We start from the raw sequence: 72,089 nt of genomic DNA, 5'->3' as shown, positions 1-72,089 counted from the left end.
ACTGAGCCTGTGGTGGGTACGGACAGTCAGCTTTGGAAAGTCCCCTTCAGGATCAAAGGGTCTCCCAAATTCTGGGCTCCAGAGAAACTTCACCAAACCTAAGTGTCCTCCCATGACATCCAGTGTCAGCTCACATGGTCAATTCCAAGTTGGCAAAGATTCTGCAAAACAAACCCGGAGAAGGTAAAAAGTCCCACTTATATCTCCCTATACTCTTATCCCAAAAGGAGGCCAGAGAAGCTGCAAGATCTCCCCCAGCAGGCAAGACCACTGAGATGTGCAAGATATTGGAGAAGGAAGAACTGGCGAAAGGGGAACAAGCCAAACAGGTGAGGCAGGTGTGAGGCAGGTAGAGCTCACCTTGATTCCAATAGTGCGCTCTTCCCTTGAAAGTGGGACGTTTAGAAGGTAATTCTGAGCAGAGTTGTCAGCCGGGATGGATACACAACAAATCCTCTGTACTGAGCCCTCGCTATTCGCCAGACACAAGGTGCCCATCCTTTCATCTGTGATACCACATTTAATGCCCACTTGTCCCTATTCCACAGGTGGGGCAGGTGAAGTTCAGAGACTGTCACGTGCCTGAGTTCACACCGTGACAGAACCAGACCCCTGATCAGTTCACCCCCAAGCCCATTTTATTTTCACCGAAGCCTGCTGAGGGGCTTTGGGTGTCTCCTGCAGTATTTTGTGTTGTTTTATAAAAGCTAGAGAATGGCAAAGCACAAGTGGCCCGGTTGCCCAATATTTTTTAAAAAGCAATTACATCTCTCAGACTGTTAGTTGCTATGGCAGACTGTGGCCTTTTGGTATTTGGGAAATGTAAGAACCAGCAAGAATGCAAGGCCACTGTGGCATTTCATGTGATGCTGAAAACCCAGACACTTCTGATGAGGGGCTCACAGCCTCAAGTGGGATCAGGGGTCCCAGATGCCCCAGAGTCATCATCTCTGAAAGGACAGGGCTGTAGAGGCAAGGCGTTGGAAGGGAAGGTCGCTGGGATGGGAGTAATATACCCTGGCCCGAGATCCCCCTTTGCCATTAACTCACCTTGGGCCTTGAGGACAAAGTTACATTTGTCCACACTTGTCCTTCAGAAAAATGAGGTGACTTGTGCCTACTAATTGTGAGGACATCATCATAATTAGTGATCAAAAATGATGACTGTAAACAGCCCCCAAGTAGGAATTGCTCCACAAACGTGGAAGAGCAGCAGGGTGAAATGGATCTGGAGTGAGTCACAGGGAAAAGGGGAAAAATGCACATAACTTAAAGGCAAAGTAGGAGCAAGAATGCAACTCACATATAAAGAGAGGGACCAGGGGCTTCCCTGGTGGCTCAGTGGTTGAGAATCTGCCTGCCAATGCAGGGGACATGGGTTCGGGCCCTGGTCTGGGACGATCCCACATGCCGCGGAGCAACTAAGCCCGTGAGCCACAACTACTGAGCCTGCGCGTCTGGAGCCTGTGCTCCGCAACGGGAGAGGCCGCGACAGTGAGAGGCTCGCGCACCACGATGAAGAGTGGCCCCCACTTGCCGCAACTAGAGAAAGCCCTCGCACAGAAACGAAGACCCAACACAGCCATAAATAAATAAATAAATTTATAAAAAAAAAAAAGAACCACTGTATTGGTCATGGTGAAATTTTCTTAAAAAAAAAAGAGAGGGACCAGATTTCATAGATGTGTACATACATACATATATGCATATATTACATACATACACATATGTATAATATATAATAGTTATATAATATACATATGTATATAATACTGACATATTAATGATAAAATATACTTTTTCCAATTTATTTATTTAAATATTTCTGAGTATTTATGATGTGCCAATACAGTTAAAATAGCAATAAACAAGAGAAGCAAAGTTTGTTGTCTCATTGAGGTTATATCCCAGTGGGGAGATGACAGACAACAAAGGAATTAATATAGATCATCAGCTCCTTCCCATGGCACTCCACATCCTTCCTCAGAAAAAGTTTTAATGGCTGCATAACATTTCATTGTTTGGAAAACCATACTTTAGCTAACCAGTCCCCTATTCCTATTGTTTGGCATTTAGGTTTTTCCAAATTTGGAGGATTGCACAAATGTACGTGTGCATTCATGAATATTTCCTTAGGATACAAGCAAACAAGTGGAACTATTGGATCCATGTATACGAAAATTTCTAAGGCTTTTGCTACAATTATCAAGATACCCTCCCAAAGTATCCCCAATTTCTACCTCCAGCTGTAGGGCATGAGACTCAAATCCTAAACATCTTGGAATTAAACTAGAAATCAATAAGAAAGATATCTGGAAAAAGTCCTCAAATACTTGGAAATTAAACAACACACTTCTAAATAATTTGTGGGTCAAAAGGAAATCTCAAGGGAAATTAGAAAAGGGTTTGAACAAATAACTGAACAAAAATAAAATGCAGTATATCAAATTTATGGGATGCAGATAAAGCAGTGCTTAGAAATTATAGCATTAAGTGCTTTTATTTTTAAAAAGAAAGATTTCATATGAATAACCTAGTTTTTACCCTAGGAAAAGAGAAAGATAAACCCAAAGCCAGTAGAAGGAAAGGGAAAATAATGGTAAGGGTGGAAAGCGATGAAACTAAAAACAGAAAAATAGAGAAATCAATGAAAACAGAAGTTGGTTTTTTTTTTTTGCAAGTATCAGTAAAATTGACCAACGGACAGCCAGACTCTCAAAGACATAGAAGAGACACAAATACCATTATTAGAAATGAAAGAAAGGCTATCAGTATAGACTATACAAACATTAAGAGTTTAATGAGAGAATACGATGAACAGCTCTATACACATAAATTTGATTGCTTAGATGAAATTGCTTAATTCCTAGAAAGACACAAATTACTAAACTTGCCCAGGAAAAAGTAGGTAACCTCAACTGTCCTACCTATAAGAAACTGAAATTATAGTTTAAAACCTTCTGGAAAAGAACATTCTAGGCCCAGATAGTTTCTCTGTGAATTCTACCAAACATTTAAAAAAGATTCTACACAAATTCCTCCAGAGAATAGGAGGGAACATTTTCCAACTTATCCAAATTATTTTATGAGGCCAACATTACCTTGATGCCAGAACGTAAGAAAAGATAATACAAGAAAACTACAGACCAATATCCCTCATGAATATAGACACAAAATCCTCATCAAAATATTAGCAAATTGAATTCAGCAATATACAAAAAAGTATTAATATTGATACATCACAACTAAATGCAGTTTATCCCAGGAATGCAAAGCTGGTTGAACATTTGAAAATCAGTCATTGCAATCTTCATGTTACCACATTAAAGAAGAAGAATCACATAGTTATATCAATTGACACAGAAAAAGCATTTAAAAAATTCAACATCCATCCATGATGAAAACTTTCAGCAAACCAGGAATAGAAGAGAACTTCTTTAACCTGATAAAGGGCATCCACAAAAACCCTACAGGTAACATCATATTTAATGGTGAAAAAAATGCATGCTTTCATCCTAAGATTGCAAACAAGGATAGGGTGTTCACTAACATGACTCCTATTCAGTATCATACTAGATAGCCTATCCCAGGCAATAAGAACAAAAACAAAAAAGGCATAGAGATTGGAAAGGAAGAAACAAAACTGTCTCTATTTACAGATAATATGATTGTCTACTTAGAAAATCCCAAGGGAATCTATAAAAAACAAAGACTAGAACTAATAAGTGAGTTTAGCAAGGTCATGAGATAGACTCAAGGGCAACATAGAAAACATCCACTGTATTTCTATAATCCAGAAATGAGCAATAGGAAACTAAAATATTAAAAAATAGCATCTACAATTGCTCCAAAAATAGAAAGTAGCTAAGTAGATATAAATCTAACAAAGATGTGTGCAGACCATGTGTGCTGAAAACTACAAAATACTAATGAAAGAATTCAAAGAAGATCTAAATGATTGGAGAGAAATACTGTGCTTGTGGAATGCAAGACTCAACGTAGTTAAGAAACCAATAATTCTCTCCCAAACTGATCTAGATATTTGATGCAATTATAATCAAAATCCCAGTAGGACGGTAGTTATGACATATTAATTCTAAAATTTATATAGAAAAGCAAAGGAGCTAGAGTAGTCAAATCCTTTTGAAAAGAAGAGCAAATTGGAGAATTCATACTATACAATTTTAAGACATTATAAAACTACAGTAAACAGGATAGTATGGTATTTATTGACCGATAGACACAAAGATCAATGGAACAGAATGGAGAGTTAATGACAGACCCACACAGGTATAGTCCATTGATTTTTTTTTTTGATTATTTGGTTTATATTTATTATATATCCTTTAAAGAATTTATGTTGCCCCTAAATGGTGGATCCTTGTCAAAGAAGCACAGGGAGATCAGCTCAGTGCTTTGTGACCACCTAGAGGGGTGGGATAGGGAGGGTGGGAGGGAGGGAGATGCAAGAGGGAAGAGATATGGGGACATATGTATATGTATAACTGATTCACTTTGTTATAAAGCAGAAACTAACACACCATTGTAAAGCAATTATACTCTAATAAAGATGTTAAAAAAAAAAAAAGAATTCCATATTGGTTTTTTTTTCTCTTTTTAATTATGGTTGCTAAAAAATTTTAGCAAGGGGTTTACATAAGAAATCCAGTACCCAAATTTAAAATAAAACATACCCCTTGACTTTTTTTTTAACATCTTTATTGGAGTATAATTGCTTTACAATGTTGTGTTTAGTCCCTTGATTTTTGACAAAGATGCAAAGGCAATTCAACAGAAAAATGGAGAAAATTCAATGGCAAGTCAATGTTGTCTTTTCAACAAATGATATAGAACAATTGAACATCCTCATGCCAAAAGAAAGAACAAACAAATGAAAAAAAACAAAAAGAAGGAAAGAAAAAAGGAAGGAAGAGAGGGACAGATGGAAGGAGGGAGGGAAGGACATTGGTGTATACCTCATGCCTTATACAAAAATTAACTCAAAATGGACCACAGACCTAAATATAAGATAAAATACTATACAACTTTTAAAGAAATATATAGGAGAAAATTTTTGTGACCTTGGGTTATACAAAGAGATTTACACTAAACACCAAAGCACAAAAGAAAAAAAACAAACAAATTGGACCTCATTAAAATTAAAAGCTTTTGCTCTGCAAAAGACACCGCTAAGAAAATGAAAAGACAAGATACAGACTGAGAGAAAATATTTACAAATTACATAAGTGCTTGTCCCCAGAATGCATAAAGAACTCTCAGACTCAACAATAAGAAAATGAAAACTCAATTAAAAAGAGGGCAAAATGTTTGAACAGACACTTCACAGCAAAAAGATGTGGATGGCCTATAAGCACATGAAAAGATAATCAACATCATGAGTTATTGGGAAAGGCAAATTAAAACCACAGTGCAATACCACCTCACCCCTATTAGAACACCTTAAAAGAAAAACCCAAACCCTGATAATACCAGATACTGCCAAGGATGCATAGTAACTGGAACTCTTATACATTCTTATACGTTGCTGGTTAGAATGTAAAATGGTACAGCACTCTGGAAAACAGTTTGGCAGTTAAACCTACCATATGACCCAGCAATCCCACTCCTAGGTATTGACCCAGAGAAGTAAAAGCTTGTCCTCAGACAAAATCCTGTATATGAATGTTTATAGCAACTTTGTTTATAATCACTACGAAACTGGAAACAACCTAAATATTCTACAATGGATGAATGGATAAAGAAACACTGGTACATCCATACCCTGGAATACTACTCAGCAATAAAAAGGAACAAGCTATGGATGCCTGCAACAATGTTCCTCCCACAGGCGTTATCCTGAGTGAAAGGACTGCACACCATGATTCCATTTACATGACATATGAAAAAGCAAAATTACAGGGATGGAGAACAGATCAGAAGTGGCCAGGGATTAGGATAGTGTCAGGGTTTCACCACATGGGGGTAGCATGGTGGAATTTCTGCGGAGAGAGAACTGTTCCGTATCTTGATTGTAATGGCGTCCGTGTGCCCAAACTCACAGAACTGTGCACCCCAAAGGGAGGCGATGGTTTTACTCTTCATAAATTTTGTTTTTCAAGTTAAGCCTCTTGCTCAGTCTTCTTCCCACCATACTACACCATGTCTCCAAAGAGAACAGGCGTCACTCAGAGCAACTCAGAGCACAGGGTGGGTCCTTCACAACTTCCCCTTGTAGAGTATAATGCACAGCTATTCGATTTTGTCTCCTAGAAGCAATTTTCTGCCTTAATGACCAGTGTATTTCTAATGGACAAAATCTTGCTTTGCCACGTCGGTGTTCTGGGTGGAGGGGTAATTATTTCTGGCCATAAGCATGCTGTTTTTCTGTGTCCTGCACCTCGATCTGCCCAAACTTTTAGGCTCCAGCTTGTTTCTAAGCCTTGTCCCACCCCTTCTTTTCAGTTAGCTTGCTCATGGTTTCAAACAACAGCCTTCAAACAATATGGAGGTTTTATTACCTCACATGACCAGCAGTTGAAAGCTTTAGCATTTATCAAGGTGGGTTAATTTTGTGAACACACGTCCATAATCAGGGCTCTATCACCCAGGAGAAAGGTGATGGGGGAGATGATTCTGGTATTAGGCAACCAGCAGTGCCTCCCTTCTCTTCTCCCCTCCCTACTAGCCTTCCGATAAATTGCCCTTTGCTGGAGGTAAACTGCATCTGTTCCCGTGGCTTGTAAACAAGGAATCTTAACTGACGTGCAGACCTGATGGGACCCTGCGCTACCACTGGAATATTAACCCCCGGAGGGCAGGACCACCGCTGTATCCCCAGCACTGCCTGGCGTAAAGGAGCGATCAGAGGGCTTCCCTGGTGGCGCAGTGGTTGAGAATCTGCCTGCCAATGCAGGGGACACGGGTTCGAGCCCTGGTCTGGGAGGAGCCCACATGCCGCAGAGCAACTGGGCCCGTGAGCCACAACTACTGAGCCTGCGCGTCTGGAGCCTGTGCTCCGTAACAAGAGAGGCCGCGATAGTGAGAGGCCCGCGCACCGCGATGAAGAGTGGCCCCGCTTGCCGCAACTGGAGAAAGCCCTCGCACAGAAACAAAGACCCAACACAGCCATAAATAAATTAATTAAAAAAAAAAAAAAGGAGCGATCAGAAATTTGATTGTTAATGACCAGTCAGCAAAATGACTAGAATGTAGGCTGCATGAGGGCTCACATTTCTGTTTGTTTTGTTCACTGCTGTATCCCTAATACCCAGAAAAGTGCCTAGCCCCTGGGTGGCACTCAGTAAATATTTGTTGAATAAATGAACACATTTTTGGAGCATCTGCAAGTGGCCCTGGTCCTGCACTGAAGTCTGGAAATACAGCTATAAACAAGTCAAACAAATAAGCTCCAACTCCCCAGAGATATTTGGGACACAGACACAGATAATTAGCCTTAGAAGCTTACTTTTAACAACTATTCTCAAGAACAGAGGACAGGAGTCTGAGAATCCAAGGGCAAACCAGACCACTTTCCTTAGCATTGATCTGCCCTTTCTTATTGCCATCTGGTCCCCTCAGGACGTTCCTCGGGAAAAAAAGAAGAAACCAAATAAAATTAAAGATGTTGCCAGATGCTCCCTTCAGAAGTAACATCTTGGGTGAAAATTCCCTAGGCCCACTGATACATTAATTGGTGCTGGGAGGTTGGGGATATCAGGATGAGGCAGATATAAAATATGGGTTTGTCTAGAGACAGTGTCAGGGAGGAAGGATCGAGGACCCCAGTTAGAGGTCACAGCATCACGCCTCAGAATATCGGCACGGTGCATTGCCCGTCTGAGACGGCTTACAGGGCACCATCTGCCCTCCCTCACTCTACACCTTGGGTTCCTGAAGGGCAGACCAGTGGTTCTCTTTTCTACACAAGAGATTTCATTCTGTGGCTGGCGATCGCCCTGTCTCTGTCCCGTCCCATCAACAGCGTCCCTGGAACATCCCCATCAGAAAGTCCAGAAGGCTGTTCTAAGTCAACAGGTCTGAAAGGCAGCTCTTTACTTCTTCCCGTCCACCACCACCCATCACTACTGTCTGCACTACCTCAAAACTGGTGGAGCACCCAGTGTCCCCAATCCTGGTTTCTGCCATCAATAGTCACTCCACCCCCAAGCCAACAATTGCAGTCTTCCCAAACCTGTCCCTCTTCCCCATCCCCTACGTACGGTGGGTCTCCCAGGGTGGCTTCTGAATGCCTCTACAGCCTGCCCTGCCTTTTCATCCTACAGCCGCAACCCTAGCCTGGCGGTCCCCACCTCTCACCTGAACTGCCTCAATGATCCCCCATGTGATCACCACGTCCTGCAGCTCTGTGCTCCCCAGTCATTCCTCACGATTCCGCAGAATCCACCCTGATCTTGTCACTCCCCCACTCAGAACCCTCTGATGACTGCTCTGCTTTGTTTTCAGGGCATTGAGTGCCCATCCCAATCTGGGGCCACCCTCCCCTTCCAGCTCTGTTGCCCTCCCTCTCTTCCTCTGCCCCGCACACTGCAGAGCTCCTTCCACGCTGAGTCCTACTAGAGTACAGATCACATTACCTGACAATGGTTCACATGCCCATTTCCTCCCCCATCTGTGACTCTTGGTGATCCAGAACCATGACTAGTTCATGCATGTGTCTCCTTCTTCAATACCTTGCTACTCCCAGCCAAGCAAACCGCTCTCCACCAACTCAGCTGGTCTCACGGTCGCCCTCACACACGGTATGTATTCCCACCTCCATTCTAACGCTCCTACTATTGCTCTACTTCATAGTCCTCTTATCCTTTGTTCCTCATACCCAAACCTTACTCATTTTATAAGCCCCCTTCATCCACGCAGCCTGCACTTTCTGGTTTGCTCTATTTTCCTGGAATATGAGTTCTATGTGAGCACATATTTTGTCTGTCTGGTTTACTGCTCCATCCCCACTGCTTAGAACAAAGCATATTTTGTTGAAGAAAAAGAAAGGGAGGGAAGGAGGGAGGAAGGAATGAAGGAAGGAGGGAAGGGAGGAAGGGAGGGAGGGAAAAGGAAGACAGGCCTCCCAGACTGAGACCTTGCTATGTCCTACTCTTTGTTCTTCCTTACCGTTTATGCATTGATCTGGTCTACACTACATAAGAGGTCAGAGAAGGGAGAAAAATCACTATTACTCAAAGTGATCAGGGGTAGCTTTCTGGCATATGCAAGGCTTACCATGCATATACTAATTCAACTAAAATTTATGGGGCACCTACAGTGCAAGACACTATGTCCAGTGGTAACCAAGATGCACACATGGTCCCTGACGTGCATGAACCCAACAATCAAGAATATTTGGGATAAGGGGAGAAGTAGGACAGACACCCCGTCCTTGCACACTGGTGGAGCTGTATTGGGTTTTAAGACCTTAAAATAATTCCATTCTCATTTTTAAATAGCTATGACCATGCACTTCCCCACGGGCTCCTCTGCAACCCCAGCTGCCTTGGGCCATCTTCTGAGAGTCCCATGTCTCTCCACAGCCCAACAACTGAAGGGTTGACACTTGGCCAAGCAGAGCCCTGGTGCTATAACTGACTGGCATACTATCTGATTAGCTGGTGCCCCTGCCACAGAGGTTGCTAAATATTTTGAATATCATCTCTGGGTGGAAGGAAAGCTAAGACAGCAGGGCGGATTAGTTAAGTGTGGGCTTAGTGCTGTGTGCTGAATGGATGGTCTGCAAGAACCACAAACGGGGGTGATTCAGAACCTTCACCTCCCCAGGAATTGCTCTATGGAAGTGATAGCTCAGTCATTGCCAAGAAGGTGAGGAGAAAGTTTAAGAAATTCAGGGCTTCCCACCTTGAGGAAGGGGTCCAAGCCCTGGTGTTGAGGTTCACTGGAAATTCCTTAGTGTGACCTCAAATCCTTGATAAGCTGGTTGCATCTTAAACTTCCCACACCAGGATTCAGCTTGTTTAAAACCTTGGGTAGGGTCTCTCTGGAATTTGTATATGCTGGTTACCACAGGGAAGTCGCCTCACTTTCGAGTTCTTGCTCACAGGTGGAGAGGAGATTTTAAAAAAAGGCAAAACAAAACATTTGGGAAAAGCCAAACGTTGGGAGCTTTTATTTCATTTTTGTGTCAATGTCGACGACCCAGTTATGATAACATTACAAGAAGTTACCATTGGGGGAACCAGACAAAGTGTACAAGTGACCTCTGAATGATTTCTTACAACTGCATGTGAATCTACCATGATCTAAATAACAATTAATATTTTTTTAAAACTTGGACTCAGTAGCTTCCTCTCACACTGAGGACCCAGAAAGTCCCTTGTATATTGAGCTGTAGGCTGGAGAAGGTATGAGGATAGGACAGGCCAGAGGTCCTTCTGCTAAAGAGGCAAAAGGTCTTTGGCAGCTATGGGAGCAACCTCAGCATGAAGGCTCAGACCCCAGCAGTGGGGTCTCATCTACTAGGACCACTAGCTCCGTGGCACCTCCAGAGTCCATAGGGAATACCAGTTGTTTTGTCTGCCAGCAACCCTTCCATCCTGCAAAAGCCAACTGCTTCTACTGGTGAATTCCCCCTTTCCCTCTCCACGTGCTCTGGAGGGGCTGCCAATCACACTGCCCTACCCCAAGGACCAAAGAATGGGTACATGACACAAGCCTGGCTTATCAGTCTCCCTCCCCACAGACAGCAATCACTGCCTAGAGGTGGGTCAGTCAGAGGCCATCGCAGATTTCTTTTTCCTCCAATACTAGCTGGAGAAGCACTCTTTCTTTGGACTTTAACAGAAATAGATGATATTATACCTAGAGCCAGATAAGGCAGTGCCCTGCACTGCAAGGAGAGAGTCCCTCAGTGGTAGGAGAAATTGAGGCCAACACATGGAAAAAATCTAAGAAGTGAGAGAGCCAGGGAGAGAGACAAAGAGAAAGCAACATCACCCGAGCCTCTAGAGACTGCCCTGTGGCCTCCAGTTATATGAGACAGTTCATCCTTTGTGCTTGAGTCATCTTGAGTTGGGTTTCTGTCATTAAGCCACTCCTTAACCCTTCATGAACTGGCCTGTGGATTTGTGACTCTAGGCCCCAGCTTACACCTCTGGGTGGTTGGCTCCAGTGAAAGTCCACCAACTCCTTCCCCAAGACGCTGATACTGAAAGCAGAGACGTGTTTCTAACAGTGACAAACCATTAGTTCCATGGATGATGAATGACACGAGGTGCGAAAGGGCCATGCTGGGCCAAGTTGCTGGAGCCAACTCTCCTGTACAGGGAAACCCTGAGCTGAGAGCCTTGCAGTCCCTCTGCCAAGGCAGCTGTCTTTTCCAGAAGATTAATATTGTTTACATGAGCTATTAGTCTCGATGCAGGAAAAGAGGAGCCTGGGAGAGGAGAAGCTTCAATGTAAACAACTGCATTTTTATCTCAGGGTGTCGGTTACACATCCAGGCACTTAATTCAGGGATGGTTTTCTCAGTTCCAACTAAGTGCTGAACAGCATCCTGGACATTGTGGGAATGAGAAGATGAGCAAGACCTTGGTCTTTCTTCCAGGAACTTGGGCTGTTGGGGAAGACAAGCACCGTCTAGGAGGAGTGCAGTGAGGTTATAAGCAGGGCTCTGGAATCAGAATGTCCGGGTTCAATATCCCAGCTTAGCTCAACCTATGAGTGGCCAGGAGGCAGATGTAGACATCAGCTGCATTTCTTTAGCAACCTTCCTTCCTTCCTTCCTTCCTCCCTTCCTCCTTCCTTCTTTCCTTTCTCTTTCTCTCTTTCTTTCTTTCTTTCTTTCTTTCTTTCTTTCTTTCTTTCTTTCTTTCTTTCTTTCTTTCTTTCTTTCTTTCTTTCTTTCTCCCTTTCTCTCCCTCTCTCTCTCTTTCTTTCTATCTTTCTTTCAGATATTGGTTTGTTTGTTTGTTTGTTTTGGCCATGCTACTCAGCTTGCAGGATCTCAGATCCCTGACCAGATATTGAACCAGGGCCACAGCAGTGAAAGTGCCGAATCCTAACCACTGGACACCAGGGAATCCCTGGTGTTGCTGTATTCTTCTCAGCGGAATGAGGCAGCAACAGTGCCTACCTCAGAGACGTAGTGAGGACCGAATCAGATAATGCATGTAAAATCCTCGACAGGTAGTATCTGCTTGGTAAATGGTATCTGTATTATCATCATCATCCTCAATCATTATTGCTATCATTATCACCAATACTACAATGAGGACTTTGGTATAAGCCATGAAAGAGGTCAAAGTTCTGTGGGAAATAGGAGGAAAGAGCTTAATTGGGGAGCCAGAGAGGCTTTCTGGAAGAGGTGGCACTAGAGTTGGACCTTGAAGAGTAAGTGGGGGTGGTAGGTAGGATGTTCTCAGAGCTACAAGGCCACCAGGAATCGAGAACTAGAGCCAGGGTCATTCCCGCCACCCTGATCTCCCAGGCTTTAGTGCAGACCACCCCGTAGAAGCAAGGGAGATGCCCAAGTATCCACGAACCCAAGATCTGAGTCACATCATTGCACACGATCTTGTCCTTGCTGCTAGATCTACAATGCAGTCCTGGAGGCTAGGAGATTCTAACAAGCACTCATGTCTTTTCCCAGACTCCTAGGGTAAGCAGCCTGCCATCTCCTCTCTCTGGGTCAGAACTTCAAGCCCCACGGAGCTGTGCTTCCCAAGCCTGTTGTCCAGGGGTCCTCAATGCCCAGCCTGGGCAAGCTCAGCCAAGCATAGCCCTAAGTGTGGTGCCTGGCATGTAGCAGGTTCTCAGCACATAGATTATGAATAAATGAGTTGCCTGAGCATTTTCTTGTTTCATTTAACCCTGAGCTATGGCCTCCATGAGGGGATGAGATAATGAAGTCTTGGCTGACCTATAAAATGTCTGATTCAATCCTATGTGTGGGCAGCCAGGAGCCCAGAAATGGACATCAGTTCCTCCAGGAATATGCTTTCTCCTCTGGGTTGTTTCCCTTCCTTGGGCCCCAGGAGTCTTTACAAAGAGGTCTCACTTGGTCATATGGTTCTAGAAGCACCTAGAAAGTATTTCTTATCAGAGAAAGTCTTAGGTAATGGTTATCCACCATCACACATACACACACAAAATCTAAGAGCACTCAGTGACTAACTATTGTTTCTGCCTGCCCAAACTCATTCTCCCCTTGTTCTGGCAATGGTTACTTAACTGTCCTCTAGAGAAGGGTCCATTCCCCACTCGCCATCCATGTGGTTAAGGTGTGCCTAACACCCCATGCCCACTTATTCCAAATGTCAGCACTTAACCTAGACTTAGCCAACCATCACATTCTATCCTCCTGGCCACAGTGATCTGTTCAAGGGTGAGGAGATGATCTCCACTCATCCAATACGGGTAAAATTGGAAATTTTGGGACTGTTGACAATAGAAGTTCTCTTTTCATAGAGGTGGGCCAATGGCCCACTTTGGTATCACTTTGGTACCTCATGAGGAGAACCTATCTGAGGGTGAAGCCCATGCAGGAGAGCAGAGCTGGGATATGACCAAGAAGAATTTGAGCAGCTGAAGCCAGCCATGCCTGAAGCGAACCTAATCAGGTAAGCGAATCAATTCTTGTTTTTGCTTTAACCAATTTAAGTTGGGTTTTCTGTCACTTGGGACTGAGAGTCCTGATGCCATACATGGGACAGCAGGAACAAATGTCCAAGAAAACCCTGCCTTGGACCCTTGGAGATCAAAGAGTCTTTGTCCCTGGGGAACTTGTTGTCTTTTCTGTTCATTCAACAAATAATGAGCCCCTAAGAAGAGTGCTGAGAAATTTGCTCTCTAAAATCACGAGTGTGATTGATACACTGATTGTCAGGGGTAATCAGGGCTGAGTCTCTGGGGAGGTAGGTGGTAAATGAGACCTAAAGAGGTAGAGAGATGCAATGTTCAGTAGGACATGAGCATGTGGGGGGGGGGGCGGGGCTTGGGTTCTGGGTACCAGCTCTGCCATTCACCCGCTGCATGAGTTTCTTGGGCAGGCACCTTGAACTCGCTGGCCGTCAGTTCTTCTACCTTTAAAATGGGTATGTAATATCTGTCCTACTGAAGACACCTAGTTGCTGTGAAAGCAAATAAACAAAAAAGGTACTTCAAATTGTGAAAAGCAATATACATTTGGATGAGAGAAAATCATTTTATAAATAGATATGAGGTGGCACTTTAGCTTCTGGTCAAGATAAAGTAACAGAGACCAGATTTATCCTCCCACCTTCAACAGCTAAAAGTCCAGACAAAATATACGAAACAATGGTTTTTCAGACATTGTACTACAGGTGGTGCAGGATTCCTGAGAAAGGGGGAACAAACAAAGTGAGGTACTGCCTGAATTGAGTTTCCAGGGTGTAGCGCAGGGAGGGGCAGCCAAAGCAGAGCCTGGTGGTCTCTCTGAGTTGAAGAGATATAATTGGAAGTCTGGAGAAACCAAAGGAGCTAGGGTTTTCAGAGCAGAGTATTACAGAGGAGAGATCTGCACAGAGGGGAATCTGGAGATCTTCCCTCTAGTATTCAGCAGGGTACAGAATTGCACGTACATGTAGGGAGACTATCCAAGGCTGGGGAAAGAACCGCTGCAAATGAACATGAAGAATAATTTCTAGAGCCCAAACAGCACTGAGAATAGTTCACATTCCTAAAAGCCAGAATAGAGAAATCTCATAATACGCAGGGCATCAGGTGGAGTACTCAGAAGGACATTGCCTCATTAGTAAGCTTAAATTAGCTATATACTAAAGACTTGTGGAAGCCTAACAAAACTTACGGTAAGTCTTAACAGGGTCAAAATGTTTCCACATAACTTAAATAAGTCTCTGAACAAAGCTCAAAAACATTTAAGGAAATAAAAATAATTCAGCACACAACAAGGTAAAATTCACAATGTCTGACATTCAGTTAAAAATTACCAGACATGAGAAGAATCAGGAAAATACAGCAAATAACGAAAAGAAAAATCAACCAACAGAAATAGATCCCAAAATTATATAGATGATATAAATCGTAGACAAGGACACTAAAATATCTAACATAAATATATTCCATATGTTCAAGAAGGTACAAACAAGCATGAGTGTATTCAGGACATACATAGAAAATATAAAAAGACCCAAACTGAGCTTCCAGAGATGAAAAATACAGTATTTAAGATGAAAAAAAAAAAAAACACTGGCAGGAATTAAATTGACATGAAGGAAGTGAGGGGCATCCTAGTTTGGGTACTTTGCAAAGGTGGAATGAAAGCAAACTGTTTGGGTATGAAAGGTGGAATTGTAAATTCAGAGCAGCTGCCAGAACATACTGGGTTTTTGTGAAAATTATATAAAGACACCTCAGCTAGGAGGACTAATATAAAAAGAATTATTTTAAAAGGCGCTCCTTTGTTAGGGATGACACAGTTCTGAGCTAGGGCTACACAGGGTGGTGGTAAGCAGAACATCAGCTACATTTTAGTTCCATGTGCCCATCAACCAGACATTTTGTTTCAGATGATGATCTGCACACTCACCCCACACACAGGGGCTCAGTCTAAATCAAGGCAAATAAAAGAGAAAGAATATCACAGCATCATGGACCAGTTCTTTCTTAAAGACCCACGGACTGAACAACAGTTCCAGCTCTGCCTGAGAGCTCTTTAACTTGCTTTCGAAGAATCAGCAGAAAATCCACCAGCTAACTGCTCCTTCCTCCTTCTCTCCCTCTTTTCCTCTATCACAATCTCTGTTCCCCTCTGCCCCTCACTTTTTTTTTTTTTTTTTTGCTAAAGGTAATTATTTTTTAATTTTATATTGGAGTATAGTTGATTTACAATGTTGTGTTAATTTCAGGTATACCGCAAAGTGATTCAGTTATACGTATACATATATCTATTCTTTTTCAGTTTCTATTCCCATATAGGTTATTACAGAGCATTAAGTAGAGTTCCCTGTGCTATACAGGGAACTCTACTTAATACTTGTTGTCCTTGTTGATTATGTATTTTATATATAGTAGTCTGTATGTGTTAATCCCAAACTCCTAATTTATACCTTCCCCCCACCTTTCCCCTTTGGTAACCATAAGTTGGTTTTTTAAGTCTGTGAGTCTGTTTCTGTTTTGTAGATAAGTTCTTTTGTATCATTTTTTTATATTCCACATATAAGTGATATCATATGATATTTGTCTTTGACTTACTTCACTTAGTATGATAATCTCTAGGTCCATCCATGTTGCTGCAAATGGCATTATTTCATTCTTTTTTATGGCTGAGTAATACTCCATTGTTTGTATACCACATCTTTATCCATTCATCTGTCGATGGACATTTAGGTTGCTTCCATGTCTTGGCTATCGTGAATAGTGCTGCTATGAACATAAGGGTGCATTTATCTTTTTGAATTATGGTTTCCTCTGGATATATGCCCAGGAGTGGGATTGTTAGATCATATGGTAGCTCTGTTTTTAGTTTTTTAGGGAACCTCCATACTGCACCAATTTACAACACATTCCCACCAACAGTGTAGGAGGGTTCCCATTTCTCCACACCCTCTCCAGCATTTATCATTGGTAGACTTTTTGATGATGGTCATTCTGACTGGTGTGAGGTGATACCTCATTGTAGTTTTTTTTTTTTTAATTTTTTAAAGTTTTTGGCTGCGTTGGGTCTTCGTTGCTGCACGCGGGTTTCTCTAGTTGAGGTGAGCGGAGGCTACTCTTCGTTGCGGTAAGCGGGCTTCTCATTGCGGTGGCTTCTCTTGTGGAGCACGGGCTCTAGGCATGCGGGCTTCAGTAGCTGTGGCTCGTGGCTTCTAGAGCGCAGGCTCAGTAGTTTTGGTGCACGGGCTTAGTTGCTCTACGGCATGTGGGATCTTCCCGGGCCAGGGCTCGAACCTGTGTCCCCTGCATTGGCAGGCGGATTCTTAACCACTGTGCCACCAGGGAAGTCCCCTCTTTGTAGTTTTGATGCCCCTCATTCTTCCATCATCTAGGAGTTGATTTTGCACTGACCAAAGGCAGTTGCATGCACCAGCCCTCTGACACACAGAAGGGATGACTGAAGGGGCTACTCAGCACCATGGCTAGCCAGGGGACAGGACCCCGAAGAGGCCACTACCAAGATTTAAATGCTGAAGCAACATATCCAGGAAATGTCTTGATGCAAATCCCGCCCTAACAAGAGTCAATGGTTAAAAAAGATGTAAGTAGAAAAACCTTTGACCTGTCACTGGGTCCCTCAACATCAGCACCAAGGGGTTGCACAGAATCTACCCAGAGAATCTACTCACTTCACATCTGCTAAGAAGATACCCTTGTTCTGATTCTATTCAGCCTGGTAACCCCAGGGAATATTCAGAACCCCAGAGACAGAAACAATATAAAGACGGTTACTTCTCTCCGAAATAACAATTTGTATTTTCATATATTTGATACACAGTCTAATACTCAAATCAATAGGCCAATGGAGATTCACCCAGAGCAACTTTAATAAGAAAAATAGTTTTTAAAAAAAAGGTTTGGCAAGCTAGAGCTATATTACCTGCAGGTGTGTTAGATTGTGGATGTGGGGTTAAGTTGGCTCTTTCCTTTTTCCCTAGTGTAATGCAACAGAGAAGCTAAGCCTCTGAGTTGATTATAATCACACAGAAATGGGAGCTTCTATCTGTTTTCTGCTCCCCGCTTCTCTCCTACCCTTGCCCCCAATCAATACAACAAGTTTTATCTTGGCTGATGAAAACTCAACTTTCTGGCTGTTTCTGTAATTTAGGGTTCCTCATGTCTGGTCTGGGTTTGCAGGCAGGCAAATCAGCTTCCAAATTCAACACATGAATTTTGGAAACCCAAAGCAAAGACCTATTCCAGAAGGAGGGTAGGAAAATGTAGTAAAAACAAGATCCATAAAACAGAATCTTGACAGGGTTGAGAAGGCCCAGAGAGGTTGGGCAGCAGGTGGAGGCTTGCTCTTATGACCCCTTTCCTTTTCCCATGGCTGTGTCTTTTCCTTGATGGTGCTAAGATTCTCCTGATGTCAAGGTCAAGTTCAGTTCACCAAGGCAACAGCTCCTGGCTCCTTTAGGAATAAGAAGTGTGGCCACGAAGCCTCCATATCAGCGCTTTGATCAGAGAAATTACTTTCTAGGCTATATCTATTCAATAAATATTCACCTAGTACCTACTGTGTACCAAGCACTGTTCTAGGCCCTGAGGATATAGCAGTTAATGATGTAGACTAGCTCATAGAGCTTATATTCTGGTTTAAGAAACCAGAAAATAAACATATAAGCAAACAAATAAATAAGACAGTATCAGATAATGAAAGTGCTATAAAGAAAATCTTAAAAGGGTTACTATAGACTGGAATAGCATTTCTGAAAAAAACAAAGGAAGGGGAGGTGTCATTTGAGCTGATACTTTGAATGAAAAGAAGGAGCCAGCCATGCCACGTGAAGAACTGGGAGAAAGCCATTCAGGCAGAGGAAACTGCAAGTGCAAAGGCCCTGGAACAAGCTTAGTTGAAAGAATAAAGAAGAATTTCTGTATGGTCAGAGTGTAGTGAGTCAAGGGAGAGTTGGAAAATAAAAATTAGTCAAGATAAAGATCATATAAGAACTGGTGGACTTTTATAATATGAAGTTGAAGATGTAATGGGAAAAATTTCCCTGATTTATGTTTTAGGAAGATCTTTCCGGCCGCTGCATGGAATGGACTGTTGGGGGTGAGGTGGCATGGAAGAGTGGAAGCAGAGAAAACAATTAGAGGCTACTGCTGTAGTCTAGGCAGAGTATGATGGACATTTGAACAAGGATGGGAGCAGAGGGAGAATGAGAAGAGGATGGAATTGGGGTATATTTTGGAGGTATGCATTACATAACGGAGAAATAGAAAGGCAAGATTCAAAGATGACCCTTAGGTTTTGCCTTGAGCTGTCTACCCACTCCTGAGATGAGGAAGACATGAGAGAAATCAAGTCTTGTCTTAGATGTCTGATGTTTGAGATCCTTATTTGACCTCCAAATGGAGCTGTCAGAAAGACATTTGGATATAGGAGGCAAGAACTCAGTTACAGAGGTCTAAATTCTCTGGACCAGTCTTCCACCCATCTAACTCTGAATTTTGCTCTTTCGGTTGGCCCATTGTTCACTTAGCTATCATTCACTGAGTATCTCCTGTGCTTGGGGACCTGAGCTCAGTGTGACTGAGTTACAGTGGAGTGAATACGACTTGAGGCAGGACCCTGTCATCAAGGACAGGACCGTCAGCCCTGGATTCTCGGTATATCATGGGACAATCTAGAGTTTGTTTCCTGCTGAAAGGCCACCTCAGTGAACATCAATGTTCTACTTATTTATTCCAGGAATTTCCCAGTCTGGTATCCCAGAAGCTCATTTAGGAAGGAACCTTAAAGAGTTATTACTCATATTTCCTCCAAGTGTTTGCTTAGATCAGACTTGAGTACCCCCAGTGATGTAGCACTCACTATCTGGACTCTGTGAAGAGTCTCTGCTAGGTCTTTGGAATTGGGCTTCTTGAGGGCAACAGAAGGCATGGGGTCAAATTGCCAAATTTTGCAGCTAAAGGGGTAAATCTTGGGACTCTAGGCAGCCACAGGGCTGCTGTGAAGGGTCTGCAGGTGGGTTCCAGACTTCCCCCAGGGACTTAAGTGTAGTATCCCTTCTTATCTCTGGTAAGACCACACTTAGAAACTGTTGGGTTATGGCCTCAGCTGCAGTGTTTCTGGAAGAAGACAACGAGGGCAGAATGCATAATTGTGTATTGGAGATAATTTTGCTCACGTTCCCAGGTGTCTGCAGAGATGGGTCTCGGTTAAGATTTATTAGCCTCCCGAGCCTGTCAGAGCCACACACAATACCCACAAGCTTTGTTTATGGACTTTCTTCCCTGGCCAGAAAGAAAACAGTAAAACCCTCACTCCTCCCAGGTGGAGAGCAGGAACATCAGTCCTTGGGACCTCCATCTTTGGCACCTAGGAGGTCTGCCTGGGCCTTTCTCCATCTGCCCGGAGATGTTAGCTGCTCCCTCCACCCCCTCATCCTCCGCTCCCACCTGCTGTCTCGTCTCAGCTCTCCTGAGTCACCAAGACTTTAATTTGGACTAATCTCTACTCCTGACTCAGGTAGGTTTGGTGGTGATAAATCAAAACGAGGACACAGCTGTCAGTAATAAAACAGGAGAGACTTGTCAGTCTAATCAACTTTATTAGCCGCGAGTCACAGGAAAGTCTCTGGTAGCTTTTCCTCCCCTTTTCCTGATGCCTCCCTTTGGTCTCCATGAAGTTGCCAGCAAAGCAGATACAACCGAGTTGGAGCTGAATTGGTGATGAGCAGGTGGGGGTGGGAGGCTCCGTGGGGCACCCCGTGGACAGCCACAAGAACTGCTGTCATCAGGGCGGACAAGGATGGAGGCAGCAGTCCAGCTTTTATAGGTTGGATTCCGAGGGTCTTCTCCCCCTGTGGATGGTGAAACTGTAGAGTTTAGAGACCCAGTTTATGCTCTCTAGAATCCTGCAGCTGGGCAGGGTGGAAAGACCCCACCTAAGCCAACTTTTTGCTTTGGGGCAGGAAAAGATCTTAAGCTCTCCCCAGACCAGAGGGTGAGTGCATGTGAGAAAGAAAAGGGACCTTGATACCTGGTGACTTTGCAGCTCTTGTCCTAGACTTTGCTGAGGCCATGCTTCTTGCACTGGGGTCTCAGACCTGTGTCCTCAGGATGTAGCTTTTCATTTCTGCTTTAGTAGCTTGAGTAGGTTTCTGTTTCGGGCAACCACAGCAGCCTTGATTAAGAGAGTATATGAAAGCGCAGTGTTTTGCAACATGGACATACTGAACAGGTCTCCAATCTGGGTTTTCTCTGGGCCTCAGAGCTGTACATCCAGCTGCCTCGTGGGCTCAAGACATGGGGTCCTACCGGTCCATCAACTCAACAGCAATCTTATTGTAAACATTCAAGCTTTGGAGGTAGAGAGAAAGCCCCCTGAACCACATTTTCATTCCCAATCCTTTCCTTGGAGGTCAATACCATTGTCAGTTGACTTGTATGCTGCCAGACATTTTTAAATGCACTTACACATACACACAGATATATAGATACAGATATATAGATATACATGTTTTTTTTCTACAAAGACAAATATATTCTACATATCATTAGACAACTCACTTTTTTCCTGCTCAATATGTCTTGGCCATCTTTCCACATCAGAATATTTACCTTGGTCTTTTTAACTGCTGTGTAGTATTCCACAGACTGGCTACACCATGATTAATTTAGCTATTTGTTACTACAGAACATTTAGGCTGTACCTCCTTTTAATTTTTTCAATTACAGACAGTACTGCAGGGAAATTCCTTGTGAGTTCTCTTTGGGACACATGCAAGGGCTCCTCTGGGACAGGCACTGAGGGCTGGACCAGCTCCCAGGGAATGGAACCCCTTCTATCTCCCTGCTCATCACGCAGCCCAAGAAACCCATGAGTCTTCTTTTTCTCTTCCAGCCAATCACTGGCACTGGCCTGGGTCTGTGACTTGCCTTCCAAACTTGCCTCTTGCTGTCAGCCTCATGGCACCTCTCTCCTTCAGATCCACTCCCCCGCCCTGCCTAGACCACCACCAGCACCTCCTCACTGCCTGCTCTCCAAGCATGGGCTTGGCCCCTTCTGATCCACCTCCACCCTCTGCAGGAGAGACCCACAGAGAATGGAAAGGGTGGTGATGGGGTGGTCTGCTGCCTGCCCACAGGCTCCCCAGGGTCCCAAAGGAAAGTCCAAACTCCCCATAGTGGCATGCATAGCCTTCTGTGGCCCGAGCTCCCCCATCCAGGTCATTTCTCTGTCACTTCTGCCTTAACTCTCTAGAAACAGGGACTGGCTGAAGTTCTCCACCCTCTTCTACTCCGCTATTTCTTGACCCCTCACTTTTGCTCATGTTGTGCCTTCCGCTTGGAATGCCTTCTTCCTTTCACCTTCCTGACATTAACTCCTATTCGTCCTTTAAGACCCAGCTCAGGTGCCCCTCCTATGTTCTCTGGAAGCACACTCTGCACCCTCTAGCACTCCTCTGCTCACCTGTACTGTAATTATTTATGTACTTATGTATCTATTCTCCCACCAGGCTGAGCCCTGTGAGGGCAGACACTTGGTTTCAGCCACCCCGTGCGTGCCGACCACAGGGACAGCTCTCTCCCACTTTTAATCCATGTCCCTTTGAGGTATCTTGCCCCACTTTCCATCTCCAAGAGGTTGCTGTGGGACCCAGGCTTAAGTCAGTCAGTAGGAAGGGGCATCAGGCCCAGGACTTTTTGTTCAACTTACTGGGGAAGAAAGGCTCTCTTGTCAGCTGGACTTGGCATTGAAAGGATATAAAGCTGGTGAAGCTGCAGCCATCTTGCCACCTTTAGGAGTTCGCCCATGTGAGAATGGAAGCCAAGAGAAGGAAAGAATAAACATTGAGTCCTGACAGCATCACTTGAACTCCTAGATCCAGTCATCGTGAGCTGTTAAGAGAGACACCTTGGAAAGAGGTCTCCCAGCATCAGTCAAGTCTTCAGAAGATTGCAACCTCAGGAGAGACCCCAAGCCAGCACCCCCAAATAAACCCCTCCCAAATGCCAGACCCACAGAAACTTTGGGAGATCATAAATAATTATTGCTGTTGAAAGTCACTAAGTTTGCGAGTAATTTGTTTCACAGCAAAAGATAACTAATTCACCTCTCAAATCTGCTGCCCTAACATGGAACCCCAAACACTAAAAGCTCTTCAACCTTTAAACAGTACCAGCATTCATCCAGATTTTCAGGCTAAAAAAGACAATCATCCTGAATCCTCTAATTTCCTCACAACTCACATCCAAGTATTAATCCTGTTGGCTTTGCTCCAATCTATATCCTGAATCCCACCATTTCTCTCCATTTCCACCTCTATAACCCCGGACCAGTCACCATAATCTCTCAGCTTGACTGACACAATGGTCTCCTGATTAAGCCCATATAAAAGATTCTTCCTGGGCAGAAAGCCTAAACAGACATTTCTCCAAGGAAGACATACAGATGGCCAACAGACACATGAAAAGATGCTCAACTTCTCTAATTACTAATTGTAGTTTTGAATGCAAATCAAAACTACAGTGAGGTATCACCTCACACCGGTCAGAATCGCCATCATCAAAAAGTCTACAAATAAATGCTGGAAAGGATGTGGAGAAAAAGGAACACTTCTACATTGTTGGTGGGAATGTAAATCGGTACAGCCACTGAGGAGAACAGTATGGAGGTTCCTTAAAAAACTAAAAATAGAACTACCATATGATCCAGCAATTCTACTCCTGGGCATATACTCAAAGATGGAAATTTCCCATCATCCAGGCAGGGTAGCTGTGGCTTAGACAGGGCTAGTGACACAGCCCTGAATGTGACATAGCCAGTCTGTGTCAGAGTTCCACTCTGCCAGACCTGAGAAGCTGTGAGTTGGAGGAGAGGCAGGAAGAAAGGGCTGGCAGAGCCCGACTGTTAAGGGAAGTGGAATCACCATGAAGACGATGAAGCCCCTGGGTCCTCGCACACACCAGCCTCTTCCGGGGCCCTGGGAGAGGCACTACCAATGGATTCCTTGCTCAGATATTTTTGTAAGACTTGAAAAAGTAGATATTGGAACCACACTAGTTACTATTGCTGCCTCCTTCCCCCGCAACATGCTCTTATCAGGCAGGGTTGGCGAGCTGCAGGCATTTGGGGATCTGGCTAAGGAGAGTCTGGAGCTACATTTAGCATGAGTATAGTGGGTAGATGTATATTATTTCCCGTTAATTTCATATGACGTTAAGCTATGGTCAGCTGTTCTGGTGTGGGAACGGCGTCCAAGGATACCCTTCCTCTGTCTCTTACTGACTCACCTTGCATCACAACGTGAAAATATGAGGCCAGGGGTCATATCACGAGAAGAATGTGTCCAATGTGCTCAACGCCAGAAGAAAGTGAGGCAAAGGGCAGAGCTAGAAGCCAGACTATGGGACATGGTTCTAAACCTCAGACACGGAACATGGAACACAAAGGCGTTGGTCCTTACCAAACGGACCTTTCCATTCTTCTGATCCTCTCTCTAGAAAAACCATGTTACCTAATCATTGTCATATAAAGAGGCAATCAAAGTATGATGAAGCCAAAAAACGTAGAGAATAAAAAAGTATTTTAGAGCTGTGCCAGCTGTTAATTCAAGCACGGTTATTTTTGTCATTTTTCAGTTATTTGTGGAGCTTGTCTATGTTTCAAGTTTTCTTATTCACTTTAATTTATTTTTTTCACTGTAAATCAGTATTCACTTTCCTATGTAAATTTGTGTTCCTTTTTTCTTAAAGAGGATCCCGAAGTGTACCGGCTTCCCCGTGGAGTTCCTCCCCACACCTGATTATCAGCTTTGACGAGGACTTGGATGAGGAGGTGGTCGGGGGCAGCTGAAGCTTGTGAGAGATTCGGGGTGGGGTCCTGGGCCCAGAGGTCTGTTCCGGCCAAAGCCAGTCCCGGTTTGCACCGACTAGAACAGCTGCCTTCCCTCCTTCAGCACTGAAATCCTCATCCCTGCAGCCCTCATTTTGAGCTGAAGCCAACTGATTTCCTGTGTTTTCTCTGTTTATCAGCTCTCGATTATCACGATTGGCCCGAGCCACCCACTCAATAAAACAAAGCAAACAAACTCCCACAAACCCACAAACAGCTCTGAGCTTACAGGCCAGATTTTATTTCCTAATTAACAAGTCATCCTCAGCCAATCGGCTGATTTGCTTGTTTTCCCTTTTGGATTTGTGGGCAAACGAATCACCCCTGGGCCCCAGGCAGTAGCTCCTGGGTTGGGAGGAGGGAGGATTTGGGAGGAGCCTCATCCCCTGCTCTGTTCTGTGCCTTCCTCCCTCTTCCCGGTCCCTCTTCTCTCTGTCTGCAGAGTTAACAGGCTTGCGGGGCTGCCTGTTTTCGGGCTGCCAAGGCCAAGGCGACTGGACTAGGCCCCCGGGAAACCCCTCTCCCCTTCAGCTTCACAGCTCTGTCCTTTCCTCTTGCTCCACGTCTCAGTACTGAGTTTCTAAAAGGGGGCATGGCCCCACCCCAAGCTCTATTAATGCAGAGACTATGCAGGCAATCTCTTCATGATAATTAGATCACGGACAGTGGCTGCCCTTCCCGGAGCCTCCTTCATCGGGCTGGATAAGGAAGCTCCGGGACACCTGGGTGAGAAGGAGAGGCATTCCCACCTTCCCAGGGGGTGCGTGGATCCTCCCAAGTGCTTCACTTGCCTCCCTCCCCATCACAGCTCCCTGCTTGTCACCAGCTCCGTATCCTTGGGCAAGTTGCTCCCCATCCCTGGGCCTTTGTCTCCTCACCTGTGAAAGGAAGAGGTAGGGGAAGTTTGAGGTCTCATAGGGCTAGTTCTCACACCAAACCTGGCCAGCAGATGATTTTTGAGGACTCCATACAATGCTTTGTCTTCTTTTTGTATTTGGATTAGTTGCCAACACTTTAAGAATATACAGTCATCAGTTTTCTAATGTAGATTTCAGGCTGCTTTGAAAATACTCAGAATATCTGGCTTCATAGAGCCCACATTCCCTCATGGCAACAATTAAGAAGAGGAGAAGTTGCCCCTGAGAGATGAGGCATGTTCCCTCCAGTTCACCACAGTCCCCACCACTCCCTATCATCTACCCAACACACTTTACTCATGAACGTTAGTTGTGTGGCCCTGGAAGGCACGTAAGTTTGTGAATACAGTCCTTTTTTTGTCTACTATTCTGTACTTTTAATTCTGCATTCCTCTGCCCCTCTCTCATGTTCCTGGTCCTGGGCTAGGAACTGAGGAAGGCATACAGACTAAAAGGTGGCCTCCACCCTGGAGCCCCTAGAGTTTAGTGCCAGGGGCACGGGGACTGGCTAGATAAGAATCCATGCCGATGGAGGAAACCTTTCTCCCCAGTGTGGGGAAACACAAGACCAGTTTAAACTCTCTCTCTCTGCTTGTCCTTGTATAACCATATGACTAACATTTATGTGGCCCATGAGAATTTTCAGGACACTTCCCTATCTATTTGATCTTGGAGTCAGTACTACAACCTAGAGAGGTAGATGTTATTTCTAGATGCTGCTATGGTCTGAATGCTTGTGTGCCTCCCAAATTTATATGTTGAAAATTTAAGGCCTGGGGTGATGGTATTAGGAGGAGACTTTGCGAGTGATCAGGTCATGAGGGCAAGCCCTCTTGAATGGGATTAAGGCTCCTATAAAAGCGGCCCCAGATAGCTAGCTCGTCTCTTCCACCACGTGAGGATACAATAATCCAGAAGAGAGCCCTCACCAGAACTTCATCATGCCAGCACTCTGACCTCAGACTCCCAGCCTCCAGAACTGTGAGAAATAAATGTCCATTGTCGATAAGCCACCCAGTCTCTGGTATTTTGTTATAGCAAACAGACTAAGACAGAAGTCAAGTGACTTGCTGTAGTTCTCCACGGGTTGTGTGCTTAATATTCAGCACAAACACCCCAGACGTAATTTAAAAACTGGGCACCTGCCATCCTGAATGCTTGCAGTGCTGTGCCCATCACACACTTTGTCCTGGTAGCTGGTCTCTGTGCTCCAGGAGACGGCCCTGGTCCACAGCCTCAGGAGCTACTGGAGAAGTATCTCAGGCAAAGGCAGAGCAGAGAGCTAGTTCTCTGCATGGCACCTGCCTCTTAACTCCCTATTTTCTCCCAGGTCTGCTTGTATCACCGACCAGCGTTGCAAAGGGCAGCAGCCAAGTCCTGGTTTCCAACTTCCTGTGGTCCAGCAAGCATCCCACTTGGCCAGTCCTCCCTGATCACGTGTATGTGGAGGGACAGTTGCATTGCATTCCCACTATGGACTGACCAGAGAATAAGGGTCCAGGGTCACTGTGAATGACAGTCTTCCAGTTCTAGAGAAATGATCAAACTGATCCTAACAAACTATAGGAGATGTGGGGTCAGGTCTAGAAATGTCACTCTCCCTCAGAGGACAAAATTCTGAGTTCTCTTTCTAGAGGGTCTGAAGGTCATGCCAAGGGTCTGAAGCCTGCTTAACCCTCAGTGACTGCCACAAAGGGGGTGAGGGGGTGGGAGATGACCCCTTGACAGACTTCCAAGGACACTGTGTGTTGGACCACATCTTCACAGGCATGGACGACTTTCCTCTTGTTACAAGCTTCTCCCTGGTTGAAAGTCATAAATCTCCTGTGATTGAAGTGACAGTCTGCTGGGATCATTTCCTTTGGCTTTGGCATAGAGAGGAAATATGAATCCAGTGGAATCTGGAGTGGAAGGAATCCATCAAATCTGAAGCCTAGGGTTTTTCTAGCTGGGCAGGACATGGGAGATAGACCCTGTTAGGGACCCAAGGTACCTCAGCTAGTGGATGGAATGATTATGATACAGAGCCAGGCCCCGGACACCAAATCGGGTGTCATTTTTCTCCATCACTCTCTCATTCTTCACTTCTATCTGCATGTTCTCCTACCTCCACTTAGATGCCTGGGAGCCCATGAATTAGCATGTTCCCATCACCCAACTGAGCTGCCTTCGTCAGGGCCCCAGACACCAGACCTTTTCTCTCCCATCCTCTTATCCAAACTCATCGGACCCATCGAAGGGACACATGCTGACTCACTCCCTGGTGTTAATGCCTAAAGTTTACCAGGAATCGTCCACTCATACAGAGAGTCACTTTGTCCCAAATCCTTTCTCACCCTTCCCATATCATATGGGCCTAGAACTGGCCAGACTTGGACACCAGTCAAAGAGATGGACTGAGATAAGGTAAGGAAGGGAGATTTCACTGAGCCTGGGACCGGAGGGGACCACGGAGGATGCTCAAGTCAAAGGGGGCACGAAGCCCAAGCTCCTACCCAGTGCATGACGTTCTTGTTGGATGAGTGAACTAATGAATGAATGAATCGAGACCTGGGGTAAAAACTCAGGAGGATTGCTGGTAAGTGCCAAATCCAGCGAATGGAAGAGTGGAGCAGGGAGGATAGAACAAAGACAGGTATAGAACTTCAGGATCCGTGGTGCAGAGATCCTGTGGATGCCCAGTGCCCATGTCCCTTTCCTCTGGTGACCAGCCTTGATTTTCCCTCTGCCTCACTGCGTGCCGTCTGAGAGATCCTGGCAATGCCAGGCACATCACCCACACCCAGCAAATTAGTCCCTCTCCCTCTTGAGCACCTGAACATTGAGCAAGAGTGACGCAAGGACAGACAATGCTGGTTGCTGATTCATCCCACCAGAGGTGCCTTGAACAGACACCTTGTCCACCAGAACTGGCCTAGTTCTGTCTCCTCCAAGCTCTGTGGTCAAGCTTTTCCTATGAGTAACCCCATATCCTCGTAATACATTTCTTATTTTTAATTTAGATCAGCCAGAATGATTTCTGTCACTGGCAACCAGAAAATCCTAAATAATACAAGATCAAAGGTCAAGAAGTTTGGAGGTGGCAGGGTCTTGGGCAGTTTTCTAGATATCCCCTTTGAAAACTGTGGCTTGCCGTGTAGTCATTGGTGACCTAATGTGCAGGAGAATCTGCCTGGTTTTTGAGACCCAGAGAGATGACAGCAGTATGTCTTTCCCCAAGTGTTGCTCCTATATGCTGAGTCAGTAGGGTGGGGGCAGTCATTGAGAGCTCTGTCCCGGACATGTGTGTCTCCAGTCTCAAAGCATCAAGCCCACCTTGGACCCACTGGGCTTTGACTCTCTTAAAAGGGGGCCTGGGATACTCAGAGGGCAGCACTGATGGAACAAAATGCCTTCAGCACATTGAGCACAATTAGAGATTTTTCCCTCTGCTTCCACCAAAGACTGAGAGTCCAGCCAACAGGACAGAAGGTTGGTATAAAAATCTCCTTGACAGGTTTCTCCAGGAAACTCTCTCTCTGACTCTTTATCAAGTAAAATCCTCCCACACCTTTGTCAGGCAGAGTTTTTAAACAGCATTGCTGCTTCACTGTCCCACTCTGAGAAGCTCTGAAGTCTCATGTGAGAGGATGAGAAAGACCAAGACAGACAGATGGAGAAAGAGGGAGGGAGGGGGGAGGGAGAGAGAGAGAATGGGGAGGGGCAGGTGATGGGGGAGAGAGTGAGATTCTGAGAGGCACCTCAGGGCTCCTCTGATGAGGGGTTGGACAGCAAGGGCTCTGGAGAAGTGATTTAGTTGGACAGGGAAGAGTGGCCAGTTCCCTAATGAGCTGACGTTGTTAGCAGAGTCTTAGCATCACCAGCTGCATTCATTCGGTGTTTTGGCTTCTGGGGCCAGAGTCATGTTCCAGTCCCTCACAGAGGTCACATCACATTCATGTTAGGATGCAGGGCAGAGTAGGTAATGCTGGACAGCCCCACTCCAGGACCCAAGACAGACAGGGGTTGGTAGGGGGCAACTCCGGCACCTGGACCTCCTGTTCCCCCCTCACCTGACCCATCCTCTACTCCCTCGTCCCAAGTGTTTCTCTCTATTGTGGGGATTCATCCACGCTCATCTCTGCTGCCACCATTTCCACCACCACCACCTCTGTCTTCCCTTTGTCTTCTGTTCCCCCCTGATTTCCACTCCTTTCTCTCTGTGGCTCTTTCTCAGACCTCACCTCCTTCTACCAAATTCTCAGTCTCTAGAGTCAAGTTCCAAGTCCTCAAAAGGGAGGATATGACAGATCTAGTCAATTGCCATGCAGTATAGGAAGCCCTGGCAGGCAGAGCTTGCACACCAGACTTTTCTCTGGTTTCCTGGACTGTCTGGGGATTGGCTGCCTTTGCTGATCCAACCTGCTATGGCCAGAGTGGCAGGGTCATGTGGAGTCGAGCAGGTCAGCTCACTGGAGATAACCCTCAGAAGGAGGTGAGGTGGGGCTGTGTACCTGGAGGACAGTGGGTCCCGCTTGTCTGCTGTTATAGCAGAGACATCTGAATGTTTCGTGCAGTGGGCACCTCTCATTCATACCAGGGATGAGAGGACCATGGTTTCGGAGCAGCAAACAGTGACCATTTAACAAAGAAGACTGAACACAGAGCTGGTCGTCTGAGATCTCAGAAACTTTAAAGCCCAAGAGGACCTGTCAGGCAAAACCCCTCCCATTCATCAGTGGGGCGTTTGGACACTGCACGTCAGATGAGAGAGGGAGTCCAGGCTGGAGCTTCTGTCTGAGCAGGCAGACGATGAGAAGAGGCCTCGGATCTTTGGACTCTAGGTTCTTGTCTCTGTGAAGGGATAATTATAGCACTGACAACATGGGGTTGCAGGAAGAGTTGGTAAGATCACACACGGATGGTTCTGCTCAAGGGTGTGGTCCACAACAAAGGCTTCCTATGGTTAGCCATTTAAAAGTGGTTTTTACCCACAATAAAATGATTTTTATTTAAGATTTAAGATATTTAATAAGATGGTGATTGCAGCCACTGTGGAAAACAGTCTGAAGATTCCTCAAAAAATTAAGAATAAAACTACCACATGATCCGTCTATTCCACTCTGAGTATTTAGCAGAAGAACACAAAAACACTAATTCAAAAAGATATATGCACCCCTATGTTCATTGCAACATTATGTTCAGTAGCCAAGATATGCGAACAGCCTGTGGTGTCCGTTGATGGGTGAATGGATAAAGATGTGGTATATATACACAATAGAACACCATTCAGCCATAAAAATGAATGAAATCCTGCCATTGCGACAACATGGATGGACCTTGAAGGTATTTTGCTAAGTAAAATAAGTCAGACAGATAAAGACAAATACCATATGATTTCACACATATATGGAATCTAAAAAAACAAAACAAATGAACAAACAAAATAAAACAAAACAAACTCACAGAGAACAGATTACTTGATATGAAACAGGAGGGGTGTTGGAGGGTAGATGAAATGGGTGAAGGGGGTCAACTGTAAGGTGATGGATGGTAACTAGACTTGTGGTGGTGAACACTCTGTAGTGTATACAGATGTCGAATTATAATGCCATACATCTGAAATGTATATAATAAAATAATAATAATAATAAGATGGTGAGGGGCTTCCCTGGTGGCGCAGTGGTTAAGAATCCGCCTGCCAATGCAGGGGACACGGGTTCAATCCCTGGTCCGGGAAGATCCCACATGCCATGGAGCAACTAAGCCCGTGCACCACAACTACTGAGCCTGCGCTCTAGGGCCCGCGAGCCACAACTACTGAAGCCCGCATGCCCAGAGCCCGTGCTCCAAAACAAAGAGAAGCCTCCGCAATGAGAAGCCCGCACACTGCCATGACGAGTAGCCACCGCTCGCCGCAACTAGAGAAAACCCGTGCACAGCAACAAAGACTCAACACAGCCAAAAATAAAATAAAATAAAATAAAATTGAAATAAAGGTAAATAAGATGGTGATTATTACTATTAGCCAGACCCATCCCTGAAGAACAGATCTGAGCAGAGTGGGAGGAGGCTAAGGAAGTGATTCTGTGAAGAAAACAGTCTGCCGTTCCTTCCTTCCCTTTATTTGCACCCACAGATCCCCTGGTTAAGGGCACATGAAAGAGGTCATAACAAGAGTCACACGGAGAATTATTAATCCTCCAGTTTCAACTGTTGCAATGTAACGCTTTTCTCCCGAGTTGCCTGAAGCCAGGTTGGCTGACCTCTGGGGTAGGACTTTTCCGCTGCAGTGAAAACAGCATTCTCCTGGAAGAGGAGCGGCCACATGCTACGGGAAAGGCACGATGTGGGGCAGGGGTCCTTTCCACCAGGCTGAGTCGTGTTCTCTGCTGGCTTGTGCCCTGACCAGAAGATGACTGTCACTGATGGGCGCTGAGCAGGGGAATGCTGGGTGGGCAGTGGGAACACCGGCAGCAAAACCAGCTCCTTGTGATGCAAGAGGTTTTCAGAAGGTTTGCTGACGTCACAGATATGGAGGGTGGGTCAGAAGCCCTCCTTTAGGGAGGATCATCTTTGATTCTTCACTCCTAATCCTAACCATCTCCAAAGAGAAGCGTCTTCCTCAGGATGGTCTCTTCATGAAGCCTAGTCCTTTTCTCTTCTCTTTCTTCTTTCCTTAAATCAGTCTCTCCCCCTCTTTCTCTCTTTATTTCTTCATATCCCTTGGCTTTTAACTGAGTTGACTAGTCTGCAGGCCTAATAGAGTCATAGAATCCAAGGGCAAGGCCGTTTTCTACACAGGGAAGTCAGAAAGGGGAAGGAACGTGCCAAAGCCACGTAGTAAGCAGTGACAGAGATGGGGAAAACCAAGGTCTCCAGGTAGGGCTGCAATCCCAGGTTCTTTCCCCTGCAGGAGACTGTACCCTGGCTGGATTCCACCTAACACTCCTTCTGCCCAGTGCTAATAGAGATGAAATCCAAGCACATAGGTCTGTGGTCAATTATCTTGGGTACAACTGAGTTGAACTAGGAACAAAGAACATGCTGGCTGAATGCAGGACTTTCCAAAGCCTTTGATAAATTATGGTACATAGGAAATCTGCTGATTTGGGGGGTGGGGGAAGGTGCTAGGATATACAGAATTTTCCAAGCTTATTTGATGCTTCTTTTACCCAAGGACCATCTTGCTGACTAACATGCAGCAGAGCACATTGGAAAACTCTTTGCCACATGATGCAGCTCCATGACCCAGCCCCAGAACGGACACCCCTTCCAAACTCTCTGCCCAGGAAAGAAGCAGCTGCTTCCACACCATAAGACCAGTCTGGGTTTTTGGAAAAACAAAACTTTAAAAGAAAAGCTGCAGCATAAAACAAACCCAAACTAACAAATGCTTTTTCTCTCACCTTATCTTAGTTCCAGAACTCCATACTTAATGAAATACTTCAGGATAGAAAAGGCGAGGAGAGGAACTGTCTCTCCTGCTGCTGAGACTCTCTCTGCCACACTTCAGCCCAGAGCAAATTAAACCAGGGGCTCCTTAGACAGAAGTTCTGTGATGAGAGGAGAGAGCAAGCTAGAGGGTTCGGGGCTGAGCCCTCGCCAACTGTGGTAATAAAACACAGTGCATGGACATGGAGGCTTTGGAACAAAAATACCTTGTAGCTATTATTTTCATGAGTCTCTGCCCAAGCACACACCCCCTCTCCCATTCTTTTAATCTGGAGTCACGGAGAATCGGAGAATCGGTATTTTTCTCACCTTTGCAATATGAGAAACAAGTTAATTAAAAATCACTCCCAACTCCAGTCTCAGAGCGTCCTTGCTTTGGCTGCAGATCTATCAACAGTGTGTTTTGATAGCGATGCATGAAGCTGGTTATTCGGAGACACTGATAATTGCATTAATTTAGGAGGCATTAGCTACATCCTACGATTAATTACATAGGCAGCAGACAGAGCTGTAACCCACCAGATAGCTGGATGAAAAAGGTAGAAATGCCAGCTCCCTTTTATTCAGATCCAAACACCCAGAAAACTCAAATAACCAGAACTGTTTGCACTGCTCACCGATGTTTATAAAAGTGACCCTGGGAAACACTGAGACCTCGAAGGTCTTTCTGAATCCTGCAAGAGAGATTAGAAACCTATTTGCATCATGTTCATTTTAAAGGAATTTTATTGGACTTTAACTCTTTGAAAGCTGGTCATTTATGAGGGGTATTTGTGACATAGCTCATGGAATCGAAATTTCTAGTTAATTAGTTTTGATCCCATTTCTCCACTTATTAACCAGTCTGAGATAAATAGAAATTAGAAATTCTTTCTCTCTCTCTCCCTCCCTGCTCCCCCCATTTTCCACATCTCTCTCTCTCTCTCTCTCTCTCTCTCTCACACACACACACACCTATCTTTCCTATGAATATAAAGACTACATGCAAGTATATACATGGGTAAATTTTAAATATAGAAAAGGCAGTGGAATATGTGGGGACGTGGGAGGGAATATTTCTGTTTCTCCTGTCATTGTGCCACAGCTCCCTTCTCTCCACCCATTTCTTTTTCTTTTTTTTTTCCCCCACCCATTTCTTAACGCCCAACTCAAGAGCCTGGCTTTTTCTTGAAGAGTTTCACAAATACCTGATTGGGATGACAGAGTTCTGGGCCAGTGCCCGAAAAGTGCTTCAGGCAGATTTTAGACCTATTATCTGGCTCATAAATGAAATTTGAGCTAATACTAATGTAGGTTTCTGGCAAGGGTGCGGTTTCAGAAGGGACTCCCTGAGATGGGTGTTAACCCAATCCTGCAGGTGAGGGACCCAGGCTCAGAGACGTAAACGAATATATGTAGCACTCATGACTGCCTGACTCCAAAGCCCAGGCTCTTGGTCATTGTGCTGGCCCCCCTGCCCTCCCAGCAGGGACTCTTGGCACCCAGTGGGCAAGGAATGATTCCATCTTGCCTGGGCTCTAAGGCCCACTTTCTCCATGGGGCCATGGAGACCGTTTGGGGACCACCTGCTTTAAGAATCTCACTCTTTGCGTCCAGCTTGGCCACTGGCTGTGGAAAGGAAACAATTTTTATTTGTATTCCTCAAGTGAAATGTGAGTGCATTCTCATTAGAAAAGATTCAGATGATTAGAAGTAAGCTGGAAAACCCCAAACAGATCTTTACCAACTTCGACTCCCTCTCTTTTCATTAGGGCTTACACTGTCAACAGTTTGGTTCATGCATTCTTCTGATCATCTCTAGGTACATTTACATAGATCAGAGTTTTGTTCTGTTTTATGATCATACCACATTTTATAAGATGCTGCTTTATTTAATAATAGGCCCTAGAAATCATTTCATAGTGGTACATATAGCTCTACCTCATTCTTTTTTAATGCATAACATTCTAATTTTGCTTTCTCCAAACAACTTCTAAAATACCTCTTTGTGAACACATGCAAGTAGATTGCCAGGCTAGATTCCTAGAAGCGAAATTTCCAGGTGTTATGGATTGAACAGTGTTCCCTTCCCCAAATTCATATGTTGAAGTCCGAACCCCCAGTACCTCAGAAAGTGAACTCACTTGGAAATGAGGTCATTGCAGACATAAGAAAAGGTCATTAATGGGGGCCTGACCCAATATGACTTCATAAAAAAGGGACATTTGGACACAGAGCCAAGCTGATAGGAGAATGCCTTGTGAAGATGAAGTCAGAGATTGAGATGGTCCTTCAGCCAGCCAGGAATGTCAGAGATTGCCAGCAAACCAACAAAAGCTAGGGGAGAGATTTTCTCCCGTAGCCCTCAGGAGGAACCAACCCTGCCCAAACCTTGATCTTGGACTTCCAGCCTCCAGAACTGTGAGACAATACATTTCTATTGTTTAAACCTCCCAGTTGTTGGTTCTTTATTATGGCAGCCCCAGCAAACTAATATGCTGTGTATGCACTTTTAAGCTTGATGTATAGTGCCAAGTCACTCCCCACCCCCTGCAAAAAAAAAAAAAATAGTTTTATCATTTCACAGCTCCAGGTATAGTGTGTAAGAAGAGTGAGGGTTTCAGACCCAGCAGGTACCATATGCATATGCATTATCAGCAGTAAAGAAAAGGTCTAGCTGGAGAGGGTGTGGAGGAAAGGGAACACTCTTGCACTGTTGGTGGGAATGTAAATTGATACAGCCACTATGGAGAACAGTATGGAGGTTCCTTAAAAAACTACAAATAGAACTACCATACGACCCAGCAATCCCACTACTGGGTATATACCCTGAGAAAACCATAGGTCAAAAAGTGTCATGTACCACAATGTTCATTGCAGCTCTATTTACAATAGCCAGGACCTGGAAGCAACCTAAATGTCCATCGACAGATGAATGGATAAAGAAGATGTGGCACATATATACAATGGAATATTACTCAGCCATAAAAAGAAATGAAATGGAGGTATTTGTAATGAGGTGGATGGAGTTAGAGTCTGTCATACAGAGTGAAGTAAGTCAGAAAGAGAAAAACAAATACAGTATGCTAACACATATATACGGAATCTAAGGAAAAAAAAAAAAAAGGCCATGAAGAACCTAGTGGCAAGACGGGAATAAAGACACAGACCTACTAGAGAATGGACTTGAGGATATGGGGAGGGGGTGGGGTGAGATGGGACAGGGTAAGAGAGTGTCATGGACATATATACACTACCAAATGTAAAATAGATAGCTAGTGGGAAGCAGCCACATAGCACAGGGAGATCAGCTCGGTGCTTTGTGACCACCTAGAGGGGTGGGATGGGGAGGGTGGGAGGGAGGGAGATGCAAGAGGGAAGAGAAATGGGAACATATTGTATATGTATAACTGATTCACTTTGTTATAAAGCAGAAGCTAACACACTATTGTAAGGCAATTATACTTCAATAAAGATGTTTAAAAAAAAAAAAAAAAAGAAAAGGTCTAGGTCATCACCTTTGTGATTCCACTTAGTACTGAAGCTGAGTCTGTCCTGATTTCACATCTACCAACTTGGATTTTATTAGCAATATTATCACAACCTTTTTAGGGTGAGAATGGGGAGAAAGGCCTCACTACAAGATAGTATAGGCTAAGAGCCAAAGAAATCCAGACAGGAAAGTCTCAAGGTTCAGAGAACAGAGAACTTACTTCTAGCTTGCATGACCTATGGAGAAATGGGCCTTAGAGCTTGTGAGGATAGAATCATTGTTTGCCTACTGGGGGCCAGGAGTCTCTGCCCAGAGGGGTGGGCGCAATGGCCAAGAGTCCATGCTTTGGGCTCTGGCAGTCATGACATTTTTGTTTGTCTCTGAGCCTGGGTTTCTCATCTTCCAGATTGGGTTAACACCCATCTCAGGGGGCCCCCTCTGAAACCACACCCTGGCCAGAAGCCTACATTAGTATTAGTTTACATATGAATGTGAGCACTTCCCTTCACCATATCCTTGGGTTTATATTTGCTGTTTATCTGACATGACTTTGTTTAAAAAAGAGAGAAAAACCAAAGAAAGCTAGTGACGACAATGATGGTGATCATGGCCGACTGAAACTGCTCTTTCCTCCCTGGTCTATGTTGAGGTTTAGTGTAGGGGGTCACAGGGAGTAGTGTGGACACCCTTCTGATGTGTTTGAGAGAATAACAGAAATGGTGATTAGCTCCAGAATTATGTAAAATGTGCCAAAGGTAAAAACCGCCACATGAGCATTAAGTTCTGTGATTAATTATTACACAAAACTGTACCAAGTCCATTCAACAGATGGACTCAATCTTGCCCCCATAGGATACCTAGGGCCATAGAAATATTAGTGGAAGTTGATGTGTCTGTAAATATGGCCAATAGCAAGGGCAGCGTGTGACAAAGTGTCTCATCAGCAATTTGAGATCAGCTTTGTTTTCTGCCAAACTATTGCAAGAGAAGCATCACGTAATCAAGGCTCTCTGGTTGCAGGTATTGAAGATCAATTCACATTAGCTCAAGCAATCGAGGGAATGTATGGTCAGTGTCATTTGGCCCCTGTCCCCTTCCATTGTTCAGCTCTGCTTTCTTCTGTGTCAGTTCTATCAGGCAGGCTCTTCTGTGGTGGAAAGGAGCTCACCAGTGAGTCTTGGTTTATATACTTCTCTGAGTCATTCCAATGGAAATCATAACTTCTTTTGCAAAAATAATCAGTGACCATCCAGGGATAGCAACTTATTGGGTCAGCTTGGAACATGTGCCCATCCTGAACCAATCAGGGTGGCCAAAGGGATGGGGATATGCTGGTGGACCACCTGGACCACATGACACCCAGACTTGGGGAGGGGACTGAGAGCTGGGGAGGGTGTTGCGGTCTGAGGGGCTAATAAATAACACTCCTCCTTTTCTCTGCCCGAGTCCAGAACAATTGAGAGATGGACACAGAGTCAGGCAGACAGAGCTCAAAACACTACAGTTATTACCGGTAAAACGAAGTTCGGAGAATGTAGCTTCAGTGTTCAGCAATAGTGAGCTTCTGAATACTAACATCCCCAGAGCAGCAGCCTATCACAGGCAGAACTGGTAACTACAGGTCTCCCTAACCCTTGGGGCCCTGACCTGTAAAATCATGGCTCAGAAGAGCAGGGGCTCTGTAGTTCCTGAGGGAGAAGTGGGAGGAAGAGGTTGAGCAGAGCATGCCCAGTTCCTTCCCTAAAAATGCACCAAACTGACAAGTCACTTCCTCTCCCTGGGGAGGGATGGAGGACAAGTGAGAGGCCAGGAGTGTTACTCTGGTGGAAACAAGCAGAGTAGAAACTAAGAGCCCTGCCCCTTGCCCCATAACTAATGGGGGATGTGCAACAGGAAGTCAGGGTGACGTCATACAGGAAGTGGAATGGTCTCAGAGCTGGTGAAAATGGCGGAACTCCACTACAGACATAAGTGATGAAATGCCTTCACCCACTCTCTTTCCCAAGTAACAGAAAGGTGTACACTCAACACTTTAGCATATGTAAATAGAGTTACATACTCCAATCTGACTTTGAGATGGTCAAGATCTCAGATTTTTTATAAAGTCCTTTTTAGTGAAAAAATTTAAAGGCAAAGTAGAATGAGTCACCAGTGTGATCTGGGGTCAAGTACTAAAAATCACAGGCACCATCACACAGTCCTGGACATGGACTTAAGAGAACTGAACTCTGACTCAGCTCGTCCCCACCAGCAGGGTGCCCTGGACAAGGACCCTCACCCTCCTGAACTTGAGTTGCTTCCTGTGATGAGAATTCTAACCCGGTTGGCCCAGCTGATCTCATAGTGCTGTGAGGGTCAAATGGGACTGGAGGAAGAGCACTTCAAATGATAATAATAATAGTTAACATTTGAAGCCTTTCCATATGCCAGGCACTTGCCTAAGAGTTTCACATTGTTAACCCCTCCAATCTTTAAAACAACCCCACAAAGTAGGTACTTAGTATAGGTTCGATCTCATAGATGAGGATACTGAGGCACTGAGGCCAGGAAGCTTGCCCAAGGCCTTGCACACTGTAAAGGATGTTGCAGCTGCTGTCACAGACAAGGGTGTCACTGTTGACAGGACAGCTCAGGGGAGCAGCCTGAAAGGACAGAAGGATGGTCAGGCAGATGGTGGGAGTGGTGACCTTGCTGGCCCTGTGCCTCCTCACAGAGGGGTTCTGAGCAAAAGAACCTTGACACTTGGGCACAGGACAGAGTATCCAGACCGGGACGGGGGCTTATCCATGTCTGGTGTATGCATGGGACTGGCAGAAGGTGTCAGTTCCAGAAGCTGACATGGGCGCCCAGCACCCAGCCTGCCACAGGCAAGACGCTCAGGAAATGTGGTACCAGCATTAGCACCTCGGCATGGACACCAGTAACCCGCTGCTCACAAGTTAACCCCACCTGGCTACCTCCTCTTCTTAAAGTAGGGAGACGAAGGGGATCCAAGGCAAGGGAACCCTATCCAGGCCTTTCAGAAAGTGAGCAAGCTGACTGAGGATGGGCCCTAGGTCAGTGATACCAGCCCCACCGCGCAAGCCTCATGTACCATTGCATAGAAAACCTGACTCTTCTTCTAACCAAACACATCCCTGAGTTTTCTCAGCAAATTTAATATTAGGGCTGGAGCAATTTTTCTCTTGTAGTGTGTGCTTTCTAGAGAGAAGAAAAAACATTCTTTACAAAGGCCTCCTAGATCCCCAAAGACAGAAGGATATAGATGCTCCCTCTGGCTAAGAGAGAGAGTGAGAAGAAATCATTTTTTAGCACCTGCCCAAATTGTGGTATACTGTATTAGATGATTTAACTTTGTATTTCAGCCTACGTTTGATTTTTGCTTGAAGATTTATAGTAAAGCTATAAAAAGATTAGTCATGGTGTTTCCTTTACCCAAATAAGGATGGCAAATAGTTACCACACACAGCCCTACCTTTCCTTCCCATGTCAGTGGTAGATATTGCTAAGCAGTCATGATGCTCTGTCCCACTGACCCCAGACATGGCCTTCAAAGCCTAAATGTAGCTCTCCAGGCTATCTGAGCTTGTACATGAGATGAAAACCATTTGCTATTCCTGCCAACGAAGGAGGGTAAGCTGGGAAGAACAGAAAACAACAGAAGAGACAGACATAACATCAGGTGACTGGGAGAAAAAAACACAGAGAGGGAGAGCTGAGAGCTTTGCCAAGTGGATGGTTCTGAGAGACAAGTGATAGAAAACAGGCATGGAGAATTGAAGAGAGCTGTTGATAAGCTGTAACTCTGGTAACCAAAAAGAAAGTGTTGCTGTGACACGTAACACATTGACTGTAACTCTTTAAGGGTTAAAAATAAGCTGGGCAAAAAGTCAGAGCTGCAAAGGGAGCCAGAGACAGTCAGCAGTATTTGTAGGATAAACACAGCAATTGCTTAACCCTGAACTTTATGAGTGCCGAATAGCTATAGAACTAGATACAGATACAGATCTACCTACACGCAAACAATCCCTTTCTAATAATATTGATAATAGCTGACATCTGAGTGGTTACCATGTGTCAGGCACTGTGCCAACTGTCTTTCATGCAGTTTGACATAGGGATGATTATGATCCCATTTTTCACATATGGAGACTGAGGCTTGGGCAGGCTAAATAACTTATAAGATCAAATGGTTGGAATTTAGTGGAATCAGGATTGACTCTAAGCCATATTACGTCAGCAGCTTCCTAAATAAACAATTAAAAATCATATTTGATTGCAATAAAATGAGTCACATGAATTTTTTGGTTTCCCCGTACATATAAAAGTTATGTCTACTCTATACTGTAGTCTATGAAGTGTGCAATAGAATTATGTCTAAAAAACAATGTACATACCTTAATTTAAAAAATACTTTATTGTTAAAAATGCTAACCATCATCTGAGCCTTTAGTGAGATGTAATCTTTTTGCTGGTGGAGGGTCTTGCCTCAGTGTTGATGACTGCTGACTGATCAGGGTGGTAGGTGATGAAAGTTGGGATGGCTGTGGCCATTTCTTAAAATAAGACAACAATGAATTTTGCTGCATCAATGGACTCTTCCTTTTAAGGAGGATTTCTCTGCAGCATGTAGTGCTGTTTGATAGCATTTTGCCCACATTAGAGGTTCTTTCGAAATTGCAGTCAATCCTGTCAAACCCTTCCACTGCTTTATCAACTAAGTTTATGTAATATTCTAAAGAAATTGCCTTTTTTTAAGCAACAAAGTATGTTTTAATACTACAGATCTTCAATTTGTAAAAAACAGAGTACCTGTGAAGCACAAGAAAACAAGGTATGCCTGTATACATTTATCTAAACCCATAGAATATATAGCGCTAAGAGTGAACCCTAAGGTAAACTATGGCTTTTGAGTGATTATGACATATCAGTGCAGGTTCATCAGTTGTGACAAAGACGGCACTCTGGCGGGAGATGTTGACAGAGGGAAAGCTGTGCGTGTATGGGAGCAGGGGGCATATGGGAAACCTCTGTATCTTCCTCTCAATTTTTCTGTGAATTTAAAACTACCCTTAAAAAAAGTCTTTAAAAAGAAACCAAAAAAAAAATCTATATTTGAACCCTGCAATATAGAGTTTTCCTGGGAGAGAAGCTAGCCCAGGTATTCCCATGTCTGGGGAATTTCTGTTTTATACATGTATTGCTTGCTCATTCATTCATTCACTCATTCACTCATCCACAATATTTACTGTGTGCCACTGTGTGCCAGGCACTGTGCAGGCACTGAAGATGCCAGATGAACAAGACAGTTGCAGACCCTGAACTCACAGAGCTTTACTGCCCTTTCCCTGCAAGTAAAGAATTTCACAGAAGCTAGGATAACTTATACCAAGCCCTTCATGCTATAACAGGGGAAGTGGGATTGGGATTGGGGCATGAGAAGGACCAGAGGGAGCCCAGACTCATCCCCATGCAGTTCTGAGCTTAACAGAATCAACTCAACCCATCTCACGCCCAGCACTTGCGTTGGCCCGGTCAGTGGGAGCTGTGGCTTCTTCTGGATTGAACTAGGAATCAAATCACGTCTTTGGTCAGAAGGGTTCCTTTGCTCTGGACGATTCTGGTGTAGAGTTGAGATTGAGAACCACTGAGAAGGAGGAAGTTTCAACAAATGCATCCATCTGAAAACAGAAGACGACACAGCCTCTCCCCTCTGGACCTCCTTCCCCACCTCTAACATGAGTGGCTGGGGCACACGGGTGTCCAAGGCTCTTTGACCTGTGATGTTCCCTGGTAAGGACCACCTTAGGACTGGTGCTATGGTTATTCAGGGTCTCACCACTCCTTGGAAGGCCTTGCAAAGAGGTACATGGGGGCTGCACAGGATCGACCCCTGGGCAGCAGGCAAAGGGCACAGGATGAACAGGGGGGTCCCAGAAAACCAGCCTGATGACCCAGGGCTAAGAGTTGTTTGGGTTGATTTCAGAGACTATTTTGGGGACCTGGTTCAAAAGCTTCAGACAAATTTTAAGTTCATTATAAGGTCCTACTGGCTCAGTGGATATTAGGGTCTTCTGCTGATGCTTGAAAAATAAAATTACCTTGGCTCAGTTCACAAATCTATAAAGAGAAAAAGAAATCTGACTTGGTTTTGATACAGTTTGGGCTTTTGAAGTTGAATGGATGTTTTTAGTTCATGGTTTCACAGGTTCAAACCCTGGAGTACAGCCTTAATGGTCAACATCAGTCCAATTGTCCCAACCAGGGTGGGAGGAGGGTCTGTAGCAGCCATTAACCCAGACTCCCAGAGCAAGAAATATTGTTGCGGAAGGTGAGGAAGATTCTGTAAAGGAAAACTCGCTTCTCCTGTGTCTCTGCTTTACTACTCACACAGAACACTTCACTTCTGATACTTCTGGTCAGCCAAATGTGTATGGAATTTTCCCCTACCAAGCGATTCTCTGAGACATCAGCTAAGTATCCTACACTTCAATTCAATTCTGACACTAACCGGAGTTAGTGCAGACCCCACAGCTTAAGGGCTCAGTCCCAAAGACCACGCCCACTTCAGATGTCAATCCCAAGTAGTGGGTCCTCAGGTTACCCACAACTTCTGTCTGGCTTGGCTACAAATCAGAGATTCCCATGACCCACCCCCTGGATTTGATGATTTGCTAGAATAGCTCACAGAACTCCGGGAAACACTTATTATGTTTACCAGTTTATTAGATAATAAAGGATATGGTCAAGGATACAGAGGAAAAGCCAGATGAAGAGAGACGTAGGGTGAGGTCTGGAAGGGTCCTGAGTGGAAGAGTGTCTATCTCTATGGAGCTGGGATGCACCACCCTCCAGGTATGTAGATGAGTTCACCAACCCAGAAGCTCTCCAAGCCCCATACTACTGGGATTTTTATGCAGAATTCATCACGTAGACATGATTGATCATTAACTCAGTCTCCAGCCCCTTTCCCCTCTCTGGAGAATGTGGGGTGGGGCTGAAAGTTCCAAGCTTCTAATCATGGCTTGGTCTTTCTGGTGTCCAGTCCTAATCCAGGAGCCATCCACAAGTCACATTAGGACAAAACACTACTATCACCCAGGAAATTCCAAGGGATTTATGAGCTCTGTGTCAGGAACCAGGGTCAAACACTAAGAATAAAAGATTCCTCTAACACCCCTATTTACAAGGGCTTTAGGAGCTCTGTGTCAGGAACTGGGGGGAGAGGGCAGTACATATATATATTTCTTATTATGTCACAGGTTCCCAGAGAAAAGAAGCAACTCCCACCCCAGAGAACCCCAGACAACATCACTCTATGACAGTTACCCCAAATCCCTCTGGATCTCAGGAACCCTGGAAGGTAAATGAAGCGTGATTATAAATAAATGCTAGTGGAAAGTCCCAGGAGACAGTTACAAAGCGAGGCAACGTAGAAACACAAAAGTGAAAACCAGGAGAAGGGGAGGCCTGAGGCTGACTCGGACAGGTGTGAAGAGTTGGAGTTGACCTTCTGGTCGGTCGACAAGTGACCGTGCAGGCAGACGACTCACCACGACTCCTGGAGGGGAGAGAATGGGCCCCCGGGAGTGGAAGAATGAGCCAGCACTTCCTCCTGGACAGAACAGATGGAGTTAAATTAAGACTCTTCCCTCTCTCACCAGGTTTTATTAAGTCTGGCTGCTAATTCACTCCCTTTATAAGGATTCCTGGCTGACCTAAGGGAGAAAGACGTGTCTTTCTAGGGAGGAAGCCCCTAGAAAGTTCATGCCCTGCTCGGGCCCCCTCAGTGTGGCCATGGGAGCACACTGGGCCCTGGACACTGATTCATGCCACAGAAAGATGCTGCCAATCGCCCCATCCCCAGCTCCTCCCCATCTCATCGAGCTGGGTCTGACCTTCAGGACTCTTGCCATGGGCTTGCTTATTTATCTTCTTCATTTATTTGTATTCTTGTTCGTGGTCTGTTGCCCAAATTTAAACTTCAGAAGACAAAGATCTTTTCTGACTTATCTGCAGTTGAATCCCCAAGATGTAGAACAAGGCTTGATCCATAAAAGGCCCTCAGAATTTGTTCAAGGAAATGAATGAATGAGTGAGAGAATGGATGAGTCAAGAATCCAGAACTCCATCCAGAGATGTCACAGAGTGGATGAGGAAAGGAGCTGCAATCAATGACTCAAGTAAGAGAGGAGGGATGTGGTAAAAGTTTGAGGGGCTTAGCTGTTGTGTTCTAGTCTCTCTCCTGGGGCATCCAGTCACAAGAGGGTGGGAGGGAGAGAGAGGGGGCTGGTTTAGGGGACTTGCAGTGGGGTGTAGAAAGCATTGTTAGGGGCGTAGGCAGGAGGGGAGAAGGCGAGGGAAGAGGCACGGAGGAAGGGAATCAGTGAACCTGGAATGGAAAGCAAGACCTCCCAAATGAGGATGGGGGCAGGGAGACCTGTGGGAGGGCTCCACCTCTCTGGCAACAGGCTCACTACCCCAAGTCCCATCTCTAGCCCTGGGGCAATAAATCGCCCTACTGAGCCTCAGTTTCCTCATCTGTCAGATGGGGTAAAAACAGCCCTCTCTGTTAGGGCTGTGCTGAGGATTTAGAGAGGTGATGTGGGTAAGAACTTGGCACCAGACCTGGCAGGTAGCTTTTTTTCTCATGTCAGAAGCCACAATACTAAGCCAGCTTCTCCAAGGGCCTTCCTGAACCCCTGGCATACATGTGCCATCTCCATCCTGCACAAGCGTCCTGCCTTGAGAAACTCACCTAAGGAAGGAGCTGGGACAAGAAATCACTCAGTGCTAACAGCCTAGCACTTGGGTGGGCTTGAGGAGGCAGAGCCCATTCTGGTCCACTCGAATAGGTCACAGGGTGGTCCTTGCACAAAGGTGACCGTCGGATGCCAGTGGCTTCTGTCTTCTTTACTGGTTTGCAACACTAATGAGGATTTCTGGACGGTACTGACCATAAACCCAGGTAAGTCGCCCTGGCTGCGGGCAAGCTCTAACCCCTCACAGGACAAGTTTCTGCTCTTGGAACCCTCCTTCAGAGGAGCGGGCTATGAGAAATCCTTTCCCCCTGCCTTTCTGAGTCATGGACACTCCCTCCCCCCCAGGGCCAGAAGGATCCTATGCCATAGGTCAGAGGATGAAGTTGTGAGAGAGACACAGAAGCTTTTTCTTCTGTTGAACAGAGTGTCCCAGGTAGAGTTGACCGCCCACACTCTCTAACTGTCTTAGGGTGGACGAACAGCCTGGGCAAGCCCACAACAGCTCATATGAGGCCTTGGCTGCCTCCCCAGCAGGTGGTCTGGAAGCTTGCTCTGCATGGAGGTGGGTGGAGGTCTGCGGACCAGGCTTTTGTTACCCAGAGTGTGGGCGGTAGCAAGGTCTTGATTTTTCAAGAATAAATTAAGTATCCATAAATTTTCACCAAACAAAAATTCCATTGCCAGGCAGGATCTTTTGAGAGCTGTTTCACAGTCAAGGATGCTTAAGACGTTCTATGATCCTCTCTTGAGAGTTTCCAGGATTCTTGGGGTGCTTCGTTCCCCATCCTCTGGTTGGGTTGCCCCAGGTTTGGGTGGAGGGAAGATGCTGTTGACTGCCTCTGGGTGGAGGTGTGCATCGTGGAACAGTCATGAGCAGGGAAAACAGAGGCGAGAAACAGTCTCATTCAAACTAGCTCAGGTAACAAGGACCTTGAAAGGAAGTGAGCGGCCAAGGACAGGAACCCAAGAACAGCTGGACCATACAGGGTCTGGGACTGGACAGCCAGTGTCCCAGATTGTGTCTCTCTCTTATGATGATGTTCATCCCTCCTCTCTACATCTCCCTAAACATCTGCTTCATCCCCTTGATGTTTGCTGCAAACTTCCATTTTCTGCTAGCCTGTGACCTCTCTGCTCTTCCCAAACATCAGCTGCAAGGTGGCTTGGCTTACCTCAGTTGAAGTCCCATGTCACCATACTCCAGATGATACAGACTTGGAACCAGGAGGCCTGGATTCAGATTCTGCTCTACCTGTGTAACCTTCGACACATTATGCCTCAGCTTCCTCCTCTGTACAAGTAGAATAACTAGTGTTTCTGTCTCGTAAAGCTTGTATGAGTATAAAATGAGTTGACTGGTGAAAAACACTCAGCACGGTGCCTGACAAATAAGTGGTTAAAAACAGTAGCTTCTGTCAACTCCACGAGGGATTAAAAACTCAAATGCCCACCCAGCCAAGGAGATTCCTGAAGTCATTTTCAAAGTGAAATTGGCCCCAGATTACCAAAAAAAGGGAGGCATAGGGCTGGGGAACAAAAATAGCATTTATCCATTCCACAAAGATTATTATTTCTAAAGAACTGCTAGACAGCTCTGTCTGTTAAAAAATATATATACATATACATATGTATATATATATATGTGTGTATATATATATGTGTGTGTGTGTGTGTATATATATATACACACACACACATATATATATATATATATGTATTTGGATATTCAGCCAAACCCTGCCTGGTTTTTCTGCCCATTCTCTCCATTGCTCTTAACTCTGTCCTTGAAGAGTCAAGGAGAAAAATTCTGCTGTCAACATGGGTTTGAGAGTCAAACAACCCTGGGTTCAAACCAGATTTGCCCTTTTGCAAGGGACTTTGTACAAACTACTCAACCTTTCTGATTCTCAGTCCCCTCATCAATAAAATGGGGATAATAACTCTACCCACCTGTTATCATTGTAAAGAATGAGAAAAACATGCAAATAACGGCTCTTTAAGAATTTGAAGCCGGACCCCAATACCAGGTCTTTTTGTTTCCAGGCGAAAGAGCCCCATTCATTCATTCATTCTCTGGGTGGCATGTGCCCAGATCCCTCCCAGTTGTAGTGGATTTGTGCTGCTCTTTGCCTGCCTACATGAAATGTGTTCCCCCTTCTCTGGACAATGGCATCCTGTTTTGTTTTGGGGAACCACCTTTGGCATTGATGGGACTGTCGATCAAAATGCCCTGGTCTCCGCCTACCAGGCTCAGCCAATCAGATGTTCTCCCTTCAAGCTTCCATCTCGAGCTGAATGATACAGAGACTGACAATAGCTGGCACTCATTTGCCTTGACTAGGGGGTAAAAGTGATCCAGCTTTCCTGCCACCTTAGTTCCTCCCTTCCTCCCTTCTTCAGCCTGGATCTTCAGCCCACAGTTCAGATGGAACTCTGGGGTTCTTGGTGGAGTTGTGAGTATTCCTGTGGGTGAGCTTAGGATGAGTTTTCTGGGTCTGGTGATATGGAAAGCATGAGAAGTGAACGCTGGAATGAGAGCATCTGGAAGAAAGACCTCATTAAAGTGGGAGGACCTCATGTCTGTGTGTGGTCTGAGGAAGCACTCGGAGGTGGTGGGGTTTTAGGAAAGATCTGTCCAGGTGAATTACTTGGGAGACCTCACCAGAGCACTACCTGCCCTTTCTGCCTGCTGCCAACATACCACCATACCTAGAATTGAGGGGATATGGGAAGGTTTCTCTAACTGGCACAACTCCCGGGCTTTGAGGGAGAAAGAGGGAAGTGCTAAAATTTGTTTCCTCCAAATGTTCTGGACCGCAGCCAGGAGCCCCCGTAAAAGAAAGTTGGCACCCACCTCAGAAGTGAGGCGATATATTTCTCTAAACTGCAGTCATAATTCCTAACTGAATGTCTCTCTCAAAAATTCATGACGCGAAAGACTGAATGATTAAGTAAATAAAATCATAAATGAGGATCATAACGGAGCTAATAGCTGCACTGAACAGCTTTCTATTGTGTGGGAGCTCTCAGACAGCTCCCCGATGGTCCAGGGTAGCTGTATCCCTGCAAACTTCCAGAACTATCACTTCACCCAGCAAAAGAATGGTGCACCCTGCTTTTCAAATCCTAATGTTGGTGGATTGGGTTTTTCTATCAATGAAGACGACTCAATAGCACAACTTTCTTTTCCCCAAGATCATCTGTACTTGGAGGCAGCCCCAGCTTGCCTGTTTCTCACTGAGCTGTCACTCACATTCTCTCGGCATCAGCTGCTGCAGCCCTGATAGCCTTTGACAGCTACGAATCAGTTACCGCTTAGACCACACCCCCAACCTGATTTTGATTTCTAGCTAGTTTGATCAATTTTTTAGATAGTTCAGCAGTTTTCTTCCATAACCTTTATATTTAAGTCTGAACTTCAGAAACTTGTAGTTGAGATGGAGTCTTTTAAATGACTCATGTTCTGCCCATTCTGACTGTCCATCAATTACTCAACAGATACGTAGTGAGCTCAGCTCTGCGCCCAGCACTGTGCTGGAGGAAGGGCATTCTGTGGTGGTGAAAATCACCACCACCCTGCACTCCATGACCTCATGGCTCAACAGAGGGGAGGAGTTCAGCAAACAGGCCCAGAGATGATATTAGATTCGTAAACTGAGATATGTGCTATAAAGGAAACAAAATGACATGTTATGAAAAGGCATGATGGAAGAGATCTTGTTTGGGGTGGGGGGAGGTTAGAAAAGGTTTATTTGAGCAAAACATACCTAAACTGAGGCCTGAGGATGAGTAGGATATGGACAGCAAAGGGAGGGAGACACAAGATGGAGAGCACTCCAGGGCAGGAGCTGCATGTATAAAGCCTCTGCGGGAGCCCAGAACTTGTTCTGTTCAAGGCACTGGGAGCCAACCAGTGTGGCTGGAGTGGAGGCGGCCATGCCGAGGCTGGAAGTAAGGGCGGGCAGCTTCCTCTGATGGGCATGGGATGTTGGCTCAGCTGGGGCTCCCCTGAGAGGCCACCCATGCCCTCCAGTAGTGGTTTTTGGGGAAACACTGAGGTACAGTGTGAACCACGCTGATCTGGAAGTCAGAGGTTGTGTGGAACCTTCTAGTGCTTGTGGCGGGGGGTAAATGGGTGAAGTAGGTAGAGCTCTGAAGTAGGTCTTGCGCACAGGAAGCGCTCAATAAATGGTGGCCTCAGCTCTCTCTCTTAGCATTGGGGTGATGCTAAGTTCCTTCATCTTCTTGGACTAAATTCCCTTCCTATAGAATTTGGGTAGGGGTAAGTTTGCATATACAGAGGATGTTGCCCGTCTGGATTCCAGGGTCTTTTCCTGGATGGGATGGTACAGGCCTTGGCCTCCCAGCCCCAGGCCCTGGGCTGTCTGTCCCATCTCTTATCCCAGGCACCACAGCCCAGATGTCTGGCTGATGTGCTGGAAGGTGGCTGGGGCTCAACTTGATCCTGGTGTTTTCAGCCGTCAGTGTGTTATTAGTGAGAGAACCCTGCTGGATCTGCCCTGACGCCCCCGTCCCTGGTGTCCACAAAAGCATCCTTAAATTAAGAACAAGTAACATGTACTCAACTTCTCCCAGGCACATCCTGACCTAGCCCTACATTCTCCACCCCTGGAGTGTCCCCAGATTCCTAACCCCAAACAGGTAATTCTAGTGGCTGAGAGCTGCTAGTGGGGTCAGAGCGACTTGGGTTGGAATCCCATGTGTGATCTGGGAAAAGTTCCCTCTCTGAGCCCATTTCCTCATCTGGAAAATAAAGATTTCAATACCCATAGTGTTTCTTCGAGCATTAAATGAGAAGTGACACATAGACTGCATAGCGCAATGCCCAACTCACAGTATATTTTCAATACAGGCTAATTGCTATCATCATTGAATTATTATTTTAAAAATTATTATTGTCATCAGTAACAGAGTAAATTCCTAATAAGAACAGTGAAGCTGAGAGCAAAGTAGGGGCTGAAGCCAGACACCCAGCTCCTCATAGGTCCCGAAGTTTAGATCATCATAGAAAGACTTCCTGAGTCTCCGGGGGCCTCCGGAGGGAGTAGCAAGGCACCTTGATAGTATCCGGGGAATTTCACAGGTGCCTGCCACAGCTTTGGGGAGTTAGAAATGCACTGTATCTTCCTCAGCCTCAGGCATGACTGGGGGAGCTTGAGGGCACATTCCAGAAGCCCTGTCTCCTGTGTGAGTTGACCACACGGCAGTGAGGCTTCCGTTTGTAGTCTCCCGTCTCTCCACGTTCCGGGCCTCTCCAAACAAGACGGCCCTTCTACAATCAAGCTGGAGATTTCCGCTAAGCATAAGAAAGACCTTTCAGACTGTCCACGAATTGGAAAGCCAGGGAAATCATACATTTCCGTAGGATGAATAATGTTAACTAAGGTTTATGCACCAGACTTTGTTCTGAGTACGTGACATGAATGAACTGGTTTAATTTTCCCAGAGCCCTACACGTCAGCTGTTCTGTCATTGTCCCCATTTTTACAGATGAGGGGACTGAGCTTGGAGACACAGCCCCCAGTCACTCAGCTGGCACATGCAAGGCAGTTCTGTTTGACCCCAAACTCATACTCTGAACCACCACACCGGAGAAACCCGCCAGCCCCATGCTTCCTGCATGCCAGCCCCTTTTGGGCTCTGGGCTACCATGCTCAAACCCAAGCGTGCTCAGCTAGCAGGGCCAGGATTTCCACACAAGCAGCTTGTTTCCAGACCCCACACGTGGTGCCATGCTGCTTCTCAAAGAAACTCTCATGACGATAAAAAAATCTTCCTCAAGTTTCCTTCTAATTCACAGAATATGGGACTCTCAGCCAGGACTGACTTCTCCTGTGGGGCAGACTTAAGAGCATGGACTTTGGTTTTATGTGTGTGTGTGTGTGTGTGTGTGTTTTAGTGAAGTGTAGTTGATTTACAATGTTATGTTAGTTTCAGGTGTACAGCACAATTATACATATATATATATATATTCTTTATATAATATATATTTTTCAGATTCTTTTCCCTTATAGGTTATTACAGAATACTGAGCATAGTTCCCTGTACTATACAGTAGGTCCTTGTTGGTTATCTATTTTATATACAGTAGGGTGTATATGTTAATTCCTACCTCCTAATTTATCTCTTCGCCACCCCTTTCCCCTTTGGTAACCATGGGCTTTGAATATACACAGATCTGAGTTCCAATTCTGCATCTCCAGTTGTCCATCTCTTGAGACAAATGACTCAGCCCACCTGGCAGTAAGAGTATCTATTTCATTCTACTTAACCAGTGCCTGACACATAGTAGGTGCTCAGATCTCTGCCCATTGCCAACGAAGCCAAGAGTAACAGTGCCTCTTCACCCAAGCCTGGGCCGCTGGCAACTTTACAAAAGTGATCTCCACTGGTTTCCTGGGCAACACAGCCACACAATTCCAATTCATCAGCCATCCATCACCTTTTGACTTGTGATCATTCAGCTCAGACCCAGGTCCTGAAGACATTCACTGTTTTCACTGTGATGGATTGAAGGGCATATTTGGGCCACATCCCTCTCCCTCTGTGCAGGCCAGGAGTCTCTTCTGACAACTGAAGGAAACAGAAAGGAAAGATTAACCCAAGAGCCCACAGCCAGGGCCCCAGAGGAAGCAGCTGGACCTCCAAGCAAGGCACGTGGCCTCTCCTGCCCTTCCGTCTGCGGCAGGTGCCTTACTGGATCAGTAACTGGAAGAAGGCCGGTTCCTGGCTCAGGTAAAAGCAAGGCCTGAGCAAACCCCTCAGATTATCCAAGTGGCATGGGTGCCCTGCTAGCTCAAGCCATGTGTCCCTTTTGTTCTGGGCTCCATGCTGTCTGTGGATGGAGAACAGGGCGGGCCTGTCCCTCTAAACTTAACTTACACGTGGCATTAGCTTAGCTGCTAAAGAGTCTTCCAGAGTTTCAGGATTGTGAATTCCTGCCACTCAAGGGAGAAGGAGAAGCCTCTCCCGATATGGAAAAAAGATTGGAGATTCTCTTCTTAGGATGGTTCACACGGAACAGTGTGAGGAACAAACTAGAGCAATGATAATGACCACTCAGAGTTCCTTGAACTCTGAGAATTCTCTCAAACACGAGAGAGGGAGAATGTCTCTATTGAGGCCACTTTTTAAAACAGCATTATTTTTTTATATAAATTTATTTATTTTATTTTTGGCTGCATTGGGTCTTTGTTGCTGCTCACGGGCTTTTCTCCGGTTGCGGCGAGCGGGGGCTACTCTTTGATGCGGTGCGCGGGCTTCTCATTGCCGTGGCTTCTCTTCTTGTGGAGCACGGGCTCTAGCCATGTGAGCTTCAGTAATTGTGGCTCACGGGCTCAGTAGTTGTGGTTCACAGGCTCTAGAGCGCAGGCTCAGTAGTTGTGGCGCACGGGCTTAGTTGCTCCGTGGCATGTGGGATCTTCCCGGGCCAGGGATCAAAGCCGTGTCCCCTGCATTGGCAGGCGGATTCTTAACCACTGCGCCACGAGGAAAGCCCTAAAACAGCATTATTGAGGTATAATTGATATACTAAGAACTGCACATTTAATGTGTACAATTTAATGAGTTTGGACATATGCAAATATCCATGATAACATCACCACAATCTAGCTAATAGACATAGCCACTTATCTGCCACTTTCATGCACAATAGCTCCACCACACAAGAGGGCTTACAGTTGCTACTATTGTTGTCTCAGTTCACAGGAAAGCAAACAGGGTGGGAGTGCCTAAGTGGATGGTGCACAGACACAGTACTGAAATGTAAGGTTGGGGCTGGAATGCAGCTGTATCTGAGCCTAGGATGCCAATCTCCTTCCCAAAGTGAAGTCAAAGTAAGCCTGCTAGCATCATCTATGTCCATTTTGCAGATGGATAAAGAGAGGCCCAGAGAGATGCAAATTAATAGCTAATAAGGAACATGGTCAGGTCATGGCACTCAGGGATAATGATGCCTTCCCAGGCCTGGCAGCATGGCGCTCTACAGGCCTCCCTTTTCTGCCCGAGCCTTGCACCAGCTGCTGCCTCTGCTGGGACCTCACTTGCTCACACATGTGCACACAAATTTCACCTGGCCCTCGCTGCACCCTAATGGCCTTCTATGGGCTGAATGTTTGTGACTTCCTAAAATTCATATGTTGAAACCCTCAGGTCCAATGTGATGGATTTTGGAGATGAGGCCTTTGGGAGGGAATTGGGTCATGAAGGTGGAGCCATTGTGAAGAGATTAGTGCCCTTACAAGAAGACACATGAGATCTCTCTCTCCCTCTCTCCTCTCTCTCTCTCTCTCTCTCTGTCACGTGAGGACACAAGAAGAAGACAGCCATCTGCAATCCAGGAAGAGGGTCTTCTCTAAGAACCTGGCCATGTTGGGACCCTGATCTCAGACTTCCAGCCTCCTGACTGTGAGAGAGATGTTTGTGGTTTAAGCCATCCAGTCTGTGTGTTTCATTATAGCAGCCTGCACTAAAGACGTGACCAAGTGTCACCCGAAGCCCCACTTCCTGACCCCCTGGTGGGTCCCTGAGCTCACCTAAATCACATACCCGAATGACTTAAGCCCTGTCCTGCAATTCTGGGAGCACAGTCGGCCTCCCACCCACCATGAGCTCCTAGAGGGAAGGGCCTATGCCAGGCATGTCTTCGGAGTCCCATAGGTGGCTGGTCTATGATTGTAGATGACGGACCCACAGCTGGTGTCCCCACCCACCCCCGCAGGTCTGCCTCCTCACTCCCTACCTGACCCTTGGCTGAAGTGCATCAGCCTATCCAGTTGAATCACAGGATGATCGTTTCTACAGCTCAGCACAACCTTAGGGGAACTTGGCAGTCCATACACTGACGGTGGGAATGAGTACTGGCCCACACTTTCTGAAAGAGAATTCGGTGATTTAGCCACACGTGTCAAAAGCCTTGGAAATGTGCCTGCCTTTAACTATGATTCCTCTTCTAGAAATGCATCTGCAGCGATAATCCATGCTGTCCCCCAGGATTTGTGTTTGAGGACATTCAAGGCAGCATAGTTTACAATAGAAAAGAATGAGACTCATCATAATTGTCCAAGAAGAGGGGGGTTAGGTCTAGCAATTTTGGTTCATCCAAATAAGAAATATTCTACATGCAACAATGCACGCTGTGTGACAGAGGGATACCTACAGACGTAGGAAAATTCTCACAAAATGGCGTAAACTGTTCTTAAGAGTATATAATAGTGCATAATAGGGATGGTTATTTAAAAAGCAAATATTAAAAAAAATAATAAAATAAAAAGCAAATATATATGTGCATATTAAAGATTAAATTAAAACATACCACAGTTTTATACGCATATACTAAAATATTCCCTAGCTGGTGCTTTACAGAAAAAGTTTGTCAACCTAGATCTTTGCTTTAATTCTTTCCTTGGTTTATTATGTTTAAGCTCAGAATAAATAACTTTTAATGATGCCTTATAGTGGTGTCATGAAACACGAGACTATTTTGTGTTTTTGACTTTACCCTTTCAAAAAAGGAATATGACACAGGTGGAAAATATGAGTTTTTGAAGCTACCAGGAGGTGGGAATGCGTTCAAGAGATATTGCAAAGATGCCCAACTTTTAAATTCTGACCAGAAGGTTAACACATGTCCCCTGTGTTCCATTAGGTCTATAACTACCACTTGTACAAAGAAATGATCCCATCCACTGACTCTTTTTTTCCCGTTCTTTCTTTTTTTTTTCATTTTTTTGTTGGGGTATACTTGCTTTACAATGCTGTGTAGGTTTCTGCTGTGCAGCGGGGTGAGTCAGCTGTCTGTGCACATGTGTCCCCTCCCTCTTGGATCTCCCTCCCCCGCCCCTCCTTCCCACCCATCTGGGTCACCATGGAGTACCGAGATGAGCTCCCTGTGCCATACAGCATTGATTTTGATACCTGATTTTTTCTGATACCACAAACACACAGTGAAACCTGTTTGCCACAGCAGAGCCTGGTGCCAATTTATATTTACTTTGAAAACTTAAGTCTTGTTAAAAAGGAGACAGCAGGCTCCAAATGGAGTCACTTGGGCTAAACCCCACATCAGCAAACCAAGACTTTATACCTAACCTAACTGCAGTCTCACCCTCCCTCCCCTGCCAGGAATATACCTTTAACCCATCAACCTGGAATTATCTAGTCAGCACTCGTGAGGATAGTCTGTTCCCCTTTGGAGGGTGACATTCCCTGAAAGAATGCATTCCTTGATAATAATTTGCCTTTTTCACCCCTTTTCCTTTTCTACAGCTTGGCCTCTTCATGACCATCATAATTCTATCATTGTTTACTTTGTAGCAGACTTTATTGTTATATATCTGTCCGCTGTTGACAAAAAACACAAAACACAAAACAACACACACAAAAAACCAAACCCTCAAAACTGTAAGCTCCAGGAAGATAGGAAAAATGCCTTATTCATATTTAACACAGATGCCTGACAAAAAGTTGTGTCTCATAAAGCATCTGTTGAATGACTAATATCCCTGAACATGGCTCATGTTTTCACTAGAAAGCAATCTTATTTTTTTTTAAATCTGACTTCTTAATGTATCTTAATAAGAGAGTGAATTTGGCTTGCATATGGAGGAGATATTGAAAAGCACTCATTTTTTTTTAATGGCTTTATTGGAGTATAATTGCTTAACAACATTGGGTTTGTTTCTGCCGTATAACAAAGTGAATCAGCTATACATTACATATATCCCCATATCCCCTCCCTCTTGCGTCTCCCTCCCACCCTTCCTATCCCACCCCTCTAGGTGATCACAGAGCACCGAGCTGATCTCCCTGTGCTATGCGGCTGCTTCCCACTAGCTATCTATTTTACGTTTGGTAGTGTATATATGTCCATGCCACTCTCTCACTTCGTCCCAGCTTACACTTCCCCTTCCCGTGTCCTCAAGTCCATTCTCTACATCTGCGTCTTTATTCCTGTCCTGCCCCTAGGTTCTTCAGAACGATTTTTGAAAAACACTCATTTTTACAAAGCACGCAAATAACCCAACAGTGAAGACAAAAAAAAAAACAAAACAACAACTTACCACACTTTTAGCAATGCCTGTCTCTGGACTGTGGCACTATGGGTGATTGTTTTTTCTTTTTCTTTCCACTTTTCTGTATGTTCCAAACTTTCTACGAGGAAATATTTTAGGATGAATGGCCAATGACCTTTGTTCTTCTTTGTTACTTAATGAGAGTTTTTTTCTTGAGAAATTTTTGGATAATCAGTCTTTATAAAAATATGTAATTGATCCATTTATCATAATCCAAAAAAAATACAGACAGAAACAAAATCAGCCATAATCCTTCTATCCAGGTAAGCCCTGTTGACTATAATAAACTTTTACGCTCAGATATCAAAAAGGTTACTTTAAAAAAAAAATTGGTTAACATTGAGGTTGACTGAAAACTTGAATTTGTGCCAAATAACCCCAGGTGGACTTCCCAGAAATTGGGGCCCTGGGGAAAGCATTCTTAGGGAAACACACCCCTAGTTCTAACTCCCAAGGGGAAGAGTGTGCCTGGGCCCTGTATTTGCTCATGGCTTCCTGCCTGGCTTCTGCATATCTTGAGCGTTCCTCAGTTCTGCGCCACCTACATGTCTCCTTCTCTGGGTGGTAGTCGTTAGAGTGGGCCAGGCCCACATCTCCTCTCCTTTCCCAGGACCTCCCGGAATGAAGCCCCTCACTCCCTCGTCAAGCAGCGCCCCCAATCCTACCCCAAAGAATCCCTAAATCAGGGCAGCTGGGGGAATGCACAATAAAGCGGACAGTGGTGGCCTGGCGCTGGGGCCCTTCTGCATGTTGCGCCATCTTGGTCCACAGAGCTGTTCCTCATCATTAACTGCCGCATCGTGTTCTCCAGCTAGGACATGCATGCACTCTTTAGGCAGCTGTTCTTTCTAGTTCATCACAGTTACGGACAGGGCTGCGTCCTGCGGGGTCCAGTGCCTGGGACACATGTGCAAACACAAGCCACTGTAGTGAAGCTCCTGCTTGCACCTTGTGCCCCAGCGTGCCCAGCCCCGGGCAGGGCTGCCTCCTCAGGGCAGGTCCAGCCATCCTCCCGCCTCCACGTGGTTAGCTGATCTGGGTGGGGCGGGTCTGGGTTGTGGCAGAGATGGCTTGTTGCCCAAGAGATATCTATCCTCCCTTCTTCCTTAGTAACAAACTCTGATTTTATTCTGGACTCAATGTGTCCAGCCAGGAGGCTGCATTTCCTAGCCCTCTTCGCAGCACGGTGTGGCCAGGGGGCTGTACATAGACATGTCAGGTAGGAGGTAGAGGCCCGCCCTTGAGCAGATGACAGCTGACACGTGCCCTTTGGCCGCCCCTTCCCTCCTGCTTCCTGGCTGGTATGCGGCTGTGACCACAGGAACTCCAGAGGCCCTTCAGTACCAAGGACTTGATGATGAAAGCCACATGGCACAGGATGGTGGAGGAGAAAAAAAGGAGCCCGGGACCCTGATGATGGTGTAGCTGCCCCACCAGGCCTAGACTGCCCACGTCCAGGCTTCCTGCACGGGAGGGAGAAACTCCCACATTGCTTAAGAACTGTAATCCTGGCATCTGTTACTGTCAGCATTTCTCGGCAGTCACACACGAGTCTCAGAAAGCTCCTAGCCCAGCCATTAATGAAGCAAGACCCACCTTCACCTCTATGATTGTTCCTGACGTGCACAGCTCCCTCTTGTAGGAACCCCAATGAGAAGAAGAGCAGGCTGGGTGATAAGGCACCTCCAGCTCTCCACCTGTCTTTTAAAAAGCATAGTTATGGGCGAGAGAACCTTGTTCACCAGGGGAAACAGAATGAGAAGACAGCCTCAGAGGGGAGTCAGATACACATACACAGCCTCACATTCTTTTGTGATGCTGCTTGCTGTCTTAACAATATTTTCAAATGCTAATTTGGTGTAAGTCTTGCCGGCACACGCAATAAAAATAGGCTTGTCCAGCTCACAGCTACTGACCAATTAAATCTAGACAGACAGGAGGCTGAGTATTTAAGAGGGGACTGTCAGACGCTATGAAAGCAACACCACGGCAACTAGGAAGCACCAAGACACCCCCTTCCTCATTCACAAAGCCCATCACAGCTGACAGAGCTGCAATTAGCAGCCAGTGGCCTTTGTGAAGCTCTGGAACTCTGAACACAGCTGAGAGGTGGTTTCTGGGAGATCACAGGGCGCTGAAAACTTGCCACCGAAACTGCCTCTCTGAGACCATAATAAATAATAATTTCCAAGATCTTCATAAAATTTCTATTTTCTTTTCCCAAGTATCCCTGTCCCTTTGCTCACTCTGTTCTCTGCCTAAAAGTAATCTCTGCTTCTCAAAGTCTTTCTTTCAAGACCCACCTCGAATGCCACCTCTGAAAACCTTTCTTGACTCCTCCAACCAGAAAGGTTGACTCATCTGGGCCCTGCTAAGAACACTGATATCAAGCATTTTACATCAATTATTTCAGCTTACCTCACTTGAGTTTTACAGTAATCTAGTAAATAGATAAATATTATATCCCCATTTCCATCAGAGACATCAAGACAGGAGCTCAAGACCACACAGCTTACTAGCTTATTTTTACTTACTAGTAAAAGTCCTAGACTTGAACTAAGTCTTCAGAGTTCAAGTCCTATATCTTCAAGTCCTAGCTCTTCAAAGTCTGTGTTCTCTGTTCCTGTTAGAGCACTTCACATAGCTGTATTTTATTCATTCATTCGTTCAAAAATACCTCCTGAGGTCATCCTAGGCACTGTCCTGAGGACTGAAACTACACCTACAGGAGGACTGAGCAGACATAGCAAGCTGGAATCCCCCCCCGTACTCTGCACACCAGACCTGTGGGCAGAGGCTGTGTCTGATGTGTTTCCGCATCCCCTGCACCCAGCAGAGATTCCAGCGCATCATAGGGCTTCAGCAAATGTGGAATGGAATTGAATGAGCTGTAAGGCTGAGCATCCGAGGAACAGAGACAAAGGAGAGCCTGAGTCCCTGAGCTTAAAACAGGCCAGTGGTGGAGTTGTCCGATCCAAGGACTCGGGCTGGTGTAACCTGTGGTTGGAAGTCACTCCAAGTGGTGCTGAAGTGGTGTTGAACACCTGTCAGTGCAGGAGATGGCGAGGGGAGCTCCTCCAGAGGCGGAAGGGAGGCTCAGTCTCTCGGGGTGTGGAGTAGCTGCTCAGCCCTGCCTGCGGGGAGCGTCAATTCCATCTCAGAATCCCAGGAACAAAGGTACCCAGGGTGAGGACGGAGGACTTGGAGAGAGTGCAGATGGGCTGGTTTAACCCCTGAAAGGCCACCCCTGGAAGCTGCAGTTGGAGCTGTGGGAGGTGCTAAATCAAAAGAGAAAGGAGGGATCCAGTCTGGGGGAGACCTCAGAGTGTCCGCAGTGGTCCCTGCAAAGGCAAGGGAGGTCTGGGTCCTGTGCGGGCTGGGTGGTGAGCATCCTTCCATCAGCTCCCTTTCCATCCCAGAGGATGTGGGGAGGGGTAGGGAAGAGCTGGTCTTCCTTAGCAGCCCTTCTTTACTAGGGAGCGGTGCACAACATGGACCCTCGTCCACAATCCCAGGATTCAGCTCCCAGCAGACTCTGCAGCATCCAGCCAAGGCTCTCCCACCTGCCCACCAGCTCATCACAGACTCTCCGTGATGGAGGGATTGTCCCCATTGTTACATGTTTTCTATAAGGGCTCAGGGGAGGTGATGGGAAGCAGAGCCCTGCTACTTTGTTTTGTTTTTTTTTTTAATTTATTTATTTGGCTGACCAGGTCTTCGTTGCGGCATGCGAGATCTTTAGCTGCAGCATGCGGGATCTAGTTCCTTGACCAGGGATTGAACCCAGGCCCACTGCATTAGGAGCGTGGAGTCTTAGCCACTGGACCACCAGGGAAGTCCCCTGCTGCTTTTTAATTCAGCATCGATTGGTGCTCAGGTCTGTGCTGGACCTTCAGGAGACCAACACAAACAGAACATGGACCCCGACTTCAAGGAGCTTAAAACCTGGAGGGCCAGAGAGGGTTGGGGCCAGTGTTGAGGCTGGAAAGACCCAAGGTTGCCTTTGAAAGTGTGCCCTACACAGAACACTGGCTGGTTCCTCATCCTCCCCTCTTTGCTCAGCTTAGCCCAACGCTGGCCATCCTTTAGACCCAGCTCAGGTCACTCCTCCTCCATGAAGCCTTCTCTGACTGCTTCAGCCCATGGAGTGCTGGACTTGGAAGTAATTTCAGACCAACAATTTTGTCTTATCTGGGGGAAGCTGTGGTCCCCAAAAGGAACATGGCTTGTTCATGGTCACATGGCAGGCCCCTTGTCAGCCAAGAACAAAAGTCCAAATCCATGAGCTCCAGAGTTCCATGTGATGTAACACACCATAGTGCACTCTGGATGCCTTGCCCAGATCCCATTTACCCCTGGCTGCTGGCAATCGCCCTCAGCTGCAGAGACCTGCCTCACCCAGGGTTTGGCCCTTTCCCATGGCCAAAGGCTGGCTGATGCAGGGATACAAAGGCCACCGCCTGTCTCTATGTGGGACAACTCTGATGAACCACCCCAGCTCCAGAGCTCCCTGTAGGACCGGCTTCACTCCCTGACCACTCCTGCTGCCCTTGCCTCCTCACAGGTGTATTTCCTCAGAGCACTTCCTACCAAACCTTCCACACACAGTCCCCAACTCAGTCTGCTTTCAGGAGCCCAAGCTAACACACATAGTTATTATTACTAGTAAATATGTAATATGGCAATAGGGATAGCAGTTACTGAGCAATACTTTCAAAAGACCTAACATTTGTTGAGTGTATACTATTTGCCGGGACTTGTGCTTTTTCCTCCCATCAACCTGAAAGAAAGATTTTCTTATTAGGCTTGTTTTCTTGATGGAGAGGTGGAGCCTCTTGGTGTAGTTTCCACAGCTCACAGGTGAGTGGGGATGGGAGTTGGGATTCTGGTTTAGGGCTTTCTGGTCTGGAGCCAACCTGTCAATCACCTCACTGTCACTTGGTGGTTATTGGATGTACATGGCATCTTTCCTAGTTGACTGTAAGTCCTTTGAAGATACATATCAGTCCTGTGTCACCAGGCAGACAGTAGGTGCTCAATAAGTACGGTTGGTAAGTGTCCATTGACAGAGGAATGGATAAAAAAGATGTGGTATATGTATATATGTATATACATATATATAATAGAATATTATTTAGCCTTGAGAAAAAAAGAAACCTTGCCATTTGCGAAAACATGAAGGAATTATGAGGGCATTATGCTAAGAGAAATAAATCAGACAGAGAAAGACAAATACTGCATAATCACATTTATATGCGGACTCTAAAAAACAAACAAAAAAATTTAAAAAGAGCAAAAAACAAACCAATAGAAAAATAGATCATATTCAGAGGGAGGGGGTGGGGGGAGTGGGAATTGGATGAAGGAGTTCGAAAGATCCAAACTTCCAGTTACAAGATAAATAAGTACTGGGGATGTCATGTCCAACATGATGACTAGAGTTTCCACTGCTGAAGGATATATAGAAAAGTTGTTAAGAGAATAAATCCTAAAAGTTCTCATCACAAGGAAACGTTTGTTTTTCTTTTTTTGCTTTTTCTATTTTTGTTATAAATTTATTTATTTACTTATTTATGGCTGTGTTGGGTCTTCTTTTCTGTGCTAGGGCTTTCTCTAGTTGCAGCGAGGTGGGACCACTCTTCATCGTGGTGTGCGAACCTCTCACTATCGTGGCCTCTGTTGTTGCAGAACACAGGCTCCAGACGCGCAGGCTCAGTGGTTGTGGCTCACGGGCCCAGTTGCTCCGCGGCATGTGGGATCTCCCCAGACCAGGGTTCGAACCCGTGTCCCCTGCATTGGCAGGCAGATTCTCAACCACTGTGCCACCAGGGAGGCCCTGCTTTTTCTCTTTATTGTATCTATATGATATGATGATGATGGATGCTAAGTAAGCTTATTATGGTAATTATTTCACAATATATGTAAGTCAAACCGGTATCTTAAACTTATACAGTGATGCATGTCAATTACACCTCAAAAAAACTGGAAAAAAATTTAAAAATTAAAAAATGTACATATAAAAAATGTTTAAATGCTGGCTGGTTGGCTGATACAGAGAAAGGTTTTCTGAACATGCCGAAATCAGGTCCGTAGCACAACCTGCAGGGCCAGTGCTCAGAACTTGGATATTCCAGCTGAAGCTTCCCACTCCCACACCCAGCTCGCTGCTATTTACCTGAAGACATTTAAAGGTCAGGGTGGTTAATGTTCAGCTGTGAACTTTTCACTTCTACCAGGATCACAAGTATTAAAGAGGCGCGTGCGTGTGCGTGTGTGTGTGTGTGTGTGTGTGTGCGTGTGTGTGTGTGTGTGTGTACGGGGTGGCCCAGCTCCCACTGAGGTAGCTGCCATCACAGTCTTTCTCGAGTTTACCCCAGAGTGTCTGTTTTCTCTCAGCAGGTTTGGCAGGACTGCAGTTGATGTGGGAATCTTCTATCAGGGGTGCTGGCTACTGCCATGGTCTGCGGGAGCTCTGAAATCTGGCAGCTCCGTTGCCGGCTCTCTGAACTCCTATAGCCCTCAGCTGACGATAAGCCACCCAATCTAACAGTGAATTTTGATCATGCCTTAAACCACTTACTAATTATTTCAGGTAAGTCTTAACTCCTTAACTAGACCCAGCTCCCCCTAGGAGGTGGACGGAGACCTCAGCATCCACTCCGGGTGCCCACAGCCTCCAGCTCAGTGCCAGACACAAGAGAGATGCTCAGAAAGACAGCTGATGACCGGGGAGCGAGTGGGATTCCTACATCCTCAGGGCAGCTCATGAGACACAGTCCTGGTCGTGGCCCCATAGTTCTGCCTCTGGGCAGTGGCATGGGGTGGGGAAGGAAGGAGGGGGCTCTGGAAAGAGGCTGCTCCCAGGAGCATTCTTCATGAATGGTGCATTTTTGGGGGAAACTTTAAAAAAAAAATTTATTGGAGTATAATTGATTTATTGCGTTGTGTTAGTTTCAGGTTTCCAGCAAAGTGATTCAGTTATACATATACATATATTCATTCTTTTTCTGATTCTTTTCTCATATAGGTTATCACAGAATATTGAGTACATTTTGGAAATTTTTGACTTTTTTCACAAAGTCATGTTTTCTGCCACAAGCACCAGTTGCATGTCTGTGTGGTCACAGTTTACAAACCATACCAGTATGTATGTACACCACTTGTGAGTAAAGAATAACAATTAGGTTCAACCACAACAAAGAAATCTCCATGGTTTGAATACTTATTCCATGCAATATGAACATGGACACATGAGGTTATAGCCAGTCTCATAGAAATATACAGTGAAAAGTGGTGCATTTTGAACAGATTTAGGGTACTGGGTTGGCATGACCGATTGTTAAGAATGTGACAAAAAGACATTAGAGGAAGCAGCAAGAACCATCACATTCAATCTGGTCTATCAGATATATTACTTTCCTGCCTAAAGTCCGTCCAGGGTATTTCTGTGATAGCACTAAAGAGTCTGAACTCCTCACTCGGGCCTGCAGTGCATGGGGTTTCTGGTCGCTCTTTCTTCGTCTCTACCTCACTCACTGTACTCCAGCCTCGCAAGTTTCTTCCTGCTCCCCCATCACACCAAGACCACCCTAGGACCTTTGCACGTGTTGATGCAAGGCTCTGCCTCCAGAACTTTGTATGGCTTGTTTTTCTTGTCATTCATATTTTTGCTCAAGTAGCGCTTGCCCAGAGAGAGCTTTGCTGACCACCCAACGGAAACCTAAAGAACCTTCCATCCCCAGTCACCCCCTCCCCCATTACAGCACTTATCATATCTGATCTTTTCCTGCATTTCCGTTTCCTTCGTTTTTCAACTGTTTCCCCTCACTAGAGTGTAAGCGCAATCATAGGAGACATCTATTTGTTTTCCTCATGCCAGGTCCCCAGCACCGAGAAATGATCCTGGCTTAGCCCAGGCATGCTGTAGATGCTCACTGAATGAAAATTAGAGCAGCTAAGCTTTACTGAGGCCTTTAAGAGCTTTACGTGGATATACTCATTTAATCCCCATGGCAAACCAAGAGGTATGCACTACTATTATCCCCCTTTTACAGATGAGGAAACTGAGGCACAAAGAGACAACATCTACAACTCACAATCCCATGACCAGTAAGAATTGGACAGGGCTTTGAACGCACAGTCTGACTCCAGAGTCTGCGCTCTTAACCTTGACACTGACTATGATGGCGCGTGCTGGGAACACGAGCAGTCAGACAGTGGAGCTGGAAGGCCTTCCACAATCTGCTCCCCCTACAGCCAGATCTGGGTGCAGACAGGGGCTGGTGCCAATGGCACATCTCAGGCATCCTTCCCTTTCTTCAGGTGTCCATCCTAAGGACGGTCAGGACTCAGTTTCTCCCCTCAGGCCTTTCCCATGTGGGCACACGTGGTCTGCTTCCTCCTGCCCAGCCCACTCTCCACCTCCTCAGGGAGGTCCCCCCTCCCCAGGTTAGGCCCAGCTTCTGTGACACATGTCCTCCAGTGAAGGCCACAGCTGGGCCTACAGCCTGCACTGCCCAGTCCAGAGCCCAAGCCTGCTGCAACGGCCCTCCGTTCAACAAGTATATCCCGTGCGGCCTCTCCTGGTCCTCTGAGGTAGCTCTTATCACATTGGTTTTCTGTTTGTTTATCTTTATTGTAATTATTTGTTTAATGTTTGGGGTTTTTTTGCCCATGTTTAAAAATAATCCTATGATCAGTGGTCAGCAGGGGTTAGGAGTGGGGGGAAACTGGTGAATTGGCAGAGGATTTTTAAGGTGTGAAACTATTTTATGTGATACTGCGATGGTGGAGACATGTCACCATATGTTTGTCTAAACCCATAGAACAGACAACATCATGAATGAACCTTAATGTAAACTGTTGGGTAACAATGATGTGTCAATGTAGGTTCTACCAATTGTAACAGATGTCCCACTCTGGTCGGGGGTGTTGATAGTGGGGAGTTTATGCCTATGTAGGAGAAGGGGCTATATGGAAACTGGGTATTTTCTGCCCAGTTTTGCTGTGAACCTAAAACTCCTCTTTTTAAAAAAGTCTACTTTAAAATGGAAATTTTAATGTTATATATATTTTACCACAATTAAAAAATTAATTCTATGAAAGCAAGGCTCTTAATTCCTAAGAATCCCTCTCAACCTCCATCCCTCTCCTCCCAGAGTGAATCAGTGCTTGATGTTGTGATATTGTCAGAATAACCACAACACCTGTGGTTATTGAACTGCATAAAAGCAAAGGGGCAGATTTTCTCACAAGCGAGACAGAGGTGACCCTACAGCTGAGTCTCTGAAGGTTCATCATTTTCTCTTTGGGATGAGGTTGAACCATCCCCGTCCTCCCTCAATCCCTTCTGTGTTTCATTGGTGGCTGGTGGGGTTGAAATTTGATTCAACATCTATAGAGGTCATGTTATCAGTATGTATCAAATGATGCACACTGCACATAGAAATTCTAATTTTAGAAATTTAACCTAAAGAAATAATTGAATATATATTCTAAGATGTATGTGCATGTATGTGCATGATGGTATTTTTTAAATATGAAAAATCAGAAATAGCCTAAATATCCAGGAGTAGAAAATTTATTAAATAAGTGACTCAATAAGTCCATATAATTAAACACTTAGGAGCCTCTTTTTTATCGAAGTAACTTTGTTAAGGCTTCATTTACATGCAATAAAACATACCCATTGATTTTATGAGTTGGCAAATGAATATACCCATGAGACCTTCACCTCAGTCAAGACACATAACATTGACATCAACTCAAGAAGTTCCTTCATGATCTTGACAATCTCCCCCAACCTCTCAGTTCCAGGCAACCAGTAATCCATTCTCTGTCACTGTAGATTAATATTGTCTGTTATAGAATTTCTTCTTTGAGGTATGATTGACCTACCAAAAAACTATACATATTTAATATATACTACTTGATGAGTTTGGAGATAATTATACATCTGTGAAAGCATCACTGCAATCTATGCCAGAAACCTATCCCTCACCTCCAAAAGTTTCATCCTACCTTCTTTATTTATTATTACTTTTTGTAATAAGAACATATAAGAGGCACCCTCTTAATTGTATTTGGGTGTACACTACAGCATTGTTAACTATAGGCTCTGTGCTGTACAGTATATCTCTAGGATTTATCCATCTTCCATAACTAAAACTTTGTGCCCTTTGACTAATACCTTCCCATATTCTGTCCCTGCCCTTCAGGCCCTAACAGCCACCATTCTACTCTCCCCTTTTATGAGTTTGGCTATTTTAGATTCCCCATATAAATGGTATCATGTAGTGTTTGTCCTTCTGTATCTGGCTTATTTCACTTAGTATAATGTCCTCCAGATTCATCCATGTTGCTGCAAATGGCAGGATTTCTTTCTTTTTCAAGGCTGAATAAAGTTCCATTGTATGTATATTCCACATTTTCTTTAGCCATTCATCAGTCAGTAGACGTTTAAGTTGCTTCTATATCTTGGCTCCTATCAATAATTCTGCAATGAATATAGGAGTGCAGAATTTTATCTAAATTGAGTCATATACTATGTAGTCTTCTGTGTTTTGTTGCTTTAGCTAAGCATAATGTTTTAGAGATTCACCCATGTTGTTGTCTGTATTAGTAGTACATTGTTTATTGTTGAGCAGTATTCCATTGTACGAATACTGTATAACTGTTGGTGCACGTTTAGGTCATTTCAAGTTGGGACTATCCTGAGTAAAACTTCTATAAATATTTCTTTTTAGGTTTTTTTGTGGACATATGTTTTAATTATCTTAGGTAAATACTTAGCAGTGAAATGGCTGGGTCGTGTGGCAAGTATATGTTAAATTATTTAAACAACTGCTTAAATGTTTTCCAAAGAGACTGTACCATTTTACATCCCCACTAACAATGCATGGGAGTTCCAGGTGTCCCACAACTTTGCCAACACTTGGTATTGTCATTCTTTTTCATTTTGGCCACTCTAATGGGTGTGTAGTTGTATCTCACTGTGGTTTTAATATATATATGTATATATATTTCTTTTTCAGATTCTTTCCATTATAGGTCGTTATAAGATACCTGTGTTATACAGTAAATCCTTGTTATTTTTCTATTTTCTATATATTGGCATGTATCTGTTAATCTCATATGCCTAATTTATCCCTCCCCCTCTTTCCCCTTTGGTAACCATAAGTTTGTTTTCTATGTCTACGAGTCTGTTTCTGTTTTGTAAATAAGTTCACTTGTATTATTTTTTAGATTCCACAAATAAGTGATATCATATGATATTTGTCCTTCTCTGTCTGACTTACTTCACTTAGTATGATAACCTCTAGGTCCATCCATGTTGTTGCTGCAAATAGCATTATTTCATTCTTTTTATGGCTGAGTAATATTCCATTGTACATATATATCACATCTTTATCCATTCATCTGTCGATGGACATTTAGGTTGCTTCCATGTCTTGGCTATTGTAAATAGTGCTGCTATGAACATTGGGATGCATGTATCTTTTCAAATTAGAGTTTTCTCTGGATATATGCCCAGGAATGGGATTCCTGGATCATATGGTAACTCTATTTTTAGTTTTTTAAGGAACCTCCATACTGTTATCCATAGTGGCTATACCAATTTACATTCCCACCAACAGTGTAGGAGGGTTCCCTTTTCTCTGCACCCTCTCCAGCATTGATTGCTTGTAGACTTTTGGATAATGGCCATTCTGACTGGTGTGAGGTGATACCTCATTGTAGTTTTGATTTCCATTTCTCTAATAATTAGTGATGTTGAACGTCTTTTCATGTGCTTGTTGGTCATCTGTACGTCTTCTTTGGAGAAATGTCTATATTTTGCCTATTTGAAAATTAGCATATCTGTCTTCTTAATATCATATTGTTAGAGTGCTTTAAAGATTTCATATACAAGTCCCTTGCTGGATGGAGGTATTGTGAATTAGTTCCCAGTTTTGCCTTACTTTTCCTTTTTTAAAGAGTGTTTTTCAAAAGAGTACCTTTTGGATTTTTATGAAGTCTGACTTATCCAATTTTTATCGTTTGTGCTTTTTATATCCTGTCTAATACAGTGTTGCCTAACAAAGTTGCAAAGTTTTTTCTCCTATATTTTCTTCTAGAAACATCATAGTTTTCATTTCTATGTTTAAGTCTATGACAATTTCTAGTTTTATGTTTTATATTTTATGTGTAATGGTAGAGGTTTATTTTTTCAACACTTATATCCAATTTTCTGCATCATTTATCACATCAGGCCTACATTTTTGTTGAAAAGACTAGCATTTCCTCACTGAATTACTTTGGCGCTTTTGTCAAGAATCAGTTGGCCTTATATGTGCAAGTTTATTTCTGTAATCTCCCTTCTGTTCCTCTGATCTATATGTTGGTTTCTTATGCAACGCCATACTGCCTTGATAAATGCAGCTTTAGAGTAAGTCTTGAAATCAGGTAGTGTATGTCCTCCAATGTCCTTCTTATTTTTCAAAATTATTTTGGCTATTCTAAATTCTTTGCATTTTCATATATATTTAAGAATCAGCTCGTCAAATTAAAAAAATCCTGCTAAGATTTATATTGGGATTGCAATGAATCTATAGATTGCTTTGGGGAGAACTGACATCTTAACAATAACAAGCCTCTGATCTATAAATGTTGTTATTCCATTTACTCTGGTGTTCTTTAGTTTCTCTCAGGAATATTTTTAGTATACAGATTGTGCACGTATTTTATTAGATTTATACCCAAGTATTTTGTTTTTTATATTATTGTAAGTGGTATTTATTTTTATTTCAATTTCCCATTGTTCACTTCTAGTAAATAGAAAAACAATTGGTTTCTGTGTTTTGACTTTCTATCCTGTACTAAGATTCACTTTTTTTTTAAAAATTAATTAATTAATTTATTTTTGGCTGTGTTGGGTCTTCGTTTCTGTGCGAGGGCTTTCTCTAGTTGCGGCAAGCGGGGGCCACTCTTTATCGCGGCCTCTCTTGTTGCGGAGCAGGGGCTCCAGACGCGCAGGCTCAGTAGTTGTGGCTCACGGGCCTAGTTGCTCCGCAGCATGTGGGATCTTCCCAGACCAGGGCTCAAACCCGTGTCCCCTGCATTGGCAGGCAGATTCTCAACCACTGCACCACCAGGGAAGCCCCACTTATTTTTTTTCTAATAACAATTTTTCGGATTTTCTTGGGATTTCTTGGGATTTTTCTATATCGATGATCATGTCATCTGTAAACAAAGAAGTTTTACTCCTTCCTTTCCAATCTGCATGCCTTTTATTTCTTTTCATTGTTTATGTTATTGACTTGTTGTACAGGAGTATTGATATGACATTCTTGCCAAGAGTTCCGTCTTTCACCAGTATGTATGATGTTAACTCTAGGTTTTAGGTTTATGAGGTTGGAGATGTTCCCTTCTATTTTTGATTTGCTGAAAATCTATGGTAAATGAAAGTTGAATTTTTTTTTTTTTGCATCTATTGAGGTGATCATATGGTTTTCTCTTTTATTCTGTTAATATGGTGAATTGCATTGATTGATTTTCAAATGTTAAATTAATCATGCATGCCTGGAATAAACCCCATTTGGTCTGTGCCATGAAATTGTGGTTCTTAGATATTCCTTTCAGAAAGGAGTTGCGATTCGGATATGAGGAATATATTTAGCTGGCAGCCTTTAGCTGGAGCACCTTTGGGATCTGCCATAGTATTTGAACCAAGACTTTACTCTTCCCAGACAGCTCCTGGACAATGAAAGAGCATAGTATTGGTCTTGGGACCTGACCAGTTCTGGCAAATACAGGAGTTCTCTAATGAGCAATCTTTTCTACAGAGCTCCCAATGGGTAGTCAAGGCTTTGTTAGGGCTGCACCATAGTCTGAGGTTCTTCCTGCCCAATCCTACTTCCTCCCTTTCCTTTCACAGGTGTCAGAGCTACATCAGAGTTTGAGAGCTTTCCCTGAATAATTATGCTCTCACCCCTTATCCTTCACATGTGTTACCCCCAAATAAATTTCTTGCAATCCTGGCTCTATCTCAGCATCTGCTTCTTGGAGGACTCAAACTGACATAATGTATTGTGCTTTTTACATATTGCTGGATTCAATTTGTCAGTATTTCTTGGGGATGCTCTTGTCTATGTGCATGAAGGATATTGTTCCATAGTTTTATCTTGTAATGTTTTGATCTGGTTTTAGTATCAAGGTAATGCCAGCCTCGTTAACTGAATTGGGAAGTGTTCTTGATTCTTCTGTATTGAAAGACATGAAGAGGGCCATTTCATAAAGATAAAAGGGTCAATTCATCGAGAATACAAAGCCATCCTAAATGTGAATGCACCTAATAACAAAACTTCAAAATACATGCGCAAAAACTGACAGAAATAAAAGGAGAAAAAGACAAATTCACAGTTATTGTTGGAAATTTTAGCACACCTTTTTCAGTAATTGATAGAATAAGTAGACAGAAAATCTGTAAAGATACAAAACATGTGCAGAACAGTCTCAGCCAGATCAACTGGCTGGTATTTATAGAATGCAGTAGCTGATATCAGTAGAATACACATTATATTTTTAAAAACATTTACCAAGATAGACCATATGCTGGGCCACAAAAAACAAACAAAAAAACTTCGGTAAATTTAAATGGATTGAAATCACGTTGTGTCTGTAGTCTGATCAAATTGATTAAACGAAATCAAATTTAAAAACATGAACAACAAATAAACAATTGGAAAATGAAAAAATATTTGGAAACTAAATAACACATTTCTAAAGAGCCTATGAGTCAAATAAAAAACCACAGAGAAAACGGAAAATATATTTAAAATGAATTATGTTGAAAACACAACCTATTGAAATTTGTGTGATGCAGCTAAAGTAGTGCTTAGATTTATGCCTTTAAATGCTTATATTTGAAAAAAAAGAAAGGTTTCAAATCAATGAAACCAAGAGCCAGTTATTGGAAAAGATAAATAAAATTGAGAAATCTCTAGCCATACTGATAGAAAGGAAGGGTAGGGGAAAGAAAGAAAGAGAGGGAGAGAGATATTACCAATATCAGAAATGACAGAAGAAACATCACTATATATCCCATAGAAATTAAAAGGAAATGAGAGAATATTATGAACAACTTTATGCCAATAAATTGAAAAGCACAGATGAAATGGGCAAATTTTTTGAAAGACAAAATTTATCAAATAGAAATTCTGAATAGCCTTATATCTATTAAAGAAATTGAATGTTTGATTTAAAACTTTCCCCCAGAGAAAACTCCAGGCCCAGAAAGCTTTGCTTGTGAATTTTATCAAATTTTTAAGGAAGAAATTATACCAATTCTACAAAAATTTTCAGGAGAAAGAGGAGGAGATACTACCTCCCAATTCATTTTGTGAGGCTGGTTTAACTCTAAAACCAAAACTTGACAAATATATTACAAGAAAAGAAAACTATAGAACATCTGTTGCAACTACCCAATTCTGTCCTTGTAATGCAAAGCCGCCATAGACAAAATGCAAGCAGGTGAAAGTGGTCAGAGGATACAAACTTCTAGTTATAAGATGAATAAGTTCTGGAGAGGTGATGTAGTGCATGGTGATTATAGCTACCAGTATTGTATTAGAAACTTGGAAGTTGCTAACAGAGTAGGTTTTAAAAGCTCTCACCACACACCCAGAAATTGTAGCTATGTGAGGCACTGGAGGTGGTAACTAACATTGTTGTGGTGATCATTTTGCAATATATACATATATAAAAATCACTGTGTTGTACAGCTTAAACTTACACTGTGTTCTATGTCAATTTCATCTCAATAAACCTAGGAAGAAAAAAAAAGAAAACTATAGAACAATATTCCTAATAAACTGAGGGAGACACTTAAAAGGATGATATAATGTTATACTTATTTATATGATAGGT

This window comes from Balaenoptera musculus, chromosome 19 (assembly GCF_009873245.2).
Source record: "Balaenoptera musculus isolate JJ_BM4_2016_0621 chromosome 19, mBalMus1.pri.v3, whole genome shotgun sequence".
Classification (NCBI taxonomy): domain Eukaryota; kingdom Metazoa; phylum Chordata; class Mammalia; order Artiodactyla; family Balaenopteridae; genus Balaenoptera; species Balaenoptera musculus.
Note: the sequence above shows the minus strand (reverse complement) of the source record.